The 72,089-nt window shown below is 39.4% G+C and overlaps 1 protein-coding gene across 1 annotated transcript; it reads left to right on the top strand.

Annotated features, from left to right (window-relative positions):
* The first annotated feature begins 18,001 nt into the window (after positions 1-18,001).
* Positions 18,002-58,299, top strand: LOC138087057 (zinc finger protein 33B-like). The gene is given in 6 exon segments (XM_068981854.1): positions 18,002-18,129; positions 19,197-19,333; positions 37,552-37,687; positions 38,344-38,439; positions 56,116-58,187; positions 58,189-58,299. Coding segments are annotated over 5 exon segments (2,430 nt in total). The 5' UTR covers positions 18,002-18,129; positions 19,197-19,318.
* The last annotated feature ends 13,790 nt before the right edge of the window (positions 58,300-72,089 follow it).

Here is a 72,089-nt window from a genome sequence, read left to right as displayed (position 1 = left end):
CTTGTCCCACCGATGTCTGAGAACATCCCTAGAAGTCCATGCGGGCATCATCCCCAGTGTGCAGGTGGGGACACGGACAGGCCTTGAGAGACACAAGGACTCATCCAGGATGGAGAACAGGTAGGAATCGGGAGGTGAGTCTGGACCCAGGTCTGTCTCCTCAGAGTTGCACATAGACCCGGCCCAGGAGCTGTGGGGAGGGCTGTGTGGTGTAACTTGTGAGACCTGGGGCTACATGGATGAGGGATAAGGTGTCAACAGTCCAGAGGGCTATGTGCAGAGGTGTCAACTGTCAATTCAAGTAAGGGGACCCCAGGAAGTGAAGTCACTTCCTTGACAACAGACCCCAACAGAACTTGGAACCCTGTAACCAGGCACCCACATTCTAGCAACAGCTCCATAGCCCCTGGGGCTCACTTGGCTGAAGACACTTGGTAGAGAGAGATGTTCTCCTGCTGTGTCTCGACTGACCAGGGCTTCTGCTTCAGGAAACCCTGGAGGGAGAGGTTTTTCAGATGTTTCAGGCGGTTCAGTGCTCAGCCCGGATGCCTCTGGTCCTTTACCAGGAGGTCACCTAAGGTAACCCCAGGCAACCTAGAGCTGGCCACACCAGGCCTGGCCGCCACTGGGAGCCCTCCCTGGGCAGAGCCAGCTGCCCTCATCTCCATGTGGGGGAAGTGGGACTTGAGGGGAGGTTCTCCCTCTGGGCAGGAACGGGTTGGTGGGCCCGTGGTGACCTGCTGGTCCTGTCACGGTCACACCTGAGGACAGGCTGGCAGTGGGGAAATAGACTTCCTGAGGTGCTTTGATTCAAGAGGGAGAGACTCTGTTTTCTGAAGGACTGCCTGAAGAAGTGGGGTTGGTTGATGGGCAGGGCTGGCAGAATCCTGTATCCCACATAGCTTCTGGTTCCTACTGAAGGCAGAGATCTGGCAGCTTCTCCTGGACAAGAGGAAAGGAGTCCAAGAGAGCTGTGGACGAGGCTGGGGTGCTGTGAGAAGCATCTGGGAGGCCAGAGCTCAGAGTCAGCCCCCATGAGAGTCCACACGTGTCCCCTTTCCATCATAGCCCTGCCTCCATCCCTAGTCCTGGGACCCAGAACACATGGTATGGTGTGCTCACTGTCTGGTGGAACCTCAGTGGGGGTGCTCGGCTGGTGCTCAGGGGATCCAGTGACGCTCAGGGGACAGCTGAGCCCTCGCTGGGGAAGGATGAGTGTCAGTGGCAGAAGGACAGCCAGGCAGGTCCCTAGAGGACGAGGCAGGTGCAGGAGGCAAATCTGAGGAGTTAGGAGGCCCGCAGGAAGACTGGGCCAGAGACAAAGCCTGTGTGTTCCCTCCAGGGTCAGATATTCATGAAGCCCCTACATGTTCCCTACAGTACAATGACCAGAGTAGATGCCCTGCCTGCCCTCACAGAGGTGACACCAAGGGGATGGACAGTGAGCTCTCAGGCTGCCCTCAGGAAGCGGACAGATGGTCACACCATGGATCAAGAGCTGTCACTTGAGCAGGCTCGTTGGCAGCCCCTCCCCTGTGTCCAGGCCTCCTCTGCCTGGTCTGCCAGGTGAGATGGACCGTGGAGGAGAAGTGACCTCTGGATGGGCAGGGGCAGAAGGCACAGAGGCCCAGGTCCCTGCAGGGCGGCCCTGGAGTGCAGTGTGGCGGGAAGGCCAGGTCTCTGACTCTGCTGCCCATGTGACTCTCCCCAGGGCCATGGCCTCCATCCTGGGCACCTGGCTGCACCTTTACCCTGAGGATTTCCAGCAGTCCCCAGAATTTCCCTGCCTGAAAGTGCTCCTCGCTTACATAGAGCTCAGCATGCCTGGCTCGGACCTGGAGCAGCAAGCCCGCCATCTCCTGGCGCAGCTGGAGACCCTGGAGCCCACGGAGGCAGAGGTGCATGGTGAGGAGGACTCGGGGTGGGTGAGGAGGATGGAGGCGAAAATGAAGGGAGGAGCCTGGGCCACACAGAGCAGAGCCTCCTGAGGCTGGAACTAGGCCAGGAGCATTGAGGAGGCATCACAATTCCCCTGGACTGCAGCCGGGGAGGACCGTCTTGTGGTGGAATGGCGTCTTGGACTGAGACTTCGGTTATTGGCAGTGAGACGTTTCCTCTCTTTGGGAGACACATGGAAAAGCAGTCTTATTGATGATATTTTCTCTTCTGGTGGCTACAGTACCAGCTCCAGAACAAGCTCTGGAAACATCTCCAGACTTGGAGCTAACTACACCTCTCCTGCCACAGCTCCAGAGCCAGAGCATACTCATGCCTTAGCTCTCATTAAGCTCATAATGGAGAAAAAGCATCTGCAGAGTTTTCAATTCTGGGTCCAGAGAAGGTTCTTCAGCACCTCTCCCTCCATCTGCAGAGCCAGAATCATCACAGAAACCTGTCCTGCTACTTCCTGTACAACTTCAGCCAGCATCCTCAGCACCGTCAGTTCCAGAGCTAAGCCAGCCTCAGCCAGGGTGCTGTTCCATTATGCTTTGTCACCAGCTGTCACCAGAGTGTCATCTTCCTCCAGCCCTAGAGACCACAGCAGACCCAGTTCTAGTTATTATCCAGCTAGAGTGAGATAGTACAAAGGTAGCAAGTATCCAAAAGGGTCAAACAGAGAAGACAAATCATCACTGAGAGAGCAACAGCAGACAGCAGCCATCAACCCTTGGCTGACAAATGAAGGTGACTGAATAGACATCCTTCCAAGTGGAAGTACAGACCTCTGAAAAGATTGCTGATGTAACTCTCTGGTCCCAGAAAAGGGGGCTCATGAGAATGGGATCTGTATTGGCCACTGAGCAAGTGGTGGCTGACTGACACTGGTGTCTTTCATGAGGTATGATGATGCTGGTTTGCAAGCGTTAGAAAAATTGAGCTGATTTTAGCTGCTGCTCGGAGGAAGCACTGTGCCTGCCTAAGTGAAGTAGTATTGCTGCAGAGACACTGACAGCATGTGAAGCAAATGGGAAGACCCCAGGAAATAAACAGGAAGGGGCATGTGCCTTTTGCCTCCTCCATCCTTGTAGTCTTCCTTAAGCATGTACTATTGACAAAGCAGGGAGGATGGACAGAAATGTGGTTACGATGGGAAAAAGTAACTCTACAATGGAAAAAGTAGACTGACTCAACGTGGTCATGTGATTAAAGTTAACATGAGTAATATTGAAGCAAATTGAGTCCCAGGTGACGCAGTGGTAGAGAATCTACCTGCCAGTGCAGGAGACACGAGGGACACAGGTTCAATCCCTGGATCAGGAAGATCCCCTGAAGCAGGAAAAGGCAGCCCACTCCAGTATTCTTGCCTGGAAAGTGTTCCATGGACAGAGGAGCCTGGCAGGCTACAGTCCTTGGGGTCACAAAGAGTCAGACTTGACTGAGTGACTGAGCATACATATCTGATAGGATGCAATGAGAAGAACATGGCCAAAATGCATAACTAAGTCTAAGCAGGAGAAACATCAGACAAACCCAAATTGAGGAATATTGTTCAAAGATTATCCTGGCTTATAATCTTCTAATTTTTAAAATTTTTATTTACTTCTTGGCGGTGCAGGATCTTCACTGCTGTGCAGGCTTTTCTCTAGTTTCAGAGAGCAGGGGTTACTCTCTACTTGCGGTGTGCGAGCTTCCTGTTGTGACTGCCTCTCCTGTTGCAGAGCACAGGCTCTACGGTGTGCAGGCGTCAGTACTTACGGCACATGGGCTCAATAGTCGTGGCGCCTGGGCCCTGGAGCACAGGTTCAGTAGTTGTGGCGCACCAGCTTAGTTGCTGCACAGCCTGTAGTATCCTCTAGGACCAGAGACTAAACCACTTCTCCTGCATAAGCAAGCGGATTCTTCACCACTGAGCCACCAGGGAAGTCCTTCAGATGTTGCAAGTTAAGAAAAGAAACTGAGAAAGTGTTCCACTTTGAAAGAGACTAAAGAGATAGGAAATCACAGTGTGTGGTCCTGGATTGAGTCATTCTGCTCTACAGAAAATTATTTAGAAAATAGGTGAAACTCAATTGGGGTCAAAAGGTGGTAAGCAACAGTGCTAGTTTCCTGGTTTTGATGGTTGAAATATAACTGTGTAGAGTATTCTTGTTACTAAAGTATTTGGGAATGATAGAGCATCATGTTGGCAACCTACTTTCAATGGTTCAGAGGGGGAAAAAAAAGTTTATTTGTACTATTCTTGCAAATTTTCTAAGTTAGACTTATTTCCAAAGAGTAAAACAGTTTGTACTTAATAAATAAATCATACAGTCTTACTGCTTTAATTTAGCTGATAATGTTAAGCTATAAATTAAAACACAGACTTAGTTGAAAATTAAACTGGTTCTGAGAACCTTACCCAGAGAAAGCCCATGTATTCAGAGCCCAGAGGACTGCTGGTAACTATGTACTCAGGCCTCTTGTTTCTTCCCCACACGTGGGTCTCTGAGTCACATTCATTGGAACAGTAAAGGAAGCTGGGATTGGCAACCATAAATGGTGCCCATGTTTTCTTGTGAGCTGATGATCCTGGTCTCTGGAATTTTGTTCCTGGGCTGGAATTGCCATAGTATTGAGAGGAAGAAGAGCTGTGGCAGTCTTACAGGGAAGAGGAAGTGACTGAGTTCAGTGTGTCCATGGGAGGAGGAGAATTCAGGAGCCTCCTACATTGCCATCTTGAACGGAACTTAGTATGGACATTTTAACAATATTAGTTTTTCTAATCTGTATTTTCTCCAATTTCTTTTAACATCTTTTTTCCATTATACAGGTCTTTCACTTCCTTGCTTAATTCTTATGTTTACTATTGATTATATTGTAAATGGGGTAGTTTTCTTTATTTTTTTTTTCAGATGTTGCCTTAAAGTGTATAGAAATACAGCTGATTTCTGTATATTGATTTTTATGTCTTGCATCATTGCTGAATTTGTTTCAGTCTCACTGTTGTTTGGTTGATTCTTTGGAATTTCTTACATATAAGATCATATTATCTGCAAGTAATGACAGTTTTGACCAACCTAGATAGCATATTCAAAAGCAGAGACATTACTTTGCCAACTAAGGTCCATCTAGTCAAGGCTATGGTTTTTCCAGCAGTCATGTATGGATGTGAGAGTTGGACTGTGAAGAAGGCTGAGCGCCAAAGAATTGATACTTTTGAACTGTGGTGTTGGAGAAGACTCTTGAGAGCCCCTTGGACTGCAAGGAGATCCAACCAGTCCATTCTGAAGGAGCTCAGCCCTGGGATTTCTTTGGAGGGAATGATGCTGAAGCTGAAGCTCCAGTACTTTGGCCACCTCATGAGAAGAGTTGACTCACTGGAAAAGACTCTGATGCTGGGAGGGATTGGGGGCAGGAGGAGAAGGGGATGACAGAGGATGAGATGGCTGGATGGCATCACCGACTCGATGCACGTGAGTCTGATTGAACTCTGGGAGTTAGTGATGGACGGGGAGGCCTGACGTGCTGCAATTCATGGGGTCGCAAAGAGTTGGACACGACTAAGCGACTGAACTGAACTGAACTGAATGACAGTTTCTTTGTTTCCATTTTGGGTGCCTTTTATTTATTTCATTCTTTTGGTCTTTCCCAATTGCTCTAGTTAGGATTTCCATTTCTATGTTGAATAAGAGTGCTGAGCAGGCACCCTTGGCCTGTTCCTGATCATAGAAGAAAATCTTTCAGTTTTTAACCAATGAGTATGATGATGGCTTCCCTGGTGGGTCAAATGGGAAAAAAAATCCATCTGCAATATGGGAGACCTGGGTTTGATCCCTGGGTTGGGAAGATCCCCTGGAGGAGGGCATGGCAACCCACTCCAGTATTCTTGCCTGAAGAATCCCCATGGACAGAGGAGCCTGGCGGGCTACAGTCCATGGGTCGCAAAGAGTTGGACACAACTGAGTGGCTAAGCATAGCACATGGGCTTGTTGTATTTGTCCCCTATGTTGTGAGACACATTCCTTCAGTATCCAATTTGTTTAGGTTTTGTTGCTGTTTTTAGATAAAAGACAGGATTTTTATTCATGTACATACAGGAATGTTCACAGAAAAAGTGGGATTCAAAGAAGTAGAATTTGGGGCATATATACCATATTAATATGGGGAAAGAAGAAAAGACCACTTATGAGAAAAAAATGAATTTAGGAAAGAGAAATATGGGCCTTTAGAAGATTAGATGTAAGATATGATAGTTTTCTGATGTCTTTTTAGACAGTTTCTTATGCTGGTGCCAACTTTTTTTTGTGTGTGTGGCTGTTCTGAATCTTTGCACACAGGCTTTAGTAGTTGTGGCACACCTGCTTAGTTGCTCTGAGGTGTGTGGAATCTTCCCAGCCTAGGGATTGAACCCATTTCCCCTGCATTGGCAGGTGGATTCTTAACCACTGGACCACCGGGGAAGTCCAGTGTGCCAACATCTTGTCTTCTGTCAGAGGAGCCAATCTTCCCTGGTAATTTCTCCCAGAAGGAAGCATTTATGATGGATGAATTTAGACAGATCAGGGGATCTTAGAAAAAAAATAAAAACAAAAACTTTTCACAGTGATATATTCTTTATCCCTTCACTTCTAAAAAACACTGCTCTCTGGAAGAGAAGTTCTAGGCAGACCTGGGTAGACCCCTTGACATTGCAGAGTTTGTGGGTTAGAAAGGGCCTCAGGGATGTATTTCTCCAGGTTTTAGTCAAATCTGATAGTTCAACACACCCTTCTTGGCTAGTTGTGGTGGTGTATCCTCTGATAAAATTTCCAAAGCACAGAGCTGACATTTCTGATCTTTTCACACCCTCTGATTCTCTTCTCCAACACCACACAAACCTGCAGGAGTATGGGAGTTCCTGATATCGTATTCAGATTTTTTTTTTAATCATGAAAAGGTATTATATTTTATGAAATGTTTTCTTCTGCATCTGTTGAGATAATCTCATGATATTTATCTTTCATCCCATTAATATGGTATCTCACTTCGATTGATTTATGTTTGTTGAACCATTCTTGCATCTCAGGGGTGAGTACCACTTGGTCCTGGTGTATAATCTTTTTGTGTTGTGATTTGGTTTGCTAATGTTCTCTTGGGAGTTTTTTGCATCTATATTCATCGAGGATTTTATTCTACTCTTTTCCTTTTTGTGGTGTCCGTATCTAGCTTTGGTATCAGGGTATCATGGTATTTAATAACACCAGACTCATAGGATGAGTTTGGAAGTGTTCTGTCCCCTTCAATTTGGGGAGAGTTTGAGAAGGACTGGCTTTAACTCTTCTTTAAATGCTTGGTAGAATTCACCTATGAAACCATTTGGTCCTGGGGTTATCTGTGTTGAGAGGGTTTTGATTCTGATTCACTTTACTTACTTGTTATTGATCTTTTCAGATTTTCTATTTCTTCATGATTCACCTCTTGGTAGGTTTTAGGTGTCTAGGACTTTATACATTTATTCTAGGTTTTCCAATAAATTCACATATAACTGTTCATAGTAGTCTCATGATTCTGTGTATTCCTGTAGTGTCAGGTATTTCATTTTTTACTTCATTTATATGAGTCCTCTCTCTTTTCCTTAGTGAGTCTAACTAAAGATTAGTCAATTTTCTAATTTTTCTTTTTGTAAAAATCTAGACTTTTGAAATCTAAGATTTGTTGATTTTCTTCTCTTATTTTTTGTAGTCTCATTTGTGTCAGCTCTAATTTTTGTTATTTCCTTTCTTCTGCTAACTTTGGGCTTAGTTTCTTCCTCTTTCTTTTAGTTCTTCTGATGTAAAGTTAGGTAGTTTGCTTGAGTGCTTTTTAAATTCTTAATATATGCATTTATTGCTGTAAAATTCCCTCTCAAAACTAGTTTTATGGTATCTCAGAGGTTTTGTTTGTTGTGTTTCCATTTCATTTGTTTCAATATATTTTTTAATTTCCTTCCTGTTGAATGGAATGTTCTATAAATATGTTAAGTCCATTTGGCCTAACGTATGGTTCAAGTCCAACTTTTGTTTTCTGTCTAGATGATCTATCCTTGTTGAAAATAGGCTATTTTCAGCAATAGCCTATATTAGAAGTCCCCTACTATTACTGCATTGTTATATATTTTTCCCTTTAGATCTATTCAGTTCAGTTCAGTTCAGTTCAGTCGCTCAGTCGTATCTGACTCTTTGCGACCCCGTGAATCGCAGCACGCCAGGCCTCCCTGTCCATCACCAACTCCCGGAGTTCACCCAGACTCATGTGCATCGAGTCGGTGATGCCATCCAGCCATCTCATCCTCTGTCATCCCCTTCTCCTCCTGCCCCCAATCCCTCCCAGCATCAGGGTCTTTTCCAATGAGTCAACTCTTCGCATGAGATGGCCAAAGTATTGGAGTTTCAGCCTCAGTATCAGTCCTTCCAATGAACACCCAGGCCTGATCTCCTTTAGAATGGACCGGTTGGATCTCCTTGCAGTCCAAGGGACTCTCAAGAGTCTTCTCCAACATCACAGTTCAAAGGCATCAATTCTTCGGCACTCAGCTTTCTTAGATCTATTAGTATTTGCTTAATATGTTTAGGTGTTCTGATATTGGGTGAATATATATTTACAATTGTGTCTTCATCATGAAATGACCCCTTTATCATTATATAGTGACATTGTTTGTCTTGTTACCATTTTTGGCGTACAGTCTATTGTCTTTGATAAAGTATAGCTATCCCTGCTTTCTTCTGATGTCAGCCTGCATATGATTTGCCTTTCCATTCCTTCACTTAGAGACTGTAGGTCCTTAAAGCTGATATGAGTCTTTTGTAGACTGCATATAACTTGAGCCTTGTTTTTCTTATCAATGTAGCCACTCAACCTTTTGATTGGTGAAATCAGTTCATGTACTAGTCATCTTAATTGCTTTCTGCTTATTTTGTATCTCCACGTATTCTTTCCCCCTCTGTTCTTGCCTTCCTTTGTAAATTTGTGATTTTTTGTAGTGGTATCCTGTATCTCATTTCTTCTTTTCTTTTGTGAATTTATTCTAGGTTTTTTACATTGTGGTTAATGTGAGGTTTACATGAGACATCTCATAGCTAATAAAGTCCACTTAAAGCTGGTAGCAACTTAACTTTGATAGCCTACAAAAGTTTCATACTTTTACTCTGTCTTTTATATTTTTGATATCACTTTTTACCTCTGTATATTATATATTCATTAGCACATAATAATTATAATTATCTCAATACTCTTTTCCTTTAGCCATTATAGTTTAGGTAAATAGTTTAACATACCATTTTCTTATAGAATTAGAGTTTTCGAAGTCTGATTGTATATTTATTTTCACCAATGTGTTGTAAAATTTATGTTTTCATGTTTCTCATTAGTATCTTTTCATTTCAGCTTGAAGAACTTTTTTCAGCATTTCTTCAAGGTGTGTTGAATGGTAATGAAACCCCTCAGCTTTTGTTTGTCTGGAAAAGTATTTTTCCTTCATATGTGAATGATAATTTCACAGGCATATTTTTTCTTTCAGTCTTGGGAATATGACATTTCATTCTCTCCTGGTCTATAGAATTTCCACTGAGAAGTTTTGTTGTTGTTCACTTGCTCAGCCGTGTCCAACTCTTTGCGACCCCATGGACCACAGCACACCAGACTTCCCTGTCCTTCACGATCTCCCAGACAAACAAAAAATTTTCCCTCATTATATTTTGTAGTTTCTGTAAAGATTTTCATATTTTCATGGTATAATTTGTTGTACTGAAACTGTTAGGTGGTATTTCAGAGAGCTCTAAAGAGCCGGGTCCTTTATGATTCAGCACAGAAAAGAATTCAGCAAGAGGAAAAGTGAGAGGTAAGTGATTTATTAGAATAAGTCACTTGTGAGGCTTAGAAGCAGGTGGGCGAGGGGGTGTTGCACCCCAAGAACTTACTAAGATACAGTTTTATAATCAAAGAAAAAATGGAGATGGGGAAATGACCACTTTCTTCCTCATTCTTGATTAGATGTCATGTTTCCATCATCAGCTCTTCCTCCAGATTAAGCAGGGCAGTGTTTTTGTCCTTACATTGTCAAGCCAGGATCATCATCAGTTCAGTTCAGTCACTCAGTCATGTCCAACTCTTTCTGACCCAGTGGACCGCAGCACGTGAGGCTTCCCTGTCCATCACCAACACACAGAGCTTGCTCAAACTCATGTCAATTGAGTTGGTGATGCCATCCAACCATCTCATCCTCTGTCATCCCCTTCTCCTCCTCCTCCTTTCAATCTTTCCCAGCATCAGGGTCTTTTCCAGTGAGTCAGTTCTTCACATCAGATGGCCAAAGTATTGGAGCTTCAGCTTCAGTATCAGTCCTTCTAGTGAATATTCAGAACTGATTTCCTTTAGGATGGACTAGTTTGCTCTTCTTGCAGTCCAAGGGACTCTCAAGTGTCTTCTCCAACACCACAGTTCAAAAGCATCAGTTTTTTGGTGCTCAACTTTCCTTATGTTTCAACTCTCATATCCATACATGACTGCTAGAAAAACCATAGCTTTGACTAGACAGATCTTTGTTGGCAAAGTAATGTCTCTGCTTTTAAATATGCTGTCTAGGTTTGTCATAGCTTTTCTTCCAAGGAGCAAGCATCTTTTAATTTCATGGCTGCAGTCACTCTCCACAGTGATTTTGGAGCCCAAGAAAATAAAGTCTGTAACTGTTTCCATTGTTTTCCCATTTATTTGCCATGAAATGATGGGACTGGATGCCATGATCTTAGATTTTGAATGTTGAATATCAAGCCAGCTTTTACAGTCTCCTCTCTCATCTTCATCTTCACCTCTTCACTTTCTGCCATAAGGGTGGTGTCATCTGCATATCTGAGGTTATTGATATTTCTCCCAGCAATCTTGATTCCAGCTTGTGCTTTATCCAGTCTGGCACTTTGCATGATGTACTATGATGTACTCTGCATATAAGTTCAATAAATAAGGTGAGAATAGACAACCTTGACCAGTTTGGAACCAGTCCATCGTTCCATGTCCAGTTCTAACTGTTGCTTCTTGACCTGCGTACAGATTTCTCAGGAGGCCAGTAAGGTGGTCTGGTCTGGTATTCCCATCTCTTTAAGAATTTTCCAGTTTGTTGTCACACAATTAAAGGCTTTTGCATAGTCAATGAAGCAGAAGTAGATGTTTATCTGGAATTCTCTTGCTTTTTCTATGATCCAGTGGACATTGGCAATTTGATCTCTGGTTCCTTTGCCTTTTCTAAATCCAGCTTGAACCTCTGGAAGTTCTCAGTTCATGTACTTTTGAAGCCTGGCTTGGAGAATTTTGAGCATTACTTTGCTAGCATGTGAGATGAGTGCAATTGAGCAGTAGTTTGAACATTCTTTGGGATGGAATGAAACTGATCTTTTCCAGTCCTGTGGCCGTTGCTGAGTTTTCCAAATTTGTTGGAATATTGAGTGCAGGACTTTAACAGCATCATCTTGTAGAATTTGAAATAGCTCAACTGGAATTGCATCACCTCCACTAGTTTTGTTCGTAGTGATGCTTCTTAAGGCCCACTTGACTTCACATTCTGGGATGTCTGGCTCTAGGTGAGTGATCACACCATGGTGGTTATCTGGGTCACTAAGATCTTTTTGTATAGTTCTGTGTATCCTTGCCACGTCTTCTTAATATCTTCTGCTTCTACTAGGTTCATACCGTTTCTGTCCTTCGTTGTGCCCATCTTTGCATGACATGTTCCCTTTGTATCTCTCATTATCTTGATGAGATCTCTAGTCTTTCACATGCTGTTGATTTCCTCTACTTTTTTGCATTGTTCACTTAGGAAGGCTTTCTTATATTTCCCTGCTACTCTTTGGAACTCTGCATTCAGATGGGTATATATTTCCTTTTCTCCTTTGCCTTTAGCTTCTCTTTTCTCCTCAGCTATTTGTAAGGCCTCCTCCAACAACCATTTTGCCTTTTTGCATTTCTTCTTTTGGGGATGGTTTTGATAACCACCTCCTGTACAGTGTTATGAACTTCTGTCCATAGTTCTTCAAGGTCATGGCACTATGGAAAAATTATTTCAGGTCTCAGTACAATAAGGAACTTTACTTTGAAATGTCAGTTCAGTTCAGTACAGTTGACTCGTGTCTGACTCTTTGTGCTCCCATGAATCGCAGCATGCCAGGCTTCCTGGAGTTCACTTCCCACTCCCGGAGTTCACTCAAACTGACGTCCATTGAGTCAGTGATGCCATCCAGCCATCTCATCCTCTGTTATCCCCTTCTCCTCCTGTCCCCAATCCTTCCCAGCATCAGAGTCTTTTCCAATGAGTCAACACTTTGCCTGAGGTGGCCAAAGTACTGGAGATTCAGCTTTTGCATCATTCCTTCCAAAGAACACCCAGGGCTGATCTCCTTTAGAATGGACTGATTGGATCTCCTTGCAGTCCAAGGGACTCTCAGGAGTCTTCTCCAGCACCACAGTTCAAAAGCATCAATTCTTCGGCGCTCAGCCTTCTTCACAGTCCAACTCTCTCATCCATACATGACCACTGGAAAAACCATAGCCTTGACTAGACGGACCTTGGTTGGCAAAGTAATGTCTCTGCTTTTGAATATGCTATCTAGGTTGGTCATAACTTTTCTCCCAAGGAGTAAGCATCTTTTAGTTTCATGGCTGCAGTCACCATCTGCAGTGATTTTTGAGCCCCAAAAAATAAAGTCTGACACTGTTTCCCCATCTATTTCCCATGAAGTGATGGGACCAGATGCCATGATCTTCATTTTCTGAATGTTGAGCTTTAAGCCAACTTTTTCACTTTCCTCTTTCACTTTCATCAAGAGGCTTTTTAGTTCCTCTTCACTTTCTGCCGTTTAAGGATGGTGTCATATGCATATCTGAAGTTACTGATATTTCTCTGACAATCTTGATTTCAGATGTGTTTCCTCCAGCCCAGCGTTTCTCATGATGTTCTCTGCATAGAAGTTAAATAAGCAGGGTGACAATATACAGCCTTGACGTACTCCTTTTCCTATTTGGAACCAGTCTGTTGTTCCATGTCCAGTTCTAACTGTTGCTTCCAGACCTGCATTTAGGTTTCTCAAGAGGCAGGTTAGGTGGTCTAGCATTCCCATCTCTTTCAGAATTTTCCACAGTTTATTGTGATCCACACAGTCAAAGGCTTTGGCATAGTCAATAAATCAGAAATAGATGTTTTTCTGGAACTCTCTTGCTTTTTCCATAATCCAGCGGATGTTGGCAATTTGATCTCTGGTTCCTCTGCCTTTTCTAAAACCAGCTTGAACATCTGGAAGTTCACAGTTCACGTATTGCTGAAGCCTGGCTTGGAGGCATGTGAGATGAGTGTAATTGTGCGGTAGTTTGAGCATTCTTTCGTATTGCCCTTCTTTGGGATTGGAATGAAAACTGACCTTTTCCAGTCCTGTGGCCACTGCTGAGTTTTCCAAATTTGCTGGCATATTAAGTGTAGCACTTTCACAGCATTGTCTTTCAGGATTTGAAATAGCTCAACCGGAATTCCATCACCTCCTCTAGCTTTGTTCGTAGTGATGCTTTCTAAGGCCCACTTGACTTCACATTCCAGGATGTCTGGCTCTAAGTGAGTGATCATACCATCGTGATCATCTTGGTCATGAAGATCTCTTTTGTATAGTTCTTCTGTGTATTCTTGCCACCTCTTCTTAATATCATCTGCTCTGTTAGGTCCATACCATTTCTGTCCTTTATCGAGCCCATCTTTGCATAAAATGTTCCCTTGGTACCTCTAATTTTCTTGAAGAGATCTCTAGTCTTTCCCATTCTGTTGTTTTCCCTCTATTTCTTTGCATTAATCACCGAGGAAGGCTTTCTTATCTCTTCTTGCTATTCTTTGGAACTCTGCATTTAGATGCTTATATCTTTCCTTTTCTCCTTTGCTTTTCACTTCTCTTCTTTTCACAGCTATTTGTAAGGCCTCCCCAGGCAGCCATTTTGCTTTTTTGCATTTCTTTTCCATGGGGATGATCCCTGTCTCCTGTACAATGTCAGGAACTTCAGTCCATAGTTCATCAGGCACTCTATCAATCAGATCCAATCCCTTAAATCTATTTCTCACTTCCACTGTATAATCATAAGGGATTTGACTTAGGTCATACCTGAATGGTCTAATGGTTTTCCCTACTTTCTTCAGTTTACCTTCCCATAAATTATTGTTTTGTGTGTGTGCAGAAAAAATGTCCTGGGGGTCACTAACTTAGCGCACTGGGCAGGATGTGGGTCTCACACCACCACTGTGTTACTGTTTGAGGGCACGTCTCATGCTGCGCTGCATGGTTTATTAGCAGACTCAGAAGCCTGCTTGGTTTTGTGGTTAAGCAAAGCTGCTTTCTAAGTGATCATTAACTTACAGAGGTCTACTGTATTTTTTTTTTCTACTTACAATCTCCTATTGGTATTAACTATTTAATCACCTACTTTGTTTCTTTATTCCGTCCCTATCAGTACCTTTAAAATTAACTTTCAGAAATTTTTTATATTGAACTTGTATCAAATTTCTAAAACTTTTATTTTGGATACTTTCATTTGAATATTCTGTGTACATGATTATTTTGCTATTTTACTCTAAGAACTTCGGAAAAAATGCCAAATAAAGTTGCAGATAGCATGCATCCTTATTTTTGTCTGACCTTTCAGTTGAACACTTTCCATATTTCACCATTAAGTGTAATATTTGTTATATGTATTTGTAAAAATACTTTTTAGAAAAAACAAACATATAAGCATGAAGAATACGTAGTGGCTGCCAGAAGTTTAGAGTGGTGAGAGGTTTTTATTTCAAAAGGGTAGTAGGAAGTAATTTGAGGGGCAGCAGTTCTGTATTTTGAGTGCAGTGGTGGTTACACAAATCTATGCACTTGTCAAAACTCATAAAAGTGGACAAAATGAAGTGAACTTTTGTGTGTGTGTGTGTATACATATAGAGAGAGAGTAAAAATTTAAATCTCAGTGAATGATATCTTGCATGTTTTTACTTAAACATTTGCATTTCTTTCGATTCTCCTAATCAACTTTTTCAAACGTGTTTATTTGAATTTTTTCTTTTTATTACACTACTGCTCAGTTCTATAGCCCATTTTAAGTTTTTTCCTTTTATTGCTTTAAAGATCTTATTAATTCCTCTTTTCTTTCAAATAGTAAAAGTATAATTTCCTGGTTATTTGCTTTTAACCTATTTTAAAAACTAGAGCTGAGTTGTTTGCTATATTTTTATTATAAAATGTTTCATATTAAATGTGTGGGTTTCTTGATGTCACAACTTCTCATCTCTATTTATTTTCCTTTACTAACTTTGTGGTTTACTTTATAAGCATTTCCGACGTTGAATCCATATGAACCTGTATCACATGTGATCTTTGTTGGTAATGACTTGCTGTTTAGAATATTCCTTTCCTTCTCTCATTGTTTTGAAATGCTACATTTATTATACTACATTTAAAAAATACTCTTAATCATGGTTATTGTATTACCATGAAGCAGATGCCAAACTATTTTAAATAACTGAGCAATATTATGCATATTGAGATTTCTCTTGGACAGTTTTCTCCTTTTTGAAATGATTTCTGGCTGTTTGTTGTTCAGTTGCTCGGTCATGTCCGACTCTTTGTGACCCATGGACTAGAGCATGACAGATTCCTCTGTTCTTCACTGTATTCCAGAATTTGCTCAGATTCATGTCCATTGAGTCGGTGATACTGTGTAACCACTTCATCCTCTGCCACTCCCTTCTCCTTTTGCTTCAGTCTTCCCAATATCAGGGTTTTTTTCCAGTGAGTTGGCTCTTTGCATCATGTGGCCAATGTATTGGAGCTTCAGCATCAATCCTTCCAATGAATATTTAGGGTTGATCTCCTTTAGGATTAACTGGTTTGATCTTCTTGCTGTCCAAGGGACTCAAGAATCTTCTCCAGCACCAGAGTTCAAAAGCATCAGTTCTTTGGTGCTCAGCCTGCTTTATGGTCCACCTCTCACATCTGTGTATGATTACTGGAAAAACCATAGCTTTGACTATATGGACCATGGTCGGCAAAGTGATGTCTCTGCGTTTTAATATGGTGTCTAGCTTTGTCATCACTCTCCTTCCAAGGAGCAAATATCTTAATTTCATGGCTGCAGTCACCATCTGCAGTGATTTTGGAGCCCAAGAAAATAAAATCTGGCGCTGCTTTCCCTTTTCCCCTCCTATTTGCCATGAAGTGTTGGGACCAACCACCATAATCTAGTTTTTTTAAATATTGAGTTTTAAGCCAGCTTTTTCACTCTGTTCTTTCACTTTTATCATGAGGCTCTTTAGTTCCGCTTCACTTTCTGGCATTAGAGTGGTATCATCTACATATCTGAGGTTGTTGATATTTCTCCTGGCAATCTTGATTCCAGCTTGTGATTCATCCTGCTTGGCATTTCACATGATGTACTCTGCATAGAAGTTAAATAAGCAGGGTGACAATATATAGCCTTGACGTACTCCTTTCCCAATTTTGAACCAGTCTATCGTTCCATGTCAAGTTCTAACTGTTGCTTCTTGACTGGCATACAGGTTTCTCAGGAGACAGGTAAGGTGGTCTGGTATTCCCCATCATTTGAAGAATTTTCCACAGTTTGTTGTGATCCACATAGTCAAAGACTTTAGCATAGTCAGTGAAACAGAAGTAGATGTTTTTCTGGAATTCCCTTGCTTTCTCTTTGATTCAACAAATGTTGGCAATTTGATCTCTGGTTCTTTTGCCTTTTCTAAACCCAAGTTATACGTCTGGAAGTTCTTGGTTCACATACTGCCGAAGTCTTGCTTGAAGGATTTTAAGCATAACCTTACTAGCATGTGAGATGAGCACAGTTATACAGTAATTTCAACATTCTTTGGAACTGCTCTTCTTTGGAATTGGAATGAAAACTGACCTTTTCCTGTCCAGTGGTCACTGCTGAGTTTTCCAAATTTGCTGACATATTGAATGCAGCACTTTAAGAACATCTGGCTGTTTAATTTAGATTTAATTTTATTCCAGATGAAGTTGAGAATGCTTTTGTAATGCACACAGTACTTTAAAAATCAAAGAGAAAAGGAGTACATGCAAAAATTAATTGAGATTCTTATTGGAATTTTGTCAAAAATATTGAATCTATGAAAGGATTTATCTCCCTTTTTCTGAAGTAATTTCAATGTCACAAATGAAAGAATATATATATGCATGCTATGTCTCTTCAGTCGCCTCTGACTCTTTGTGACCCTGTGGATTGTAGCCCGCCAAGTTCTTCTATTCATGGGATTCTCCAGGCGAGAACACTGGAGTGGGTTGCCAGGCCCTTCTCCAAGATGTTTATATATAGAGGAAGACTATTTTCTTTTGGATTGTGTCTACTTAATTTATCTACTATTTTCATTTATTGCTTTCATGATTTTAATGAACTTGCTTTCTTGTGTGCCACCCCCCTCCGATGATATAACTCTTTTATTGTATTAATGGGATCTCTTTCCTAGTATTTATTTATTTATTTCATTTGACTGTGCTGGGTCGCCGCATCTTCGATCTTCCTTTTGGCAACTGGATCTTTAGTTGTGGCATGGGAACTCAGTAGTGGCATGTGGGATCCAGCTCCCTGACCAGGGATTGAACCAGGCTCCCTGTTGGAAGTGTGTAATCTTAACCACTGAACCACCAACTAAGTCCCCATTTCCCAGTATTAAAAAAAAAAAAAAAAAGTGAAATTGACGAACAGTTTTCCTTTACTTGACTTTATGTAAATCTGCATTGTGGCTGCACAGAGAACTCGTCTGTAATCCATAACTTTGGAGAAAGTCCCTGACCGGCTCTAGCTGCTTAAATTACCTCAGGTCCAAATCTTCCACTGCCAGGTGGGCTGGACTCTCAGCCAATCCCAACCTGCTGGTCGGGGAGACTAAAGGGAAACAAAAGTTCTAGTGGTCAGCGTAGACTGTCTGGCCCTGCGTGCGGGCCATCTGCGCATGCTTAGTTCCACCTTTTCACTCTATGCATTTCCGCCTTTGCTTCTGTTTTTCTCCAGCCGTGTGTGGGAAGCGGTTCCGGGGCTGATAAGTCTATGCACTCTTCTGGGCTCAGTGCCCCTCGGAGACAGAGAGGCGAGTGAGCTCGGGATGGCTGGTTGAGGACCGTAGAGGTTCCGTGCAGTTTAGGGAGTAGGAGGGAAAAGGTCAGTATCCGTGGTGGGGAGGAACTCCGTAGACGCCTGGGAGGGCGAGAAGGGGGCGTCTCCCTCCATTGGGAAGAGTGGGCCGAAGTCCCTGACAGACTAGTCCCAGCCCTGAGCTGGCGCTGCTCTGCTAGAGGCCCTGTTTCTAAGGGCTCAGGAGGAGGGACTTAATATACAGGCAAGATGCAGACAGCGATCTGACGGGGCGGGGGCGGGGCTGCTGAGAGAATGCTTGCTGGGAGGGGCGAGTGGTGCGGGGCGTGTGGTCTTGGAAGAAGAGCCGCCAGTCCGTGCTGATCAGTTAGCTTAGCTTTGTACACAGACTCCGTTCCTTTGGTTCTCCATTTATCCTTTTTGGATTCCAAACTGCCCTCCAGTCATGCCCATTACTTCATGTTTGTGTATGTTGTTTCTCTTCTGCTTGTCTTAGCATTCTGGAAAGATATTCAAGTATTATCTGGGTTTTTTTTGTCTCTTCGGATAGAATTTCTTTCTCTTTGTTTCTGAAGATTAGTGCCTTGTTCAGATCAGTTAGTGGCGAAGACTAAAAGATCTGACTCACAAGGCAGTATTATTTATACCTTTCCATACAACTAAAAGCAAGTGTTTTATAGAAGAGTCTTCTGTGAAATGGCAACAATGATAAAACATGGGTCTTTGCTTAAAGCACTGCTTTTTATAGCTTTCTATGGAGTCACTAAGCAAAGGTTTAGTAACATTAGTAGGGAAGTTAAACAGCCTAGTCCTGAGTTTCTTTTTCTTTCTTTAGTCCTAAGTATTTTTTTTTAACAACAGTTTTGGTGTAATTAATATTCCTTCATTGCGTGTATTTTTATTTGTTTTAATCAGTTTTATAATGTAAAAAATTTTATGAACACCAAGGGAGACTTAAACTGTTATAAAATGTCTGTAGGCAGTAAATACTTAACTCTGAAAAAATGTACACCCAAGAGCTACATGGTAATATTAGAGTTGTATTAGGTAGGTGGTCATCAACAATATATATCCCTGTCTTTGAAGGTCAAAGGGACATTGACATTTTTTTCCTTACCTGGTGGTGTGTTTAGCTTTAATAGGAAAGGAGAATTCAGGAGCTGCCACGCAGGCCAGATCTTTCATGACTCCAGTCCTCTTCTTCTAACCCAGTGTATCTTCAGAGTTGTCTACATTTTTCCAAGAACAGCCAAAAATGAATAAATCCCAGGTGAGTTTGTTCGTTCATTCCTTTGTTTAACAGTGGACTTTGTGAGATTTGTAAGAATCCATACATTAAGATGGGAAATCAGTAATAGATAAAAATTGAACTTCATAGAAAATACAAAGATAGCAAATCAAGAGCAGAACCAAGTTGGCTTATATATACTGATCATTTATATAACAGAGTTTCTAAGTTAACCTGCAAATAGGTTTATGATGTTTCTGATAACCATGGCAGAAAGGGAGACACTGTATTTTGGATACAAAAAGATCCCTTTCAAGAGGCAACAAAGTCTTACTGGAAGATACCCTTTTTGCTTTTAACCTAGAGACACATAGTAAGTAGTTTCCGGGGACAGCCCTGAAGTGAGTGCCTCAAACCATTCCTTACTGAGAGTAAAAAGGTTGAAGAGATGGTTCAAATAATGAATTTTATGATAGTCTTACTTATTTTTAGAGTATGTTTCGAGGAATAAATGGCCTGCATACCTGTTACAAAGCTGTTTTAACTTTGCTGAGCTGTGTGTAGAACTCCTGAAGCAGATGGTTCAAAGTTAAATTCTCTGGCAAATGTTTCTGAGTTTTCAGTCAGATTTCATCCCGTAGCATTCTGTCTTGGTTCTTCTCCACTTTAGAATCTATTCAGGTAAAAGTCACCAGTGACTTAATTGTAGTTGTCTTCCTTGAACAACTGCTGCATTACTGACTGCTCTCTCCTGGAAAGTCTCCTTTGTTCACTTCTGAAACCACTCTTCTGATGGCTTTTTCTTGGGGTACTCCTCATTGTGCCCCAGAGTTTAGTTCTGAGGTTAGTTCCAGCTTCTACTAGACTTCTCATTTTACCCCCACATTGGAAAAATATGTAGATAGTTATTTTAATGTGTCTGTGATACAGTTTTCTCCTGGTTCACTAATAATTTAAAATCTATTGATATGTAGTTTCATTCCTTTTAATGCCGTATTTTTCCATTCTCAGTATTATTGGTAGACATTTAGGTAATTTCTATTTTTAGTGATATAAAGAGTGCTACTGTGAATATTCTTGTCACTCTACACAAATTACAGGTGTGTCTCAGACTCTAGAGCAGTGCTTCTCAAAGTGAGGTTCTTTGGCTGGAAGCAGCAGCATCACCCGGAAACTTGTGTGAAATTGCAGATGCTCATGGCCTATCTCAAACCTGCTGGCAGAGAAATGGAGGGGTAGGCTCAGCAGTCTGTTTTAACAGGGTATTCATGTGATGCAGATACTTTCTGAGTTTAAGAATCACTGCTCTAGAGTTCTGTGATTAATTGGTTTGAGTTATAGGATATGAAAATCAAGACTATTTTCCCTCCCATCTCTCCAGATATTAAAAATTACTTCCTCCATAATAGGTGAAAAACTTAACTTTAATTTTCTGACTGATTGTGGCTGTGCAGCTTTCATAAGTGTATGGCTTTTCAGGTTTTGCACTGAGTTTTTATGCATTCCCAATGTATTTTAAATGGTAATCTTTTATTATAACTGTTATTAATTATCTTTTCTCAGTATGCTTTTTGTCTTTTCATTTAATAGTGTATTTTCTGAAACTTTTATATTGTGATACAATCCTTTTGTGCTTTCTGTTTTTTATTCTTGTTTTCCTTACACCAGGGGTCTAATGAAATTTTTTATTTTGTCTAAAAATAGTATCTTAAGCCATCTTGAATTAAAAAAAAAAAAAAAATATATATATATATATATATATATATATATAATGTGATTCAGTTCAGTTCAGTCGCTCAGTCATGTCCGACTCTTTGCGACCCCATGAATCACAGCACGCCAGGCCTCCCTGTCCATCACCAACTCCCGGAGTTCACTCAGACTCACATCCATCGAGTCGGTGATGCCATCCAGCCACCTCATCCTTGGTCGTCCCCTTCTCCTCCTGCCCCCAATCCCTCCCAGCATCAAAGTCTTTTCCAGTGAGTCAACTCTTCTCATGACATGGCCAACGTACTGGAGTTTCAGCTTTAGCATCATTCCTTCCAAAGAAATCCCAGGGTTGATCTCCTTCAGAATGGACTGGTTGGATCTCCTTGCAGTCCAAGGGACTCTCAAGAGTCTTCTCCAACACCACAGTTCAAAAGCATCAATTCTTCGGCGCTCAGCCTTCTTCACAGTCCAACTCTCACATCCATACATGACTGCTGGAAAAACCATAGCCTTGACTAGACGGACCTTAGTCGGCAAAATAATGATTAAAGGACCTAATTTTATGTTATCCATCTGTAAAAAATAGAACAATAAAAGGATAATATTTCCTGACCAAGCACTAGCAAAACAGATCCGAGTGGGAGTACCTGCCACATGTCTTCATTATGAAAGCTGCTGGCTTAGACTGGGTAGATTTTGTCATGTTCACAAAGTATCCATTGAGAGGCCTGTGGGTTTTCTTTACATTCCCACCAACAGTGCAAGAGGATTCCCTTTTCTCCACCCCCTTTTCCAGCATTTATTGTTCATAGGTTTTTTGATGATGGCCATTCTGACTGTCTGGTGTGAGGTGATACTTCATTGTAGTTTTGATTTGCATTTCTCTATTAATTAGTGACGTTGAGCATCTTTTCATGTGCCTCTTCGCCATCTGTCTTCTTTAGAGAAATGTCTGTTTAGATCTTCTGCCCATTTTTTGATTGGGTTTGTTTTTTTGATATTGGAGAATGCTTAAGGTCTACTACTCTCAGTAAGTTTCAGGTATATAATACTGTACAGTTAGTAGTCAACATACTATATATTAAGATCCTCCTAAATTATTCTTTTTTATCTTTTTTATTGAAGTATAATTGCATTACAGTTCATTTACCATGAAGTGAACCAGTTTTATATATACATAATATCCCCTCCCTCTTACACCTCCTTCCCACCCCCACCCCCACCCCACCCATCCAGGTCATCACAGAGCACTGAGCTGAGCTTCCTGTGCTTTATAGCAGATTCCCACTAGCTATCTGTTATACACGTGGTAGTGTATGTATATGTCAACCCTTATCTCCCAGTTCATCCCACCCTCCCCTTCCTCCCATGTCCATCTGTCTGTCTCCTACATCTGCTTCTCTATTTTTGCACTGGAAATAGGTTCATCTGTACCATTTTTCTAGATTCCATACATATGCGTTAATATGTGATGTCTATTTTTCTCTTTCTGACTTACTTCACTCTGTATGACAGACTCTAGGTCCGTCCACATTTCTACAAATGACCCGATTTCATTCCTTTTTATGGCTGAGCAAAATTATTCTTATAATGACTAAACATTTATACCTTTTGATTTACATCATTCTGTTTCCCCTTTCTCTTAGCCCTTGGCAACCCCCATTTCATTCTCTTTCTGTGAAATTGGCTTTTATTGTTGTTGGTGGTGGTGGTGTTTTTAGATTCCACATGTAAGTGATACCAATAGTATACCTTTCATTGTGTGACTTATTTCACTTAGCATAATGTTCTCAAGGTCCATTAACATTTTCCCCAATGTCAGGATTTCCTTCTTTTTATAGCCAAATAGTATTTGATTGTATATATCCATTACATTTTCATTATTCATTTTTCTTGAACATTCATTCATCCTTGAATGTTACTATCCCTTGGCTATTGCAGGTAATGCTACAATGAACATGAGGGTGCAGATATCTCTTTAGGATAGTGGTTTTGTTTCTTTGGGGTTTATACCCAAGAGTGGAATTGCTGGATCATAAAATAGTTCTATTTTAAATTTTTTCAGGAGCCTCCATAGTATTTCCATAATTGCTACACCAGTTTACATTCCCACCAACAGTGCACAAGGCCTCCCTTTTCTCTGAATCCTTGACATTTGTTATCTGTCTTTTTGATAATAGCCATTTTAACAGGTGTGAGATAATAGCTCATTGTGATTTTGTTTACATTTGATTAGTGATTTTGAGCACCTTTGGCCATTTGTATGTCTTTGGAAAAATGTTTATTGACACCCTTGACCATTTTTAAATTGGATTATTTGCTTTCTTGCTTTTGAGTTATATGAGTTCTTTATGTATTTTGTATATTATCAGAAACATGTCTTGGGAATATTTTCCTGTAGGTTGTCTTTTCAAATTTGTTGATTGTTGCCTTGGCTGTGCAGAAGCTCTAATGTTTGTTTTGGCCACACCATGTGACATTGTGGGATCCTAGTTCCCAGACCAGGGGACTGAACCTGTGTCTCCTACAGTGGTAGCTTAGAGTCTTAACCACTGGACCACCAGGGAAGTCCCCAGAAGCTCTTACATTTGATGTAGCCCTGTTTGTTTATTTTAGCTTTTTTTGCCTGTGCTTTTGGTATCTTATCCAAGAATCATTGCCAGGAATAATGTCAAGGAGCTCCTTCCCTGTGTTTTCTTTTAGGGTCTTATGTTTAAGTCTTTGATCTATTTCAAGTTAATTGTTCTGAGTGATGTAAGATCAGGGTCCAGTTTTATTCTTTTGCAGGTAGATACCCAGTTTCTTCAACGCCAGTTACTAAAGAGATTATCCTTTTCACATTGTGTGTTATTGGCACCCCCTCAAAAATCAATTAACTGTGTTAATTGAGTTTATGTTTAGGCTCTCTTTTCTACTTTTCTGCAACTGTTTTTATCACACATGAGTCTCCCTTTCACTGTAATTAGTATTCACTTAATAGAACTGAATTGGTTCTTAACTCATCCATTCAGCAACCATTTATGAATATTTATTATGTGTCCTAGAATGAGATATATATAGTTTTTATAAATAGAAATTGTTAGAATTATGTAGGACGTTTAGTTTTTATATTTTTACAAGTCTTACAATAGACACTTGTATCCCTATCAAGGGAGGCTTCCCAGTAGCTCAAATGGTAATGAATCTGCCTGCAATGCAGGAGACCTGGGTTCGATCCCTGAGTTGGAAAGACCTCCTGGAGAAGGGCATGGCAACCACTCCAGTATTCTTGCCTGTAGAATTCCATGGACAGAGGGGCGAGCTACAGTCCATGAAGTCACAAAGAGTCAGACACTTTCACTATGATAGAGATATAAACAAAATCCTGTTTTGTTTTGCTTAGGATTGTTTTTTCTAGTCAAAAATTAAGAAGTGGACCTTTTAAGTTTAAGATTACTGTTTTTATGTTGGGTGATCTAATCTGTTTTCATTTATTGTTGTTTGGTTTTAGGCCCTCTGTCCCACAATGTATTTACTTGCTGTGCTTTCTTGTTGATTGTTCACAAATATTTTATTGATTTATTTTATTTTGCTTTGTTTTTCTGACACTGAGTCAGCTTACAATGCAATATTCTATTTTAACATAGGATCCCTAAGTGATACTGTGTTTCTCCACCTTACCTTACTTCTCCACCTTACCAACTTACTTTACTTCTCAATCAGTGTACTCTCCCTCTTCAGATATTTAAGCAGTCTCAGCCTTGGTACTCATGATACATAGCTAAATCAACAGATACAAAGATTTTTATCAACATATTCTCTATTAGCAACTTAAGAAAATTTCACATTTTCAAACCTTTCCTTTCAGAAGCTATAAATTATCTTGTTGCAAATCCCTGTAGCTACTGGCTGTCAACTTACTGGCAGATATTTATTGCTGATTTTATAAATTCATTCACTATTTTATATATTCCACTTTCCCCTTTTTTGAATTCTGATTTTTTTATTTTGTTTTGTGCTATATCATGATAAAATAAAGTGTAAGATGCATTCAATATACGTGTATACAGCCTTTTTTTAAGACATATATATAAATCCTAGTAACTACCAACTAGGTCAACATATTTAATATTTCCGCCACCCCTTAAGGTTCCTTCATGACTTTTCCAGTCTTTAAGAACAACTTTCCTTCCCCTTTGTGGTGCTTGTCTATCATTTTTTATTAATTTTGCCTGTTATTGAAACTTCGATATATAGAATTTATGTGTACATTTTTACATGAGGCTTTTTTCATTCAATATATGTTTGATTCATCCATGTTGCATGTACCAGTAGTTTTATTTCTTGTATTACTGCATAGTATTCCACTACATAAAAAGACTACAATTTACTTATCCATTCTCTTTTTTTTTTTTCCTCTTCTTGCCATTTTTATTCAACATATTATTGAAAGTCTTAGTCACAGCATCGTCTGTCATCCCTTTCTCCTCCTGCCTTCAGTCTTTCCCAGCATCAGAGTCTTTTCCAGTGAGTCAGTTCTTTGCATCAGGTGGCCAGAGTATTGGAGTTTCAGCTTCAGCACCAGTCCTTCCAGTGAATTAGTCAGGACTTTCGGATGGACTGGTTGTATTTCCTTGCAGTCCAAGGGACTCTCAAGAGTCTTCTCCAACACCTTGGTTCAAAAGCATCAATTCTTTGGTTCTTAGCCTTCTTTATGGTCCAGCTGTCACATCCATACATGACTGCTGGAAAAACCATAGCTTTGACTAGACAGACCTTTGTCGGCAAACGAATGTCTCTGCTTTCATTTTTTTCGGTCTTTTTTTCTTTTTTTCTTTTTCAGTTGAAGGATAATTGCTTTACAGAATTTTGTGGTTTTCTGTCATACACCAACAAACATGAGTTTGTGTTTTCAAGTCCTTAGAGTATCTTTACTATCATTATTCTGAATTCTCTTTCGGGGAGATTACTAGTTACTCTCTGTGTATTTGGTCTTGTGAATTTCTACCTTGCTCTTTCATTTGTGCTGTATTTCTCTATCTTTTCATCTTTTTTTTTCCTTCTAACTGGCTCCACTTGAGGTCTCCTTTTCCCAGGCTTTGGGATTGTATTACTTCTTTCTTTTGATTTTTGCCCTCAGAGGGAAATGTGGGTTGGGTGGTTGGTATTGACTTCTTGTTAGGGATGACTTGTGCTTGTGTTCTAGTAGGAGGGGATCAAGCAGATAATTACAGAAATACTGGTACATATACACACACACTTCCACACATACAGTTATAACCGAAGTATTCTAAAGAAGAGTACAGGAGATTGACTTTGTGAGCAAGAGAACCCAGAGGTGATATCAAGCAGTTGAAAGCAGAATCAGCTAATGCTCAATCTGGAAATCTGAGCATGAGCAGAGGGCTACCTGGGGAATATAGCATAGAGAGCTCAACAATGTAACTTACTTGGTGAAAGACAAGAGAGTGAAGCAAAAAAGGGGAAGAATAAGAAAAATAGAGAGGGGAAAAAAAAGAGAAGGGAGGGAAAAGAGAAGAAAGGGGTGGAGACTATTGAAAAAGAAAAATAGAAAGATGAATAGACGTATGTGGAAAAGATTTATATATATTCAGGAATAGTTACAGCTGGTAATGAACTATAGGAAAAGCAGTGGAATATATAAAAAAAGACTCATCAAGGAAAAAGAAAAAAAAGTAAAAGGAGAAAATGGAAAAAAAAAATCTTAAAATGAATTTTTTTCTTTCTTTCTTTTTTTTCCTTTTTGACAAACACAAAGAGGAAAACTCCAAACCACCCAACCAACATTTATCTTTTGGAGGTAGAAATATGTAGGGGGAATAAACCATGTGATTTATAAGAGAAAAATCTTTAAGTGGAATTTTTTCTTTAACAAGGAAAACAGAGAAAAACTCCACAGCACCCCGAAAGGCTAATGTGAAGGTGGAAATACAAGGGGGAATAAACACTGTGGTTTATTAAAAGACAGAATCTTAAAATGAATTTTTTTTATTTTTATAACAAGAAAAAGAAAGGAAAACTCCACAGCACTGCTAAAGGCTAGTGTGATGGTGGAGATACGTTGGGAGAATAAACAGTGTGATTTATAAGAGGAAAAGAAAAAAGAAAAAATATTAAAAAAAGGTTCTCAAGGTCGTCGTTCTTGGTTGTGGAGTCTGCCCTTGTGGATGGAGGATAGGGTTGGATTAGTGTCCTGTGATGTTTCCTGGTTAGGAGAGCTTGTGCTATTGTTAACAGTTGATGGAGCTGGATCTTGCCTCTCTGAAGGGCAGTGCAGTGTCCAGTAGTAGGTTTTGGAGTGTCTGTGGGTTCAGTATGCCTTTGGGCAGTCATTCTAGCTTTCATGGTGTTAGGTGCATGTGTTTCTGCAGCTGCTTCAAAGTGACCTTCTCAGCATATATGCAGTGTCACCAGCCCCCTACTTGTCCCTGGAATCCTGAAATGGTGCTTCTGTTCCCCTGTCCTGCGCTGTGTTGCTCGTTGAAGCTTGCTAGGTAGGTGCTTGTGTGGACGTTTCCTTGTGCCTTCTCCATCACAGTGACTTGTGCGGGCTTCCCTCTGGCCCCTGAGCTTACCCTCTGTGTCACGGGGCTTGTGTGCACTTGTTTTGGCTCCCCAGGCCTGCCCTTTGCTTCCTTGTGTGCACTTGCCTTAGCTCCCATGCATGCACTCTGTTGCGGGGTTTATGTGCACTTGTTTCATCTCAACCCCTTGCCTTCTTTGTCATGAGTGTTATGTGTTCTTTTGGCTTGCCAGGAGGGTTGTGTGCACCGCCTGTTTGTATTCCTCCTGTCTGTTGGTGCTCTGGTCCCACTCTGTGCTGGCTGTGTGTGTCTGCCATGTCACACTAGGCCACCTGGGCCCGCCCTCTGTGCTTCAGGGGTTGTATGCACTGGCTGGGTTTGTTGGTGGCATCATACTCAGCTACCTGGGCCAGCCCTCTGTGCTGCGAGGGCTGTGTGCTGGCTGGGCTTGTATGCCGCACCACCCTCGGTTCCCCAAGCTTGCCGTCTGTTTGGGGCCACAGTTAGTGAGCTGTTAACAGCCTGAGAAGAGCAGTTTTCTCTGTTTACTGACTTTAAGTCCCTGCTTTGCCTAGTTTTCTGAGAAAGTTCCCCCTTGGGTTCGCCTATGAGGGAAGTTTCCCTGTGCATGGGGACTCCTGCTGTTTCAGGGCTCCCTCCCTCCCTTGGGGCATAAGCTCTTGCCCAGAAGTTCTCTATCTTTTCCCTTAGAAAAAAATTTATTATTATTATTTATTTGGCTGCTTGAGGGATATTTTAATTGCAGCATGTGGGATCTAGTTCCTGGACCAGGGATTGAACCCAGGCCCCCTGCATTGGGAGCGCAGCATCTTAGCCACTGGGCCACCGTGGGGGTCCCCATCTTTTCCCTTTTTGTGTCTCCATCCTCTCTCCTGTCTCATTTCAGGGAGCTTAGCCTGTCTGCCTGGAGGCTGGGGTCTTCTGCTGTCGCCTAGAGGATGCTTTGTAGGAGTTGTTCCATATCTTGATGAGTTTCTGATGTATTTGTGGGGAGGCTGGTGATGTCCCCATCTTACTCCTCTGCCATCTTCCCCATTCTCCTTTTGTTTTTTCTTTTTTTAAATTTAATTTAATTTTTTTAATTTTATTTTTACTTTATTTTACTTTACAATACTGTGTTGGTTTTGCCATACATTGACATGAATCCGCCACGGGTGTACATGAGTTCCCAAACACGAACCCCCCTCCCACCTCCCACCCCATATCATCTCTCTGGATCATCCCCATGCATCAGCCCCAAGCACCCTTTCTCCTTTTGATAGGCATTTTCTTTTTGTATCTAGTAGCTTTTAAGTTACATAGTTTCATATTTTTTTAGTTTTTACTCTAGATACTACAGTTTGCATTTGTGATATTGTTATTATAATAAATGTGTATGTTGATTTTCCTGCAGGGTTTAACTTACCTCCCTAAAACTAATAATATCTTAAGTGATAAAAGCTATAGGGAAATCTGTTGTTATAATATTGAGTATTTTTTCCTAGTTCCTGAAATAGCTCCAGAACAATTAAGATGGTGTTTTTTGTTTCAACCATACCTGAGTTTATGTTAATGAAGTGACTTTTGAAATGTCTCTGAAGAATGAGGTACTGAGTACCAGGAGAACCAACCGTATGATTAGAGGGTTGTAATTCTCAGCCCCACCTCCCAACCTCTGAGGAGGAGTGAGTGGCTGGAGGCTGAATTAGCCACTGTTGACCAGTGATTTGATCAGTCTTGCATATGTAATGTAATCTCCATAAAAATCTGTGAACTTAAGGGATTCTGAAAACTTCCAGGTTGTTGAACATGGAGGTATTATTGGGAAGGTAGTGAGCTCTGAGAGAACATGGACGTTTTGTACCCTTTTACCCATCCTTTCTTTGTGTATCTCTTGCATCTGGATGTTTCTGAGTTGTATCCTTTTATATTAACCCATTAATCTAGTAAGTAAATTATTTTTCTGTGTTTTGTGAGCCACTCTGTTAGATTATTGAACTGAACAAAGAGGATGTGGGAGCCTTGATTTTTATCCAGTGGTTAGATACACTGGGTTTACAGTTGGTGTCTGAAGTAGGAATGGTGTCACATGGAACTGAGCCTGGAACCTGATGCTGTAATGTCAGAATTTAGTTAATTGCTTGGGATGGGAAAAGTTCCCATAAATTTGGTGACCTGAGTAGAGTAAAACAGAGGAATTGAGCTTTTCCTTTACAGAATTCTTGCTTTCATTTACCTTAAGTTAGTGCTTTACCTCTTCACAGACAGTGCTAGAATCTTTTATCAGTTTAACCTTAATTATCCTATTCCTAGAGTTTTGATGTATTTTACTTTCAGCGTTTTTCATGGATTCCAAAAGACAGTATATTTGTTGCCTTAAATTGCATTTTCAGTTTTCTTTATATCATTTTCCTTAACTGTAGTATTTCTTGACTTGTATGTATTATTGATAACTTTTTCAAACTTTATGTGGAAAATATATTCATTTTAGAAGAATATTATTTCTGGATTTAGAATTTTCTGGTGACATTTTTCCTAGCTCTTTTAAAATGACATTCCATTTTCATTTTCTCATTTGCAAGTTGCCCATTCAAATTTTTGCCCAGTGTCTTCTCACTTTCATAGTTTCTGTTGAGAGATTTGCTGTCAGGTTTGTTACCAAGATGGCCTGCATTTTTGTCCTCGTTAATTAAAAAAAAAGTCTTTCTATATTAGAGATAGGACTTCTTTGTCAGATATATGTGTTCCAAATGTCTCTTTCCACTTTGTGTTGTACTTTTATTTTCTTTCTGTCTTTTGGTAAGGATAGGATCTTAATATTGTAGAATTATTAGTGTAATTTGCATCCTATTTAAGAAGTCTTTGCTTATTCTTAGTGTCATGAAGGTATTTCTTATGGTATTTGCTAAAATTTTTACTGTTTTACTTTTCAAATTTGGATCTGTATACTGTCTAAAATGGATTTCTGTTTACAGTTAAAATAGCAGTAAATGCTCACTATAATTAAACACACTATTTATTGAAATGGTTGTCCTTCTGTTATCCTTGTCAAAAATCAAGTGACATACATACATTTTGGACTCTTTCACTCTGTTGATGCATTTGAAAATTCTTGTGCCTGTATCACAATATTTTAATTATGATACATTGATAATATATTATACTTGATATATGGTACTTCTTATGGCTTAATTTTTCTTTAAGATTGTTTTGTGTATTTTTACCCTTTGCATTTTCACATATTTTAGAATTAGCTTGTCTGGAATTTTTTTTTGCAATTGGTATGAATTTTTATACCAGCATGGAGAGAATTGATATTTTTACAATACTGAGCCTGTCTATCCAGGAATTTCTTACATCCTTCTATTTATTTGGGTCTTCTTATTTTCCTTCATTATATTTTTTGTAAAGACTTTTATATTTTTCACACCTGCTGTTTGTTATACCTTTAAAAATTTTAATATTCTGATATTTGTTATATTGAATTTGTATCTAATTTCTAAACCTTTTGAGCTTCCCTGGTGGCTCAGATGGTAAAGAATCTGCCTGCAGTTCAGGAGACACAGGAGACCTCCGTTCAGTCCCTGAGTTGGGAAGATCCCCTGGAGAAGGGAAAGGGTACCCACTCCAGTATTCTGGCCTGGAGAATTCCATGGACTGTACAGTCCATGGGGTTGCAAAGAGTTGGACACAACTGAGAGGCTTGCACTTCACTATTTGCATCCAAGTTTCAAGTTTATATAAGTGGGTTCTTTTGTCCTTTTGCTTTCCATTTCCTTTTTAAAAACAGAGAATTGGTCTGAAATAAAAACTTGGTCATGTATTTTCGGTATACTGTTGAATCTCTCCTTCAGCAGCTCTGTCTCTGCAACAGTGATGCCTGAAGTAGAGGCATGCACTCTGGTGTTGTGTTAGTTGCTCAGTCGTGTCTAACTCTTTGCAATCCCATGAACTGTAGCCTTCTAGGCTTCTCTGACAACAGGATTCTCCAGGCAAGAAGGGTGGAGTAGGTTAACATGCCCTTCTTTTTTTCCCCCACTCTGGATGACATTGAAAACAGTTTAGTTGAATATCTTCTCCTGTATCATCTGCTGCACATCCTAATTATTGTCTCTGAATGGAAGAATTAGGACCTAAGATATGTATTGTAGTGAAATAGCATACTAGATTTTACCTACATTCTTAAGTCTAAATAAGAATAAAGTTTGTAATAAATTTCTTGTTAGTTTATTTCTGTGGTTTATAGACAAACTTCTGTAGTGTTCAAAAGTATTCTTTAAGATGGAAAGTGATCACATACTTTGAAGTCTACTAGTCTAAAGTTACTCTATAGTGCATTCCTTGAGTACCTCTGTGGCTCTTTTTCTTTTTTTTTTTTTTTTTTTACATAGCAAAAGAATTTTTTTTTAATATATTTTTTTTAAATTTTAAAATCTTTAATTCTTACATGTGTTCCCAAACATGAAACCCCCTCCCACCTCCCTCCCCATAACATCTCTGTGGGTCATCCCCATGCACCAGCCCCAAGCATGCTGTATCCTGAGTCAGACATAGACTGGCGATTCAATTCTTACATGATAGTATACATGATAGAATGCCATTCTCCCAAATCATCCCACCCTCTCCCTCTCTCTCTCTGAGTCCAAAAGTCCGTTATACACCGCTGTGTCTTTTTTCCTGTCTTGCATACAGGGTCGTCTTTGCCATCTTTCTAAATTCCATATATATGTGTTAGTATACTGTATTGGTGTTTTTCTTTCTGGCTTACTTCACTCTGTATAATCGGCTCCAGTTTCATCCATCTCATCAGAACTGATTCAAATGAATTCTTTTTAACGGCTGAGTAATACTCCATTGTGTACATGTACCACAGCTTTCTTATCCATTCATCTGCTGATGGACATCTAGGTTGTTTCCATGTCCTGGCTATTATAAACAGTGCTGCGATGAACATTGGGGTACATGTGTCTCTTTCAATTCTGGTTTCCTCGGTGTGTATACCCAGCAGTGGGATTGCTGGGTCATAAGGTAGTTCTATTTGCAATTTTTTAAGGAATCTCCACACTGTTCTCCATAGTGGCTGTACTAGTTTGCATTCCCACCAACAGTGTAGGAGGGTTCCCTTTTCTCCACACCCTCTCCAGCATTTATTGCTTGCAGATTTTTGGATCGCAGCCATTCTGACTGGTGTGAAGTGGTACCTCATTGTGGTTTTGATTTGCATTTCTCTGATAATGAGTGATGTTGAGCATCTTTTCATGTGTTTGTTAGCCATCCGTATGTCTTCTTTGGAGAAATGTCTATTTAGTTCTTTGGCCCATTTTTTGATTGGGTCATTTATTTTTCTGGAATTGAGCTGCATAAGTTGCTTGTATATTTTTGAGATTAGTTGTTTGTCAGTTGCTTCATTTGCTATTATTTTCTCCCATTCAGAAGGCTGTCTTTTCACCTTGCGTATATTTTCCTTTGTTGTGCAGAAGCTTTTAATTTTAATTAGATCCCATTTGTTTATTTTTGCTTTTATTTCCAGAATTCTGGGAGGTGGATCATAGAGGATCCTGCTGTGATTTATGTCTGAGAGTGTTTTGCCTATATTCTCCTCTAGGAGTTTTATAGTTTCTGGTCTTACATTTAGATCTTTAATCCATTTTGAGTTTATTTTTGTGTGCGGTGTTAGAAAGTGATCTAGTTTCATTCTTTTACAAGTGGTTGACCAGTTTTCCCAGCACCACTTGTTAAAGAGATTGTCTTTACTCCATTGTATATTCTTGCCTCCTTTGTCAAAGATAAGGTGTCCATATGTGTGTGGATTTATCTCTGGGCTTTCTATTTTGTTCCATTGATCTATATGTCTGTCTTTGTGCCAGTACCATACAGTTTTGATGACTGTGGCTTTGTAGTAGAGCCTGAAGTCAGGCAAGTTGATTCCTCCAGTTCCATTCTTCTTTCTCAAGATTGCTTTGGCTATTCGAGGTTTTTTGTATTTCCATACAAATCTTGAAATTATTTGTTCTAGTTCTGTGAAAAATATGGCTGGTAGCTTGATAGGGATTGCGTTGAATTTGTAAATTGCTTTGGGTAGTATATTCATTTTCACTATATTGATTCTTCCAACCCATGAACATGGTATATTTCTCCATCTATTAGTGTCCTCTTTGATTTCTTTCATCAGTGTTTTATAGTTTTCTATATATAGGTCTTTAGTTTCTTTGGGTAGATATATTCCTAAGTATTTTATTCTTTTTGTTGCAATGGTGAATGGAATTGTTTCCTTAATTTCTTTTTCTACTTTCTCATTATTAGTGTATAGGAATGCAAGGGATTTCTGTGTGTTGACTTTATATCCTGCAACTTTACTATATTCATTGATGAGCTCTAGTAATTTTCTGGTGGAGTCTTTAGGGTTTTCCATGTAGAGGATCATGTCATCTGCAAACAGTGAGAGTTTTACTTCTTCTTTTCCAATTTGGATTCCTTTTATTTCTTTTTCTGCTCTGATTGCTGTGGCCAAAACTTCCAGAACTATGTTGAATAGTAGCGGTGAAAGTGGACACCCTTGTCTTGTTCCTGATTTTAGGGGAAATGCTTTCAATTTTTCACCATTAAGGATAATGTTTGCTGTGGGTTTGTCATATATAGCTTTTATTATGTTGAGGTATGTTCCTTCTATTCCTGCTTTCTGGAGAGTTTTTATCATAAATGGATGTTGAATTTTGTCAAAGGCCTTCTCTGCATCTATTGAGATAATCATATGGTTTTTATTTTTCAATTTGTTAATGTGGTGAATTACATTGATTGATTTGCGGATATTGAAGAATCCTTGCATCCCTGGGATAAAGCCCACTTGGTCATGGTGTATGATCTTCTTAATATGTTGTTGGATTCTGATTGCTAAAATTTTGTTGAGGATTTTTGCATCTATGTTCATCAGTGATATTGGCCTGTAGTTTTCTTTTTTTGTGACATCTTTGTCAGGTTTTGGTATTAGGGTGATGGTGGCCTCATAGAATGAGTTTGGAAGTTTACCTTCCTCTGCAATTTTCTGGAGGAGTTTGAGTAGGATAGGTGTTAGCTCTTCTCTAAATTTTTGGTAGAATTCAGCTGTGAAGCCGTCTGGACCTGGGCTTTTGTTTGCTGGAAGATTTCTGATTACAGTTTCAATTTCCGTGCTGGTGATGGGTCTGTTAAGATTTTCTATTTCTTCCTGGTTCAGTTTTGGAAAATTGTACTTTTCTAAGAATTTGTCCATTTCTTCCACACTGTCCATTTTATTGGCATACAACTGCTGATATTAGTCTCTTATGATCTTTTGTATTTCTGTGTTGTCTGTTGTGATCTCTCCATTTTCATTTCTAATTTTATTGATTTGATTTTTCTTATCTCAACTCCTGTTTACCTAGTTACTCATTTCCTGAGGATGTTAGAGGGCGCTAGCCTTTGCTTGTGCAGTGGCCTAATATTCATGAAGAACACAGTGTCACTCTTTGTTCAATAGCTGTTCTTCCTCATTGAAGCTCAAAACAGAAGTAGTTTTGCTTCTTATTTACATTAATCTATTGAGTGTGTACTTTAACCACAGTGCTTGTAACACTGTGGCTCAGATCATGATCTCCTTATTGCCACATTCAGACTTAAATTGAAGAAAGTGGGGAAAACCACTAGACGATTCAGGTATGACCTAAATCAAATCCCTTATGACTATACAGTGGAAGTGAGAAATAGATTGAAGGGACAAGATCTGATAGCATGCCTGATGAACTATGGGTGGAGGTTCGTGACACTGTACAGGAGATAGGAATCAAGACCATCCCCCAAGAAAAAGAAATGCAAAAAAGCAAAATGGCTGTCTGAGGAGGCCTTAAAAATAGCTGTGAAAAGAAGGGAAGTGAAAAGCAAAGGAGAAAAGGAAAGATATACTCATTTGAATGCAGAGTTCCAAAGAATAGCAAGAAGAGATAAGAAAGCCTTCTTCAGCGATCAATGCAAAGAAATAGAGGAAAAGAACAGAAAAGAACAGGGAAAGACTAGAGATCTCTTCAAGAAAATTAGAGATACCAAGGGAACATTTCATGCAAAGATGGGCTCAGTAAAGGACAGAAATGGTATGGACCTAACAGAAGCAGAAGGTATTAAGAAGAGGTGGCAAGAATACACAGAACTATACAAAAAAGATCTTCATGACCCAGATAATCATGATGGTGTGATCACTTACACTCACCTAGAGCCAGACATCCTGGAACGTGAAGTCAAGTGGGCTCAGGAAGCATCACTACGAACAAAGCTAGTGGAGGTGATGGAATTCCAGTTGAGCTGTTTCAAATCCTGAAAGATGATGCTGTGAAAGTGCTGCAGTCAATATGTCAGCAAATTTGGAAAACTCAGCAATAGCCTGACTAAAAAAGGTCAGTTTTCATTCCAAACCCAAAGAAAGGCAATGCCAAAGAATGCTCAAACTACTGCACAATTGCACTCATCTCACACGCTAGCAAAGTAATGCTCAAAATTCTCCAAGCCAGGCTTCAGCAATATGTGAAACGTAAACTTACGGATGTCCTCAAGCTGGTTTTAGAAAAGGCAGAGGAACCAGAGATCAAATTGCCAACATCCGCTGGATCATCAAAAAAGCAAGAGAGTTCCAGTAAAACATCTATTTCTGCTTTATTGACTATGCCAAAGCCTTTGACTCTGTGGATAACAGTAAACTGTGGAAAATTCTGAAACAAATGGGAATACCAGACCACCTGACCTGCCTCTTGAGAAACCTGTATGCAGGTCAGGAAGCAATAGTTAGAACTGGACATGGAACAACAGACTGGTTCCAAATAGGAAAAGGAGTATGTCAAGGCTGTATATTGTCACCCTGCTTCTTTAACTTCTATGCAGAGTACATCATGAGAAACGCTGGGCTGGAAGAAGCACAAGCTGGAATCAAGATTGCCAGGAGAAATATCAATAACCTCAGATATGCAGATGACACTACCATTATGGCAGAAAGTGAAGAAGAACTAAAGAGCCTCTTGATGAAAGAGGAGAGTGAAAAAGTTGGCTTAAAGCTCAACATTCAGAAAACTAAGATCATGGCATCCGGTCCCATCACTTCATGGGAAATAGATGGGGAAACAGTGGAAACAGTGGCTGACTTTATTTTTCTGGGCTTCAAAATCACTACAGATGGTGATTGCAGCCATGAAATTAAAAGACACTTACTCCTTGGAAGGAAAGTTATGACCAACCTAGATATCATATTCAAAAGCAGAGACATTACTTTGTCAACAAAGGTCCGTCTAGTCAAGGCTATGGTTTTTCCAGTGGTTATGTATGGATGTTAGAGTTGGACTGAGCGCCGAAGAATTGATGCTTTTGAACTGAGGTGTTGGAGAAGACTCTTGAGAGTCCCTTGGACTGCAAGGAGATCCAACCAGTCGATCCTAAAGGAGATCAGTCCTGGGTGTTCATTTTTAGAACTGATGTTGAAGATGAAACTCCAATATTTGGCCACCTGATGTGAAGAGCTGACTCATTTGAAAAGACCCTGATGCTGGGAAAGATTGAGTGGAGTAGGAGGAGGGGACGACAGAGGATGAGATGGCTGGATGGCATCACCGACTCGATGAACATGGGTTTGGGTAGATTCTGGCAGTTGGTGATGGACAGGGAGGCCTGGCAGGCTGTGGTCCATGGGTCGCAAAGAGTCAGACACAACTGAGCGACTGATCTGAACTGAACTGCATGTTTTCTTACCAGATTATATGCTTCTTGACTACAGGATGGTATTTGCTAATCTTAATATTTCCAAGAACTAGAATAGTTCCAGATCCATTGTGGAGACTTGAGAATTAATAATTAATGCAAATTGGTTTGCAGAATATTTCTGCTATGATTTCTCTTGTTGTCTCAGAGTATAAAGCAAAAGGAACATTCTGCAAATTAGTTTGGTAATCTGTAAACAATAATCATGATAGGGATTTGGTTCCATACATCTTCTCCATGTCATCTTAATTCTAAATATTTCTGATTGAACAGAAATTCCAGGGATCAGTATCCTTTAAGGATGTGACTGTGGGCTTCACCCAGGAGGAGTGGCAGCACCTGAACTTAACTCAAAGGTCCTTGTACAGAGATGTGATGCTGGAGAACTACAGGAACCTTGTCTCAGTGGGTAAGGTTGGTTTATTATGCAATTCTAAATGGCATTTAAAAATTCTTTTAAACCCCAATCCTCAAGTATGGTTAGATTGAATTATTAGATCCTCATGGTAGGATTAATGCATTTACAAAAATAGGAGAAGAAAAGGGATCTTTTGGTGTTCTCCACCTTGTAAGGACACAGCAAAAGGGTAATTATCTGCAAACCAGGAAGAGAGGCCACACCAGATTCTGACCATGCTGGTACCTTGATCTCTGAGTTCCCAGCCTCCAGACTGTGAGAAGTAAATTTCTTTTTTAAAAGCCACCTGGTCTATGATACTCTGTTACAACAGCCCAAACAGACTAAAGCATAAAGTAATAATACATGCATGTGAGTATTAAATCAGATCCTCTTTGTAGCGCTCATCTTGGCCACAAAGTTGTAACCAAAAAAATCTTTTAATTAAGAATATGGACATCATTTGAAGTTTAATGATATTTAAGATTGGAATTCAAGACGCAATGTTTATAGGTCACTTTGGGGCACCAGGAAGATATTTGTGTTTGCTTCTCCAGTGAAATGTTCAATGGCACCTTCATTGAGCAGCTCTAAAAGCTTCCTCCTCTTTCAGAGGCCCTGAAAACTAGGCTACCTGGTCCACATCATAAATTATTTCACTTTAACAGGGTATTGTATTACCAAACCAGAGGTGATCTTCAGGCTGGAGCAAGGAGAGGAGCCATGGATATTGGAGGAAGAATTCCCAAGCCAAAGCTTCTCAGGTGAGTTAATGTGTATTGAACAAGTGAACATCAGGGAATTTACTATCTTCCTCTGATTAGTCCAGAGGTTGACAACTTTCAATTTTTTTTTTCTTTTTAAGACTATCACTTTAGAGGTCCTAATACTTAGAAGTAACTTAGAAGTCTCCAAATACCACTCTTAGTAAAAATTTTCTCCTTTTGATTCACTTTTTAAATATTTATCATTCTTATATTTGCCAGTAATCCAATTTTTGCCCACCTCATTTTATTGTTGTTTTCCTTGGTTACTCTGTGATTCTCAAAGCAGTTTCAGTTGCTCACCTTAAAACCTCCATTGCTCTGTATTCATGCTGTTATTAGCTATTCTTTCATACACTCATTTTTTGACTCATAATTTTTGAGTACCTGCTGTACTCTTAAGAGCTGAGAGTATAGTAATGGAAAATTAATGCATCTTAATGAGTTATAGAAATAGTATTTTTAATGCCCACAGGTACCTGAAAAGATAGCATCACTAATCATCAGGGAAATGCAAATCAAAAGCACAGTGAGATATCAGGTCACACCAGTTGGAATGGCTGGCATCAAGAAAATAAGAGATAATAATGTGTTGGCAAGGATGTGGAGAAAAGGGAACCCTTGTACACCATTGGTTAAGATGTAAATTTTTCAACCACTGTGGAAAACAGTATGCAGGTTCCACTAAGAAGTTAGAACTAGAACACATTATCCCCCTGCACATTGAACATGTCATCCCACCTCCTGGACTCTGTTGTTTTAGATGAGAAGTCAAGTGTCGCTTTTAAAGTTTTCTCTTTGTTTCTTAAATATTTTTGCTCTGATGCATCTCTGTGTTTATCCCACTTGGAGTTCATCTTGTTGAATTTGCAGATTAATGTTTTTCTTTACATTTGCCAAATTTTTGCCATCATTTCATTGAATAGTTTATTTGCTCCTTGGTCTTTTTCCTTTCTTTCTGGTACTTCCATTATGAATGTTAATGTACTTAACGGTATACTTCACTTATTTGAGGCTTTATTCTTATACTTTTTCTCTCTCTGTTCCTTAGATTGCCTTTTGTTGGTTGAGCTTTCACTAATTCTTCTTCCTGTAAGCATCAATCTACTATTGAATCCTTCCAGTGAATTTCTGTTGCAGTTATTATAATTTTCAAATCTAGAATTTTTATTTGTCTCTTTATTCTTACTCTCTATGTGATGATCTGCCTTCATACTAATATTTACTTCCTTAAGCTTGGTAGTTTTTGAACATATTTATAATAGCTGCTGTAAGGTCTGCTAAGTCTCATATCTGGATCCTCTCACAAACAGTTTCTATTGTTGGCTGTTTGCCCAGTATAGGTGGAATTTTCCTGTTTCTTTGTATGTCTTATAATTTCAAAACAAATACTTTAGATAATATTTTGTACCTACCGTAATGAAATTGAATCAGTATTTTTTTTTAAATCATAAAAAGCAAAAGTCCAGGACCAGATGACTTCAAAGGTAAATACTACAAAATGTTTAGAGAAGAGTTAACACTTACCCTTCTCAAACTGTTGCAAAACATTATAGAGAAATGTTTATTTCATTTGGTGCAGAATGCTTTTGACAAAATTCTACATCCATTTACAATAAAACTCTTAGCAGAATGTGTACAGAGGGTCATATATGATAAAGCAACAGCTAACATCATTATTCAGTGGTAAGAAGCTAAAAGCATTTCCTCTAATGTTAGGAACAAGACAGGGATGCTCACTCTCTCACCACTTTTATTCAACATAGTATTAGAAGTCCTAGTCATAGCAGTCAAACAAAGAAAAAGAAATACAAAGAATATAAACTGGAAAGGAAGAAGCAAAACTATCACTGTTTGCAGATGACATAATACTATACATAGAAACTTCTAAAGGTGCTGCCAAAAAGCTATTAGAGCTCGTCAATGAATCTGGTAAAGTTGCAGAATACAAAATTAATATCCAGAAATCTGTTGCATTTCTGTACACTAACAACAGGCTATCAAAAAGAGAAATTATGGAAGCAATCTCAGTGGCCGCTGGTCACCGCTGCCACCATCACCTCCCACCCTGTTCTCTTTCTGGTCAGGTCAGGCCCAACTAGCACCATGTGTGCCTGGCAGATACTGAGGGGGAGAGAAAGAGGAGGGGAGGAGGAGGAAGAGGATTCAGGGAGTAGGAGCTGGGGAGCCCTCCTGTGCCACAGGTGTTTATAGCTGTAAATATTCATCTCAGCACTGCCTTCACTGTATCCTAAAATTTCCAGATACTTGGTGAAGATAGGAAAGCTTATCAAAGAGACCATAGGACTATTGTACTGTATTTGCTGTTTATCCTGAAGCTCAGGTGAGGCAGAATTCAGCTGATCTCTATTTTTTGATTGTCTACTTCCTATTCGCCAAGCAAGACTTTTATTTGGAGAATTCTGTTGTACAGAGCCTGACATCATCTGGGAGCCATAACAGGAGCATGCATCTTCAAGTGTCCATTATTTGTGGATCAGTCAAGTTTTCCTGAAAGAGATCAAGCCCTGAGCCTTTGGAGTGGGAGCTGACTCCCAAGACCCTAGACTACCAGAGAACTAACCCTAGGGAGTATCAAATAATAAGAACTCACAGGAAGGAAACCACTTGAATACAAGACCCAGCATCACCCAACCACCAGTAGCACCCTGTGCAAGACACCTCATCTAAACAACAAACAAAACAAAAATACAAACCCAATCATCAGCAGACAGGATCACCCCCTCACTCAGCCTTGCCCATCAGAGGAAAAACAAACAAAAACTCAGCACAAATCTCACCCTAGCCTACACAAACCACTGGACCAACCTTAGGAGGGCAGAAACCAAAAGGAAGAAAGAATTCAACGTTGAAGCCTGGGAAAAGAAGACCTCAAACACAACAAGTTAAAAAAAATAATGAAAAGGCAGAGAAATACTACACAAATGAAGTCCAAATAAATGAAGATAAAACAGGCAAACAACCTGAAAAAGAATTCAGAATAATGATAGTAAAGATGATAGAAAACCTTGAAAACAAAATGGAGAAATTACAAGAATCAACTAACAAAGACCTAGAAGAGTTAAAGAATAAACATGCAGAGACAAACAACACAATTACTGAAATTAAAAGTACCCTAGAAGGAATCAATAGCAGAATATCTGAAGCAGAAGAATGAATCAGTGAGCTGGAAGATAAAATGGTGGAAATAACTTCTGAAGAGCAAAATAAAGAATGAAAAGAGCTGAGGACAGTCTCAGAGACCTCTGGGACCTATCAAATGCACCAATATTCGAATTACAGGGGTCAAGGGTATGAGAAATCTTTTGAAGATTATAGTTGAAAATTTCCCCAACATGGAAAAGGAAATAGTCAATCAAGTCCAAGAGGCACAAAGAGTCTCATACAGGATAAACCCAAGGAGAAACACGCCAAGACATATACTAATCAAACTAACAAAGACTAAACACAAAGAAAGAATATTAAAAGCAGCAAGGGAGAAGCAACAAGTAACATACAAGGGCAACCCCATACACTTAACAGCTGATCTTTTAGCAGAAACTCTTCAGGCCAGAAGGGAATGGCAGGATCTATTTAAAGTACTGAAAGGGAAAAATCTACAACCAAGATTACTAGGCTCAGCAAAGACTTCATTCACAATTGATGCAGAAATAAAAAGCTTTTCAGAAAAGCAAAAGAGAATTCAGTACCACCAAACCAGCTTTACAACAAATGTTAAACAGACTTACATAGTTAAGAAATACAACAGAAGATAAAAAGATCTACAAAATCAACCCCAAACAACTAGAAAATGGCAATAGGAACATATATATCAATAATTACTTTAAATGTAAATGGATTAAGTGCTCCCACCAAAAGATATAGACTGGCTGAATGTATACAAAAACAAGACCCATATAAATGCTGTCTAGAGGAAACCCACTTCAGACCTCAAGACACACATACACTGAAGGTGAGAGGCTGGAAAAATATATTCCATGCAAATGGGAAGCAAAAGAAAGGTGGAGTAGCAATCCTCTTATCAGACAAAATAGACCTTAAAGAAGATTACAGATAAGGAAGAATACTACATAATGATCAAGGGATCAATCCAAGAGGAAGACATAACAATTGTAAATATCTATGCACCCAACATAGGAACACCTCAATACGTAAAAAAAAAAAAAACAACACTAACAGACATAAACGGAGAAATTGACAGTAACAGTAATAGTAGGAGACTTAACACCCCACTCAAACCAAAACATAAAATTAATAAACACAAGTCTTAAATGATGAGATGGACCTCATTGATCTCTTCAGGACATTCCATCCAAATGCAGAAGAATACACTTTCTCAAGTGCACATGGAACATTCTCCAGGATAGACCACATCTTGGGTCACGAATCAAACTTCAGCAAATTTCAGAAAATTGAAATTATATCAAGCGTCTTCTTTGACCACAACACTATGAGACTAGATATCAATTGTAAGAAAAAAACTGTAAGAAACACAAACACATGGAGATTAAACAACACATTTCTAAAACAAGTTTACTGAAGAAATCAAAGGGAAATCAGAAGATTTCTAGAAACAAATGACAATGAAAACACAACAACTCAAAACCTATGGGATGCAGGAAAAGCAGTTCTAAGAGGGAAGTTTATAGCAATACAATCCTACCTCAAGAAACAAGAAAAACATCAAATCAACAACCTAACATTACACCTAAAGCAACTGGAAAAAGAAGAAGAAAACCCCGAAATTAGTAAAAGGAATGAAATCATAAAGATTCAAGCAGAAATAAATGAAAAAAGCAGCAGTAACAATGAATAAAACTAAAAGCTGGTTCTTTGAGAAGATAAACAAAATTGACAAACCCTTAGCCAAACTCATTAGGAAAAAGAATCAAATCAACAAAATTAGAAATGAAAAACGAGAGGTTACAACAGACAATGCAGAAATACAAAGGATTATAAAAGATTATTATGAACAATTATAGGGCAAATAAAATGGATAGTCTGGAAGAAATGGACAGATTCTTAAGAAAATTCAGTCAAGGAAGAAATAGAAATTATGAACAACCCAATCACAAGCACTGAAATTGAAGCTGTCATCAAACATCTCCCAAAAAACAAAAGCCCAGGAGCAGATGGCTTCACAGGAGAATTCTGTCAAACATTTAGAGACGAGCTAATGCCTGTCCTTCTAAATCTCAAACAATTGCAAAGGAACACTTCCAAACTCACTCTACGAGGCCACCATCACCCTGATTCCAAAACCAGACAAACATAACACAAAAAAGAAAACTACAGGCCAATATCACTGATGAACATAGATGTAAAAATCCCCAACAAAATTTTAGCAAACAAAATTCAGCAACACATCAAAAAGCTCATACACCATGATCAAGTTGGCTTTATATCAGGGATGCAAGGATTCTGCAGTGTATGAAAATCAATCAGTGTGATACACCATATGAACAAATTGAAAAATAAAAACCATATGATCATCTCAATAGATGCACAAAAAACCTTTGACAAAATTCAGCACCTATTTATGATTAAAACTCTTCAAAAAATGGGTATTGAAGGAAGCTGCTTCAACATAGTAAAGGCCATATATATGATAGTGAAACTGAAAGTCGCTCAGTCATGTCCGACTGTTTGCGACCCCATGGACTCTACAGTCCATGGAATTCTCCAGGCCAGAATGTTGGAGTGAGTAGCCTTTCCCTTCTCCAGGGGCTCTAGATCCCAACCCAGGGATCAAACCCAGGTCTCCCGCATTGCAGGCAGATTCTTTACCAGCTGAGCCACATGTGAAGCCCATATATATGATAAACCTACACCAAACATTATTCTCAATGGTGAAAAACTGAAAGTATTCCCCCTAAGATCAGAAACAAGACAAGGGTGTCCACTTTCACCACTGTTATTCAACATAGTTCTGGAACTCCTAGCTAAAGCAATCAGAGAAGAAAAAGAAAAGGAATCCAGATCAGAAAAGAAGAAGTAAAGCTCTCACTTTTTGCAGATGGCATGATACTCAATATCGTGCATTATTCAGTCCAGTCGATCAGTCATGTCCGACTCAGCGATGCCATGAATTGCACGCCAGGCCACCCTGTCCATCACCACTTCCTGGAGTTCACTCAAACTCACGTCCATCGAGTCGGTAATGCCATCCAGCCATCTCATCCTGTGTCGTCCCCTTCTCCTCCTGCCCCCAATCCCTCCCAGCATCAGAGTCTTTTCCAATGAGTCAGCTCTTCGCATGAGGTGGCCAAAGTACTGGAGTTTCAGCTTTGGCATCATTCCTTCCAAAGAACACCCAGGACTGATCTCCTTTAGAATGGACTGGTTGGATCTCCTTGTAGTCCAAGGGACTCTCAAGAGTCTTCTCCAACACCACTGTTCAAAAGCATCATTTCTTCAGCCCTCAGCTTTCTTCACAGTCCAACTCTCACATCCATACATGACCACTGGAAAAACCATAGCCTTGACTAGACAGACCTTTGTTGGCAAAGTAATGTCTCTGCTTTTGAATATGCTATCTAGGTGGGTCATAACTTTCCTTCCAAGGAGTAAGCGTCTTTTAATTTCATGGCTGCAGTCACTATCTGCAGTGATTTTGGAGCCCCCAAAATAAAGTCTGACACTGTTTCCACTGTTTCCCCATCTATTTCCCATGAAGTGATGGGACCAGAAGCCATGATCTTCGTTTTCTGAATGTTGAGCTTTAAGCCAACTTTTTCAGTCTCCTCTTTCACTTTCATCAGGAAGCTTTTTAGTTCCTCTTCACTTTCTGCCATAAGGGTGGTGTCATCTGCATATCTGAGGTTATTGATATTTCTCCTGGCAATCTTGATTCCACCTTGTGCTTCTTCCAGCCCAGCGTTTCTCGTGATGTACTCTGCATATAAGTTAAAGAAGCAGGGTGACAATATACAGCCTTGACGTACTCCTTTTCCTATTTGGAACCAGTCTGTCGTTCCATGTCCAGTTCTGTTGCTTCCTGACCTGTATATAGCATTATTAGAGAAATGCAAATCAAAACTACAGTCACATCACACCAGTCAGAATGGCCCTCATCAAAAAGTCTACAAAGAATAAATGTTGGAGAGGGTGTGGAGAAAAGGGAACCCTTTTGCACTGTTGGTGGGAATGTAAATTGATACAGCCACTATGGAAGACAGTATGGAGATTGCTTAAAAACCTAGGAATAAAACCACCATATGACCCAGCAATCCCAATCCTAGGCATATACCCTGAGGAAACCAAAATTGAAAGAGACTCATGTATCCCATTGTTCACTGCAGCATTATTTACAATAGCTAGAACATGGAAGCAACCTAGATGTCTATTGACAGATGAATGGATAAAGAAGAAAGAAGTAGTGGTATATATACACAATGGAATGTTATTCAGCCATAAAAAGGAACATATTTGAGTCAGTTCTAATGAAGTAGATGAACCTAGAACCTATTATACAGAGTGAAGTGAGTCAGAAAGAGAAACATAAATACCCTATTCTAACATATATATATGGAATCTAGAAAAATAGTACTGAAGAATTTATTTACAGGGCAACAGTGGAGAAACAGACATAGAGAATAGACTTATGAATATGGGGAGAGGGAAGGAGTAGGTGAGATGTATGGAAAGAGTAACATGGAAACTTATGTTTAAAAAAATTAAAAGCTTGTATGATGATTTTAGCAGATACAGGAAAAACATTTGACAAAATTCAGCTTTCGTTCCAGATTAAGACTCTCAAGTGAAAATAAGACAAAAGGCCTCTTATTGAAAATCAGCTAATGTTGTGCTTAATATTTTAAAACTGAATAATTTCCTAAACAATATCAGGAGCTAGACAGGTAGTCCATTCATACTCAGTAACATAGTGTAATCTGGCCAGTACAATCAGGGAAGAAAAAGAAAAGGAGGCAGTAGTGGAAAAAGAAGTAGAACTGTCTATTCACAAAAAGGTAATTAAGTAGAATTTTTTTTTAAATGGCTAGAACTTTTAAGTGCATGTAGGTTGCAAGATAAAAGTCAGCATACAAAAATCAGTTTTATTTGCAACAGCATGAACAATATTTTTTTGCTGACCTATCTAGCAAAGATGTGAAAGAGCTCACTGAACATTATAGACCATTGCAGAGGGCAATTTAATACCTAAATAAATGGAGAGAGATAGCTTCATGTCTTGACATATATACTTTTATATATGGTCATTATCCAAGTGCTCAATATCGTTAAGATTTTTCTCAGTAAAAAAGTCTGTAAATTCAGAACAACTCCAATCCAAGTCCGAACAGGCTTTCTTAGAGTAATTGACTAGCTGATTCCTAACTTCATATAGAAGTTCAGAGGAGCTAGAATAACAGCTTTGAAAAATAAAAGTTAACTTGTAGGGTAACAACTGCCTGATTTCAAGAGTTACTATAAAGTTATGGTAAGGAAGACAGTGCGGTGTTAGCCTCAAGGACACATAGAGGAGTTGAGCAAAATACAGAACCCAGAAATAAATCTGTTCATATATATTATTGTGTCAGAACGCATCAAACTGTATAGTTTGAGTGTATTCAGTTGACTCTTCATGTCTACCTCACTAAAACTCTTTGAGATTGATGTGAAAGTTTCTAAATGGTTGCCTTCTGTGTATTTATCTTATCACCTACTTGTTACATACATCATATTGACTGGCATTGATATACAACTCTCAACTTTTGAGTAACACTGCTTTAGAGACACTTCCAAGTAGTCACCAGATGTATAGAGGAATGTCTATATTGTTCATACTGACAGAAAAACTACATAGTCAACCAGACTATCCATCAAATAGGGGAATCATATATCTATGTGCAACAGTGTGGATGAATTTAGGAAACAGTGAAAAAACAAGTCAAAGAGACATTGGTAAATTTAAGAATGTATGGAGTTTTTTTAAAGAAAGATTTTTGATTAAACCTCTTTCATTAAACACTCTGCCTTTGGAGAATTTTACAGTGAAAGGAAGGGATTTATATAGGTGAAAAGCACGTAATATTTTCAGAGATGCTGCTCTTCCTGAATGGCCTGTATAACATATAATATATTATCAGGGTATAATTTCCTTGAATGTGACCATATTTTATTCTTAGAAAATAGAATGCTGACGTATTTGGAGTAATGGGTCATGATATTTGAATTTAAAATAGTTAATGTTTAAGAAGGCTTTATATAGAGAAAGATAAAGCATGGCTGCAAAACTTCAACAATTTGTGAATCTAGATCAGAATTTTAGAGGTGTTCATTCTACTGCTTAGACAAACTTGCTATTTTCTGTAGCTTATGTGGACATTTTTTCTGTTTATATTTTCTGTCTCTACCAGGGTATACTTTGATAAGCTATATTTTCCCAAGAAATTATTTATTCTTCTCTTCCAAATGTATTTGTAGCAAGTTGTGCAAAAATAGCCTTTTAAGATAATACACCTTGTTTCAATGATTGCTTCTCCCTTATCATTTCTTATTTTGTGTAGTTGTGATTTCTCCCACTTGTTGATTAGTCAGTGATTTGCCTTTTTTGTGAATTTTTTCAGAGAACCAGCCTTTTTACTTAATTTGTTCAATTTTTGGCTTTCTGTTTCTTTAACTTCTGAGCTAAGAAAACTGCAAAAATAAAAGAAGCCCTATTTCACATATTCAAAGAGACCACTAGAAACGTGGGAAAATGTACCTAGAATAGTCTTAAGACATACCTTAATATAATTTTGTTGTTCAGTCGCTCAGTCATGTTCCACAATTTTCAACCCCATGGACTGCAGCACACCAGCCTTCCCTGTCCTTCACCAGCTCCTGGAGGTTGGTCAAACTCATGTCCATTGAGTCAGTGATGCTGTCTAACCATCTCATCCTTTGTTGTCCCCTTCTCCTCCTGTCTTCCATCTTTCCCAGCATTAAGGTCTTTTCTAATGAGTCGGCTCTTCACATTCCGTGGCCAAAGTATCAGAGCTTCAGCTTTAGCATCAGTCGCTCCGATGAATATTCGGAGTTGATTTCCTTTAGAATTGACAGGTTTGATCTCCTTGCAGTCCAAGGGAGTCTCAAAAGTCTTCTCCAAAACCATAGTTCAGAAGCATCAATTTTTTGGTGCCCATCCTTCTTTATGATCCCAACTGTCACATCCGTACATGATGACTGAAAAAACCATAGATTTGACTATACAGACCTTTGCTGGCAAAGTAACGTCTCTGCTTTTTAATATACTCTAGGTTTGTTGTAGTTTTTCTTCTAAGGTTCAAGCATCTTTTAATTTCATGGCTGCAGGCACAATCTGCAGTGATTTTGGGATCCCAAGAAAAGAAAGTCTGTCACTGTTTCCATTGTTTCCCCATCTACTTGCCATGAAGTAATGGGACCAGATGCCATGATCTTAATTTCTTGAATGTTGAGGTTTAAGCCAGCTTTTTCACTCTCTTTCACCTTCATCAAGAAGCTCTTTAGTTTTTCTTCGCTTTCTGCCATTAAGGTGGTATATCTGAGCATATCTGAGCTTATTGATACTTCTCCCAGCAGTCTTGTTTCCAGCTTACACTTCATCCAGCCTGGCATTTTGCATGATGTACTCTGCATATAAGTTAAATAAGCAGGGTGACAACATACAGTGTTGATGTACTCCTTTCCCAATTTGGAACCAGTCTGTCGTTCCATGTCTGATTCTAACTGTTGCTTCTTGACCTGTATACAGATTTCTCAGGAAGCAGGTGAGATGGTGTGGTATTCCCTAAGAATTTTCCATGGTTGGTTGTGATCCACACAGTCAAAGGCTTTAGCATAGTCAATGAAGCAGAAGTAGATGTTTTTCTGGAATTCTCTTGCTTTTTTTATCATCCAACAAATGTTGGCAATTTGATCTCTGGTTCCTCTGCCTCTTCTAAATCTAGCATCAGGAAGTCTTCAACATCTGCAAGTCTTCATTATTTACATGGCTATTTGTGAGTTTATTCTTATTTCCTGCTTTTCTCTCTCCTGTTTCCTGCAGTTATTAAATTATATTATTTCTGCTTCATTAGAATATATAACATTTATATATTATTCTGTTCTTGTTTTCATCTTTATTTTGGTCTTAGATCTTCAGTTAAATGTATTTACTGTTCTGTTTTTCTCCCAGTGTTTCCTGAAAGATCTTGGTTCCTCTAAGTTTCTGCACTTCTAGAAGTTTTGTGATTACACTGTTACCTAACTTTGTGACTATCTAAACCTTTTTACATAGCCTTGCTACTTAAAGGAATATAAATAAATGATAAAGCCCACTTTCTTTTCTAAAATATGATGCTCCACTGAGCTTTGCTTTGTTTATTGGTGATGAAGTCTATGGCCAAACCTCCATGTTAGTGTTTGTTGAGACATAAGTCTTTTTGTCCAGAGGATTTTTCTTCCTTTTAGTTTTATTAACGTATGTCTTAGAGAGGACTTTTCCAGCTCAGTCGTTCCAAGTTTCATGGTGGTCCTTTTGAATATGTGGATTAGGTCTTTTATCTTTGTATGGTTTTCTTAGATTGTGTTGTGTGTATGCTTAGTCACTCAGTTGTGTCCAACTCTTTGTGACCCCATGGACTGCAGCTTTCCAGGTTCCTCTGTCCATGGGGATTCTCCAGGCAAGAATACAGGAGTGGGCTGCCATGCCCTCCTCTAGGTTATCTTCCCAACTGAGGGACCGAACCCAGGTCCTCCCACATTGCAGACAGATTCTTTACTGACTGAGCCACTAGGGAAACCTTTTCTTAGATTATAGTTTTTAATTTTAGATTCATCCCATTATTTTCTATTCTTTCTCTTTAAAGACTACAATCATACATACAATCTTGTTTTAATTTTATTATATTTTTGCTCCTACTACTTTTCTGGATGGTGAAATTACAAGTTTTTTTTTTCCATTTGCTTTTCTGTATTTTTAAATCTATTTTTACATTAAAATGCAGTTGATTTAAGTGTTGTTTTGTGACTATACAGCAAAGTGATTCAGTTATGTATATAAACATTTTTTAATACTCTTTTCCATTATGGTTTTTCACAGAATATTGAATATAGTTCCCTGTGCTGTATAGTAGGACCTTGTTGTTACCCACTCTATATATAATAATTTGCACCTGCTAACCACAAACTTCCACTTCATCCGTGCCCACTCTCCCTCACTCTTGGCAACCAGAAGTCTGTTCTCTATGTCTGTGAGTCTTGTTTCTCTTTTGTAGTTAAGTTCATTTGCATTATATATTAGATTCCACATATAGGTGACATTGTGTGGTATTTGTCTTGCTGTATCTGACTGACTTCACTTAGTGTGATAATCTCCAGGTCTATCCATGTTGCTGCAAATTGCACTATTTCATTCTTTTTTATGGTTGAGTAGTATCCCATCAATGGCAACCCACTCCAGTGTTCTTGCCTGGAGAATCCCAGGGATGGGGGAGCCTGGTGGGCTGCCGTCTGTGGGGTTACACAGAGTTGGACATGACTGGAGTGACTTAGCATTAGCATCATCAGTATCCCATCATACATCTGTACCACATCTTCTCTATCCATTCATCAACTGATGCACATTAGGTTGTTTCCATGTCTTAGCACTGCTATGAGCATAGCAGTGCATTTATCTTTTTGAATTATGTTTTTGTCTGGATATATTACCAGCAGTGGGATTGCTCAATCATATGGCAGCTCTATTTTTAGCTTTTTGAGAAACTTTCTTCACTGTTTTCTGTAGTGTCTGCACCAACTTATATTCCCACCAGCATTTAGACTATCTTTTTAAATCCAGAGTCTACACATTCTTTCTTTTTCTTTTTGTTTTTTTTTAGTCTTTGGTTATTATTTTTGCTGCTTTAATGCCTTTTTTGTTGCTATTTATGAAATTTTCACTCAAGTCTGTTTTCTCTTTGGTCTATTAGTATGCTTGGGCTGCTCTAACAAAATACCATAGACTGGGCAGCTTACAGAGCAGAAATGCATTTTCTCACAGTACTGGAGGCTAGTTATTCAAGATGAAGGTGCCAGCAGCATTCGTTTCTGGTGAGGTCTCTTTCCTCAGCTTGTAGACAGCACCTTTTCACTATCCTCACATGGCCTTTTCTCTGCAGCACATGAAGAGCAAGTGAACTCTGGTGTCCTTGCCTCATTCTAATAAGGATAAAATTTCCACTGGATTTGTGCTCTACCGTTATGAACTCATTTAACCTTAACTACCTATAAAGCTCTATCTCCAAGTACAGCCATGTTGGGGATTAAGACTTCAACATATGAATTTGGGAGGGGGGAAGTAATTCAGTCTTTATCAGATTCTTTGCAATTTAACTCCTGAAGTCATTTGGTCTTTTTTACCATTTTTACCAACTCTTGCCTCCTTAGTTGCTCATTATTCCAGGTCCGTTCATTTGGGTTTCCTAGTAGTCTGACCTTTATCAGAACTGAGATATCATTCAATATTTTCCCACTGACAATGGAACTTTTGCTTTCTAGGAGTAATTTTATTTGTGGTTCAGTTGAGTTGCTCGGTCATGTCTGACTCTTTGCAACCCCATGGACTGCAAAACGCCAGGCTTGCCTGTCCATCACCAAGCCTGCTTGCTCAAACTCATATGATCGAATCAGTGATGCCATCCAACCGTCTCATCCTCTCTTGTCCCCTTCTCATCCAGCCTTCAATCTTTCCCAGCATCTGGGTCTTTTCCAGTGAGTCAGTGCTTCACATCAGGTGGCCAAAGCATTGGAGTTTCAGCTTCAGCATCAGTCCTTCCAGTGAATATTCAGGACTGATTTCCTTTAGGACTAATTGGTTTGCTTTCCTTGCAGTCCAAGGGATTCTCAAGAGTCTTCTCCAACACCACAGTTCAAAATCATCAGATCTTCGGCGCTCAGGTTTCTTTATGATCCAACTCTCACATCCATACATGACTGCTGGCAAAACCATAGCTTTTGACTAGATGGACCTTTGTTGGCAGAGTAATATCTCTGTTTTGGAATATGCTGTCTAGGTTTGTCATAGCTTTTCTTCCAAGAAGTGAGTGTCTTTTGATTTCATGGCTGCATTCACCATCTGCAGTGATTTTGGAGCCCAAGAAAAGAAAGGCTGTCACTGTTTCCATTGTTTTCCCATCTGTTTGCCATGAGGTGATGGGACTGGATGCCATGATCTTAGTTTTCTGAATGTTGAGTTTTAAGCTAACATTTTCCCTCTCCTCTTTCACTTTCATCAAGAGGCTCTTTAGTTCTTCTTTGCTTTCTGCCATAAGTGTAGTAACATCTGCATATCTGAGATTATTGATATTTCTCTTGGAAATCTTGATTCCAGCTTGTGCTTCTTCCAGTCCAGCGTTTCTCATGATGTACTCTGCCTATAAGTTAAATAAGTAGGGTGGGTGACAATATACAGCCTTGACATATTCCTTTCCCGACTTGGAATGAGTCTGTTGTTCCATGTCCAGTTCTAACTGTTGCTTCTTGACCTGCATACATATTTCTCAGGAGGCAGGTAAGGTGGTCTGGTATTCCCATCTCTTTTAAGAATTTTGAACAGTTTGTTGTGATCCACACAGGCAAATGCGTTGGTGTGGTCAGTAAAGTAGAAGTAGATGTTTTTCTGGAACTCTCTTGCTTTTTCGATGATGCAACAGATGTTGGCAATTTGATCTCTGGCTCCTCTGCCTTTTTCTAAATCCAGCTTCAACATCTGTAAGTTCACAGTTCCCATACTGTTGAAGCCTGACTTGGAGAATTTTGAGCATTATTTTGCTAGCATGTGACATGAGTGCAATTGTGCGGTAGTTTGAGAATTCTTTGGCACTGCCTTTCTTTGGGTTTGGAATGAAAACTGATCTCTTCCAGTCCTGTGGCCATTCCTGAGTTTTCCAAATTTGCTGGCATGTTGAGTGCAGCACTTTCACAACACCATGTTTTAGGATTTGAAATAGCTCATCTGGAATTCCATCACCTGCGCTATCTTTGTTCGTAGTGATGCTTCCTAAGGCCCACTTGACTTTGCACTCTAGGATATCAGGCTCTCAGTGAGTGATCACACCATCATCTTTTTTTGTATATAGTTCTTCTTTGTGTCCTTGCCACCTCTTATTAATATATTCTTCTTCTGTTAGGCCCATACCATTTCTGTCCTTATTGTGCTCATCTTTGCATGAAATGTTCCCTTGGTATCTCTGATTTTCTTGAAGAGATCTCTAGTCTTTCCCATTCTATTGTTTTCCTCTGTTTCTTTGCATTGATCACTGAGGAAGGCTTTCTTGTCTCTCTCTGCTCTTCTTTGGAATTCTGCATTCAAATGTATATACCTTTCTTTTTCTCCTTTGCCTTTCAGTTCTCTTATCAGCTATTTGTAAGGCCTCTTCAGACAGCCATTTTGCTTTTTTGCATTTCTTTTTCTTGGGGATGGTCTTAATCCCTGCCTCCTGTACAATGTCATGAACCTCCGTCCATAGTTCTTCAGGCACTCTATCAGATCTAACCCTTTGAATCTATTTGTCACTTCTACTGTATAATCATAAGGGATTTGATTTAGGTCATACCTGAATGGTCACAGTAAACTGTGGAAAATTCTGAAACAAATGGGAATACCAGACCACCTGCCCTGCCTCTTGAGAAACCTATATGCAGGTCAGGGAGCAACAGTTAGAACTGGACATGGAACAACAGACTGGTTCCAAATAGGAAAAGGAGTACGTCAAGGTTGTATATTGTTACCCTGCTTCTTTAACTTATATGCAGAGTACATCATGAGAAACGCTGGGCTGGAAGAAGCACAAGCTGGAATCAAGATTGCCGGGAGAAATATCAATAACCTCAGATATGCAGATGACTCCACCCTTATGGCAGAAAGTGAAGAAGAACTAAAAAGCCTCTTGATGAAAGTGAAAGAGGAGAATGAAAAAGTTGGCTTAAAACTCAACATTCAGAAAATGAAGATCATGGCATCTGGTCCTGTCACGTCATGGGATATAGATGGGGAAACAGTGGAAACAGTGTCAGACTTTATTTTTTTGGACTCCAAAATCACTGCAGATGGTGATTACAGCCATGAAATTTAAAAACGCTTACTCTTTGGAAGGAAATTTATGACCAACCTAGACAGCATATTGAAAAGCAGAGACATTACTTTGCCAAGAAACGTCCATCTAGTCAAGGCTATGGTTTTTCCAGTGGTCATGTATGGATGTGAGAGTTGGACTGTGAAGAAAGCTGAGCGCTGAAGAATTAATGCTTTTGAACAGTGGTGTTGGAGAAGACTCTTGAGAGTCCCTTGGACTACAAGGAGATCCAACCAGTCCATTCTAAAGGAGATCAGTCCTGGGTGTTGGAAGGAATGATGCTAAAGCTGAAACTCCAGTACTTTGGCCACCTCATGAGAAGAGTTAACTCATTGGAAAAGACTCTGATGCTGGGAGGGATTGGGGGCAGGAGGAGAAGGGGACAGCAGAGGATGAGATGGCTGGATGGCATCACCAACTCGATGGACGTAAGTTTGAGTAAACTCTGGGAATTGGTAATGGACTGGGAGCCCTGGCATGCTGCAGTTCATGGGGTTGCAAAGAGTCGGACACGACTGAGTGACTGAACTGAATGGTCTAGTGGTTTTCCCTACTGTCTTCAATTTAAGTCTTAATTTGGCAATAAGGCATTCATGATGTGATCCACAGGCACCTTCCAGTCTTGCTTTTGCTGACTCTATAGAGCTTCTCCACCTTTGACTGCAAAGAATATAATTAGTCTTATTTGGTATTGACCATCTGGTGATGTCCATGTGTAGTCCTCTCTTGTGTTGTTGGAAGAGGGTGTTTGCTGTGACCAGTGCATTCCCTTGGTAAAATTCTGTTAGTTTTTGCCCTGCTTCATTTTGTGCTCCAAGGCCAAATTTTCCTGTTACTCCAGGAATCTCTTGACTTCCTACTTTTGCATTCCAGTCCCCTATAATGAACAGGACATCTTTTTTGGGGTGTTATTTCTAGAACATCTTGTAGGTCTTCATAGAACTGTTCAACTTCAGCTTCTTCAGCATTACTGATTGGAGTATAGACTTGGATTACTGTGATATTTGTGTTTAATCATCTCTAAGTTCCCTGTCTCATCTTTCACTTGTATTTATAACACAAGGTAATATGTGATATGCAGAGAATCAGTCTTTAAGTGACTTTCTGCATACCTCTGAAAATTGAAACTCTAATCTCAGATTCTTTTGTATTTGAATATTCGTTTACTTACTTAATGGTGATTTGAAGTTAATAGTATTCTGTAGTTGTGCCCAAGTAATGTGTTGTTGGTAATTTTATTTTCTCTCCTTATATTTAACCATAAGTGTTTTGGAGAATTCATGGAGAGGTTCGGATTTAAAGAGTTGCTCTTACTCCTCGGACATACTAAGGAATGTCTCAAAACCAAATGTATGTTTTCTAAGAACAGTTTACTCTTCCTTTTCCACTATTCTGGGCTGTTTCTTTGTTGTTTTTGTTTTTTCACCTGAAACTCTAGAAATAGAAAAATCAACATACTTATAGTTACCTTCATCCTTGGAGACTAAATAACAAATCAAAATCAGCTACCAGCAAAGTAGGGCATTTGTAGGTAGGTCTCATTCCATAAGAAATGTGTTGATTTTCATACGTTGAGATAAATTTTTCTTGTTTCTAGAAGTCTGGAAAACTGATCACATGAAAGAAAGGAGCCAAGAAAACCAGCCTAAACATGTATGGGAAGTTGTATTGATCAATAACAAAAGGCTGACTAAAGAACAAGGTAATGTACTAGGAAAGTCACTTGAGTTGGACACAGATTCTTTTCCTTACAGAAAAATACTCTGTCAGTGTGACTCATGTGGAATGAGCTTCAACTATATTTCAGAATTGGTTATCGATAAGAAAAACTCTTTGGGGAAAAAAACTGATGAATTTAATGCCTGTGGAAAATTGCTACTCAGTATTAAACATGAGAAAACTCATACTAGAGAAAAAAATGAATATTTTAAAAGTGGAAAAATTGTCAATCATAATGAGGATTCTGTTCAGCTTGAGAAGATTCAAACTTTAGAGCAAAATTTTGAATATAACATACATCGAGAATCCTTCAATGAAAAGGTAGTATTCAGTACATACAAGACAGAGATCACTGAAGAGAATGACTGTGCCTATGATGAATATGGGAGAAGATTCTGTGATAGCTCATCCTTATTGTTCCATCAAACAACTCCCTCAAAGGAAAATCACTATGAATTTGGTGATTGTGGGAAATCCTTATGTGTGAAGTCCTCTCTTTTAAAACATCATGGGGCACATTTGAAACACTGTGAATATGGTGAAAGTGGGAATAATTTCAGGAGGAAGTTCTACCTCTCACAGCTTCAGAAAACTCGTAAAGGAGAAAAGCACTTTGAATGTAATGAATGTGGGAAAGTTTTTTGGGAGAAGTCACACCTCACTCGACATCAGAGGATTCACACAGGAGAGAAAAACTTTCAATGTAATGAGTGTGGAAAAACTTTCTGGGAGAAATCAAACCTCACTAAACATCAGAGGTCACACACAGGGGAGAAACCGTATGAATGCAGTGAATGTAGGAAAGCATTCAGCCACAAGTCAGCCCTCACATTACACCAGAGAACACATACAGGGGAGAAACCCTATCAGTGTAACGCATGTGGGAAAACTTTTTATCAGAAGTCAGACCTCACTAAACATCAGAGAACACATACGGGACTAAAACCCTATGAATGTTATGAATGTGGGAAATCTTTCTGTATGAATTCACACCTTACAGTACATCAGAGAACTCATACAGGTGAGAAACCCTTTGAATGTCCTGAGTGTGGGAAGTCTTTCTGTCAGAAGTCACATCTCACACAGCATCAGAGAACTCACATAGGAGATAAACCCTATGAATGTAATGCATGTGGGAAAACTTTCTACCACAAGTCAGTACTTACCAGGCATCAGATAATTCATACAGGTTTGAAACCTTATGAATGTTACGAATGTGGGAAAACCTTCTGCTTGAAGTCTGACCTCACAGTACATCAGAGAACTCACACAGGAGAGAAACCGTTTGCATGCCCTGAGTGTGGGAAATTTTTCAGCCATAAGTCAACCCTATCTCAACACTTTAGAATCCATACAGGGGAGAAACCGTATGAATGTCATGAATGTGGAAAAATCTTCTATAATAAATCTTACCTAACAAAACATAATAGAACACATACAGGGGAGAAGCCCTATGAGTGCAATGAATGTGGGAAAACCTTCTGCCAGAAATCACAGCTCACTCAGCACCAGAGAATTCACATAGGGGAGAAACCCTATGAATGCAGTGAGTGTGGAAAGGCTTTCTGCCATAAGTCAGCTCTGATTGTGCATCAGAGAACACATATAGAAGAAAAGCCCTATAAATGTAATGAATGTGGAAAATCTTTTTGTGTGAAGTCAGGACTTACTCTGCATCAGAGGAAGCACACAGGAGAAAAGCCCTATGAATGTAATGAATGTGGGAAATCCTTTAGCCACAAATCATCACTCACGGTACATCACAGGGCTCACACAGGAGAGAAGTCTTGTCAATGTAATGAATGTGGGAAAATTTTTTACCGTAAATCAGACCTCGCTAAACATCATAGATCACACACAGGGGAGAAGCCCTATGAATGTAACACATGTCAGAAAACCTTTTCTCAGAAGTCAAACCTTATTGTACATCAGCGAACACACATAGGAGAAAAACCTTATGATTGAAGTGAATATGAGAAATGTTGAGCCACAATTCAGCACCTACTCCATTTCAGAGAATTCACACTATGGAGAAAGCTCTGTTGATATCCTGAATGTTTAATAACCTTCATCCACACAACTGGCCATATTTTACTCCAAAGTAATGACATAGGACCAATTTCTAGACTGCAGCAAGTATAGGGCAGTCTTGTTAAGAGATAATATTCCACTGAATGTCATGTACTGGCATAAAACCTCACAGATTTTGATTTTGTAAAGTTCTAACAAAAATACTAGGTTATATCAGAATTTATATAGGGGAGAAATCTGTCCATTTGAGACTTATGAATTGACAATTTTCTTTAGAGGTAATGTAACTTCAAAAGCTAGAATTTGTGTTTTGGTTTGGATGCTATGGTTATTTTTAGGAAACATTGTAATTTATAGATACATATTGTGCAATGTAAAGCTTTACAAACTAAAAAGAATAGTAAAATAGGCTCAAAAGAAGTTGCAATAATGTGCATAGAATTCTGATGTGCCCTTTACAAAGCTGCTTCTAATAATAATTACATAACTATAACATACTCTAATTACATAAAGATATTAATAGCCCTAACAGGAAATTGATGGTACCCTACTACTAAGTCAGATATAGACTTTATTCAGATTTCACTAGTGTTTACATGTAATCTTTATGTTTGTCTGTGCATTTCTATGAAAATTTTTGGTTTATATATTTGAGTAAACTTCAACACATGTTATAAACTCAAAAAGGAATCTAGAGTTTGTATTACATGAAGATTACAAAGGAATCAGGATCTCACCACAGGAAGTTAATAAATATTAATAATCATAGCCTTTGTGCTGTCGTAATCCTGGCAACCATTTAAATATGAATCTTTTTAAAAGCAGAGATAAATTGAATAATTAGGGCAGAAGCATCAAACACCAGTGAAGCATCCCTTAAGTTCACAGGACTTAGGTATGTACATTACATAAACTATATGTTTCTTACACAAAATGGAACTTAACATAATTGTGAATAGAAAATAGATACTCCTGGTTTAGCAGTTGTTACAACATTAGGCACATTTCCCTTGTGTATAAGGCCTGGAGCAACAGTTTAAAAGGAGGCCCACAAAGCTCATGTCTAACCTTTTAAAACTTATAAATCAAAATAACTAAACATTCAATAAAATGTATTCTCTGCATGGGGATATCTAGGCCCTGGTCCTATTGCCCCTTCTCTTTCACCCATAGCTTATTGAAGACCATGATGTGCCTTGAGTATACATATGTAAATACTCTAGCCTTCAGCCTAAATTTATCCAGACCCTGAGTAAGCAACTGCTTTCCAAAACAGGATCCAGGAAGGAAGTTTCAGATTAGACAACACTCAGGGCTATAAATTAGACTGTAAATTCAAGGGTCTGATGTACCCTGAGATCTGGGCCCTTAATGACTGTTGACTCTCTGAGGAGGAAGACTGAGGCTGGAGCATGGCCAGAATGGAACTAGAGCAGTGCTTTTATTAATAGGGTAGAGGTGATATACTAAATTATATGATCAGATTATGTAAACAATTACATTAAGCTAGTAACGTAAGATTATACGATCTAGTGATCTTAGATTATATACAGAGTCCAAGCTTCTGTGGTAGGAAACTAGAAAAAGAAGAGCAAATTAAGTCCAAATTATACAAAAACAAAATAATGAGAGCTTAGGCAGATATCAGAATAATTGAAAACAGGACACCAATGGAGAAAAATCAATAAAACCAAAAGCTGGTTATTAGAGCAGGTCAGTAAAATTGATAAACCTCTAATCAGGTTAGCTAGAAAAAGAGAAGATACAAATTGCTAACATCAGGAATGAAACAGCCATAACTGTGATCCCTTTGGCATCAAAAGGGTTATAAAGGAATGTTATGGACAACTCTGTACCCACGGATTTTATAACCTAAATGAAATGGGCCAATTCCTTGAAAGAAACAATCTGCCAAAACTCACAGAAGGATAAATCTAAATAGGCATATGTCTCAAGAAATTGAATCAATTTTTAATCTTCCAAAGCAGAAAGTATTAGGCCCAGATGTTTTTACTGACGAATTCTACCAAATTAAGGAAGAAATAGCATCAGTTCTCTACAGTATCTTACAGAATGTAAAAGCAGAGCTTTTACTTATTCTTTGAAGCCAGCATTACCCTAGTTGTAAAGCCATTGAAAGACATTACAAGAAAGCCAAGGTACAGACCAGGATCTCATTAATAAATATATAGAAATCCTCAACAATATGCTTGCAAATTGAATCCAACAGTGTATAAAAAGAATTACATGACATGATCAAGTGGGATTTATCCAGGTATGCAAGGCTAGTCCAATATTTAATAATTAATGTAGCCCATCATATCAATAGGCTAAAGAAGAAATAAATGATCATATCTATAGATGCAGAAAATATTTCAAAAAATCTTAACATCCATTCATGGTAATTAAAAAAACCCAGTAAGTGAGGAATGCAGGAACTTTTTACCAAGGTTCCTCAACTTGGTAAAAAATATCTATAAAAATCCTATAGCTGACATCATACTTAATGGTGAGAAACTAGATGCTTTTCCAGTAAGATAAAGAGCAAGCCAAGGAGGTCCCTGTAACCATACCTCTTTTGCAACCTTCAAGAAGTCCTAGCTAATGCAGCGAGGTAAGTAAGGGAAATAAAAGGTACACAGATTTGGAAGGAAGAGATAAAACTATTGATGTTCACAGATAACATGATTGTCTACATAGAAAATTCCCGAGAATCAGCAACAAAAAATTCTCCTGACACTAGAAAACAGTTACAGAAAGGTTACCGAGTATGATGCTCAGGCAGGTGATGAAAGGAGCTATCAAGTAACAGAGATACAGAAGAACCTTAGATGCATATGGCTAAACGAAACAAGTCAATCTGAAAAGGTTTTATACTGTATAATTCCAACCGTAATGGAGTCTGATAAAGGCAAAACTGTGGACACACTAAAAAAATAAGTGGCTTCCAAGTGTTCAGGGTGAAGGACAGAGGGATGAATAGGTGGATTACAGACAATTTTTAGGATAGTGAGACCATCCTGTAGGATATTACAATAGTGGATACATGTCATTCATTTGTCAAAACATACAAAGTGTAAAACACACCTACAGAGTGTAAAACACACCTACAGTATAAAACACACCTACAGAGTGTAAAACACACCTACAAAGTGTAAAACACAACAGGTCAACCCTAATGTAAACCATGGACTTCAGTTGTAAAAATGTATCAGTATTGGTTCATCAATTGTAACAAATGTACCACATTAATGCTCGGTATTAATAAGGGAAAAGTGTGGAGGGAGGTAGAGGTAAAGGGGTATATAGGAACTCTGTGCTTTCTGCTCATTTTTTCTGTAGCCCTAAAACTGCTCGAAAAAATGGAGTGTATTAAATAAACAACCCTGCCATATATTACTTTCTTATATATTTAAAGAATTTGAAATTCACATGATTCAGTACCAGTTTTTCCATGGTGGGGGCAGAGTAGGGTAGGGAATGCATTATTAGAAATCATATATTGTCAACCACTAAGGCATATTTTCAAGTACAGCTTTCTGCTTTTCTAAGCCTTATTATCTTCTTTTGAAATTACCCTAAGTTACTTACCTCTCATTATAACATCTTGTTTCTTTTTTTTTATTTTTTTATTTTTTTTATTTTATTTTAACTTTATTTTACTTTACATCTTGTTTCTGCACTGAACATATGTTTCTGCCCTGCAGCTATAATAATCACTAATGAACATTTGGGTTGTTTTTATAGTCTTCAGAATACTTTATAGCAACTGTGGCTTGAAATTAAGGCCCAGTGTAATAGAGTCTCTTCACATCTGAAACTAAGAAGACCTTTGATAGCCTAACTGCAGGTTTCCCTCCCTATTCTTCTCCCCCAGGTCACTGTAGTCAGACAGTCCTCCTTGTTTATCTGGTGGACCAGTTCTTGGTTTCCCCTCTGTGGCAAGTTTCACTTTCCTACCAGCCCACAAAATTATTCTGAAAAACCATTCCCATCTTCTCACAGAAACTTTGCTGCACCCTCTGCACACTACAGAGCCATTTCCCACAACCCCTGGTTTTTCCTTTGTTCCCAAGCATGATAACCTGTGTGACCCTTGGATGGTGGTGTCGTGTCTTCTCACCTGGCCTGTGAATAGACATTACTAGTAAGCTTATGTAGATCTCATCTGTCCAGTGTAAGGTGTAACATGTTCAGCTATTGCATTACCCCAGGGCATGAACCCTGCCACCAACAGAGTGACTAGGAGGCAGTTAGTACAGCTGGGCAGGAACAAGATTGTCCATCTAAGATAGGTCACCTGGTCACTTAGCTAATTGCTCTTGTCTAACAGGTTCCGTGACGTGGCAGAGGCTGCTTGGGATGGAACCACCAACTGCTGGCAGGCTTGCACTTCGGCCTGCTCTGCTCTGTGTTCTTTTTTGGATGTTGCTATCTCTTCCCACTCTGAGGCTCTTGTCCCTAAGAGAATGATTCATTGGCTGTGCCCCCTGCATGACTTGCCATGGGTTTCATTGCGTTTGGCAGGTGGTATCTGAGCTACCTGTGAGGCCGGCTGCTGGACCATGGTACTTGCCCTTGTAACTACCCAGAATGTCCACATCAGGGGTGATGTACATGGCTAGAAGTCCAGAATAACTGAGGAAATTTGTATGAGAGAAATAAGAGAGAAAGAAACCTGCATGGCAGAAAAAAGACAGCCATAGCAGGGAGGATGTTAAATCAGCCAACCTCTCTGGGTTATGGGCCCAGCATGCTTTCGCTGCACCACCTGTTGTGTCTTTTTTTTTTTTCTTTTTAAGGTTCTGCACTCATGGTTAGAGTACAAAACTCCTATCCTGTGGTGCAGCAAAGAGGTTAATTCAAATGCAGCTTAAGCCTGGGATCGATGCACCAGGTGAAGCAACCATTGCCATGGAGCAGGCCCCCCTAACCCTTTCCTGAAGAAAGAAATTTATAAATTGGATCAGAGTAAAGAGAACCCTCCTGAAGTGCAGCAAGTAACCACAGAAAGAAAAGAAATGGAAAGAATGAAGGGAAGGAGGGAGGCAGAGACTTAGATACGAGGAGAGTAAATAACAAGATAACTGAAATATAGGTCCATAGTTTGTTTTTGAAATTGAGATGTGGTTTTTGTACAATATTATATAAATTATATCCACAGTTTGACTCAATTAGAAATCCAGAATATACTAAAATCATTTGTACAACAAAAGATACAAGGGTGCTGTGATTGGCTTTTGTACCTTCCAAATTAATATTAACTTTAATGCTGAAGTGTACCATTGGCAAATTTTCATAGCCTTAATACAGGGCTCAAGTTATAGTTATACCTGGGCACCTCCTTAAATTTAATCATGTTACCGCCTAAAATCTTAGAGGTGTTATTGAATATAAAATACAGTGCTATACTGAAATTCCCTCCAAAATTCATGTTGAAATCTTAACTGCCAGTATGATGGTATTTAGTGGCGGGGCTTTTGGGAGTGATTCAGTTAGGAGAACAGAGTCCTCATGAATGGGGTTAGTGCTCTTAAAATAGACTCCAGAAAATTCCCTTGTTTCTTCCACCATGTGGGGACTTAGAAAAAGACAGCCTTCTGTGAACAGGAAGCAGTTCTCACCAAACAAGGAATCTTCTGGTGCTATGATCTTGGACTTCCCAGCCTCTTGAACTGTGTGAGAAATAAACTTTTGTTGTTTATAAGCCACCTGGTCCATTGTATTTTATTATAGCAACCCAGAGAGACTGAGTCATTTAGGAACAAATAGAATGTTTCATCTTCACCAACAGAACTATTGTCTTAAGTTTCACATGGTCATAACACCCACTAACTTAATTTTAGCATAATCCCATAGAAAGCATGGATGCTCTGATCCAAAGAATAATTAAATTTTTGGCACTTACAAATTGGATTGACAAAAGGAGACCGTAGTGTACCATATACCTCAGTTGAAACCATTGTAAATACATACTGAAAACAAGTGATCATCGCCACTACTTCTCTGTTTGATGATCCAGTATAGCTTGTTCTTAGCCTGGAAATAATGATGTTGCTTCACAGTGGATTATTAAAACCTTAATGCTATGGCCTATCTGCTAAGAACCGAGTACCCAATGTTACTGAAACTACTGTTTCCATTCAAATAGCAAGTAGTAAATATTTTGTTATTCCAGTTTGGCTAATGTGTTCTGTTCAGTGCTCTTTTTAACACCCTTTCAGCCACAGTTTACCTTCACCTCCAAGGGATGCAAGGTACCTTTACCAGGCTACCCATGGGATACCTGAACAACTGTGCCATTGCACAGTCTTTGCAGGCAATGTCTTAACTGCATCCCATTTCCTCCAGGAGCAGGGTATGACATGACATTGATGACATCCTCCTCTGAGGAAATTCATTTCACAGATTCATTGAGGGCATATAAATACTCCCAAAAAAAAGCATAAGTTATTTCACCACACAGAGATCTGCCTCATCAGTTGAGTTCCTGAAAATCACTTGTAAAACAAGGGCTGTTTCATCTCTGTTGCTGTCAAGAAGCAACTACAGACTGCTTTTTGCTTTCTGTTCTTAATACACACAATGTTAATGTAAATCCATCTTTTAGTCCTTTTTGGGCTCTGCAGGCAACATATCCTCCACTTAAAATTTTTAATTTCACTGATGGTGTTACTTTCAAATGCCCAACTTGTATAGGGCCTCCTCCACAAACAGCCTTAAGAAGTGATCTGAATTGAAATCAGTAGGCATTCCCATTAGTGCTCTCAAAGACACTCTCACTGTGGAGGCTTTAGCAGCCTCTTGTCCCTCCTGGAGTCCAAGAGTACAAGGAATACCATGCTGTATATCTGTTGATGTTGGTTTTGACAGATGCATTTTAGGCAGGAAAGGCAAATGCATGTACAGGGTAAATATCTTTGACGGAAAGTACAAGATACAGTCCATTTTGTGATGAGAATGGTCTAATGCAGTCAACCTGTAACATGGCTAAACTGATCCATCCAGGGAATGGTGCCAAGTTAATTGTTGGTCTCTGCTGTTGGCAGATTAATCTCTTAACAGTGACTTTAGCCAGATCAGTCTTGTTGAGTGAAAGTCCACTTTGCTGAGCCCATGCATAATTTCCTTCACTGCTGCTGTAGCCACTGTGTTCATGAGCCTATTTGGCAATGACAAGTGGCTGGGTAATGGAGCTGACTGATAGGAGATTGGCATCACAGAATGTGTCCTTCACTTAATGTTTCAGTCCTCTGATGCAGTCACCCTTTCGTGAGCATTCACATGGTACACAAAGACCTTCAATCCTCATCTGGAAAGGTCTAGATGGGCGCCTCTCCCCCTGAACTCCCTTTCACAGGTTTTCCAATGTACCCCTCCTTAGTCCTTGATCATTTAGCCAAACCATAGGGCTTCCCTGGTGGCTCAGAGGTTAAATGTCTGCCTGCAATGGGGAGGCCTGGGTTCGATCCTTGGGTCGGGAAGATCCCTGGAGAAGGAAATGGCAACCCACTCCAGTATTCTTGCCTGCAGAATCCTATGGATGGAGTCGCAAAGAGTCGGACACGACTGAGTGACTTCACTTTGACTTTAGGCACTGTGCATAAATAAGTGTTAACTCATAACTTTTGCCATTCCTCCTTCCAGGCAAAATAACTCAGGTGATTTCACCACCAACTTTTAAGACCATCTCAGAGTGGGGCTGTGGTACTGTGTACCATGCAGAATGATTTGATCCAAGCCTGAGGTTTTTTTCTTTCACTGGTCGGCTCGTCATAGGGAATTCCTCATGAAGCCATAGCAGTGGATTAAGGGGGTAAGGGGTTGCCTGATAGATATATTGAAAGTATTTATAGGCATTGAAGATTCATCTCCACTGAAATCTGTTATTTCCCCATCCCAGGGATTCTTTACTAATCAGTGCCCTAATTTTAATTTTAATGAGACCATGTAAGGTTGGAAATTCAACGTACATAGTAATTAAGCTACCCAACCGATTTGTAACTGGATTTCTTTTCATAAATCTCAGCCCTGCAGCTTTAGGGGATGAGGTGCTTTCAGAATTACCATTGAAGCCTTAGGGTCTTTGTGGATCTTGAGCTGGGAATTTAAATTCCTGAGCATCTCATGTTGTTTCTCAACATCCAACTCATTTAGAATAAACAACCAGTTTCATACTCCTTTTGTTCACTAAAATACCTAGGAGAGAAAATCTTTCATTCCCAACAACTTGCTTTCTGTAGGCACATGATAATAGATACCTAGAGGTAGTCATCTGAGTAACTGTATTGCCACTGCACATCATGGACTATCAGTGCCTCTTTACACCTGAAACAGGATCTTCAATGGTTTTAAATCTGACTCTAATCAGATTGGTGGTGGTTTAGTCATTTAAGTCATATTTGACTGTTGTGACCCCATGGACTGTAGCCTACCAGGCTCTGTCCATGAGATTCTCCAGGCAAGAATACCAGGGTTGCCATTTCCTTTCAACCCAGGAATCGAACTCTGGTGAAGCACCCAATTTGGTACACATTTGTGATTCAGGAGGATTTAATTAGAGACATAGAACCATAAGATGAATGTGTATGTCTAAAGGGATTTCTTACAGGGCTTTGGCTTTCTACAACTGTGGGAACTGGTTAAGTGGTGTCTATGAGGTGGTCTCTATGCCTGATGAAGACATTTGGCTAAAGTGCTCAGGGCAGACAATAAGGGAAAGGAGATGGATGAGACGTGAAAGAGAGCAAAAATATGAGAACTCACAACCATGAGTAGTGCTGACAAGGAGGGGCTAAACCTGGAGACAGTTCTTATTGTCTCTGGGCTTGGTGTGGTGTCCTTCAGAAGCTGAGTCCCTCAGTCAGTGAGGGGATCACACATATCTGGTGCGAGCATCAGAGATGCCAAAGGACCTATGTGGAATGGTTATAGTTCTAGTGGTGTCTCATGCCAGTGAGGTGCTCAGTAGATCAGCAGCAGCATGTTACAAAGATACAAAATGGCTATTACATCACTTACACACTCCAAGTCTTGCACAAGAATACCTTTTATGGCCCACCCCAATGGGAAACATACAGAAAAGGGAACTCGGAAATGTAGTTGAGCTTAGTCTGCTGTTGCCAAGTCACTTCAGTCGTGTCCGACTCTGTGCGACCCCATAGACGGCAGCCCACCAGGCTCCCCTGTCCCTGGGATTCTCCAGGCAAGAACATGAGTGGGTTGCCATTTCCCTCTCCAATGCATGAAAGTGAAAGTGAAGTCACTCAGTCATGTCCGACCCTCAGCGACCCCATGGACTTCAGCCTTCCAGGCTTCTCCGCCCATGGGATTTTCCAAGCAAGAGTACTGGAGTGGGATGCCATTGCCTTCTCCGTAACACATTACTAAGCAACCACACTGGCCTATAAAGGAACTGTGAAATCAGTTCAGTGAATCAGAGCTAATATTTTTAAAGAAATGAAATAAAACATAATGTCAGAATTCATTAGAGATACTGGTAAATAGTATTTTGTGAAAAATATTTATAATCAGTTGTATGTTATGATGGACTGAATTGTTTTTCCCCCGAGTCTATCCCAATGTGACTGTTTTGGAGATAGGGCCTTTAAAGTGGTAAAGTGAAATGAGGTCATAAGGATGGGCTCTAATCCAACATGACTGGTATCCTCATAAGAAGAGAGACACCAGAGACAAGTATGCATAAAGAAAAGGGCATGCAAGAACACAGAAGGCGGCCATCTGGAAGCCAAGGAGAGAGGCCTTGGGAAAACAAACCGACCAACACCTTGACCTTGGACTTCCAGTTTCCAAAAACGAGTCAAATAAAGTTGCATTAAGTCACCTCATCTGTGGTGGTACTATGTTTTGGCAGCTGAATGTTTGTGTCCCCTCCTCTCACCCCTAAATTCATATGTTGACGTCATCTCCAGTGTGATGGTGTTAGAAGGTGGGGTCATTGGGAGGTGATTATGTCTGGAGAGTGGGATGCTCATGAATGGGACCCCACAGAGCTCCCCAGCCTTTCCAGCACATGAGAACACAATGAGAAGGTGCCATCTGTTAACCAGGAAGACTGCTCTCCCCAGAATGCAGCCATGCTCCTGCACTGGTCCTGGACTTCCCGACCTTCAGATCTGTGCTAAAGCTCCATTGTTTATAAGCTGTCCGGCCTGTCAGTAGTTTGTTGTAGCAGCCCCCGTGGACTACGGCAGCAGCCGTGGCAGACTAGTACGTATGTGTACTAAAGACTGAATCAGTCTTCCGGCAGCTTTTAAAAAGAAATTGAGAGAATATTTTTAGAGCAGTTTTAGATTCATAGAAAAATCGAGGGGAAAGTGCAGGGATTTCCCATTTCCTCCCGCTCACACACGTACACCCTCCCATTATCAGCATCCCCCAGCAGTGGCATATATGTTACAATTGATGAACCTACATTGACATGTCATAAAAGTCTGTCGATTACATTACATGTCACTCTTGATATTATGTATCATATGGGTTTAGACATGTGTTGATGACATTTATCCATCATTATGGTACCATAGTGAGTGTGTTCACTGCTGTAAAAGCCCTCTGTGCTGTCTTTTCATCCTTCCATCTCCATCCCAACCCCTGATCTTTTTATTGTCTCCATAGTTTCCTTTTGTGTTAACTTTATCCCACTTTAATGTTGCAAATTTTTGTCAAGGTATCATTAAGCATACAAAATATTTTAATGTGGTCTCATTATTTTGTATTCCTCAACAGAATATAAACTACATTCAGAGCTTGGAGTTTTATCTACTTTACACACTACTGTGAATCCAGGGCCTAAAATTGGCATGTTGTTTTTCAACTCAATGAGTATTGAATGAATGTTTGTATTGGATCATGAGTTTAATGTATTTGTTAAGTAAATTAAAGTTGAAGATTCTTGCAAGCTTTGGCAATGTCTTACAAAGAAACGTAGTCTTATACAGTCTAGCCATTGCTTTCCTAGGTGATTACTCAACTTATTTAAAAGACATTAACACAAAAGCCTGCATAAAAATATAGCAGGTTTATTATTTCCAAAATTAGAATTAACCAAGGTACTTTTCAGTAGGTAAATGGGCAAGCAAAATGTGGTACATCTATACAATGGAATATTGTTCAGTGATAAATGAAGTGTTAAGTCACTGAAAGTTTTGATGTTAACTTAATAAATGATAGAGGTATAACTGCCTGTAAATGTAGAAAATTGTTACCCCGTCCCATTCAAAACACGCATAAACTCCAGAGATTTTAAAGAAATTGGCTCACAAGTAAGACTGCCAAAGGCTCCAAGTGAAAAGTGAAAGTGTTAGTCACTCTGTTGTGTCTGACTCTTTGCGACAGCATTCATATCCGTCACTGTCACTTCACGCATATAGAAGGGATATCTTGACATGCTGCACACCACTGAACACCTAGAAATTTCACTAAGGTAATGAATTTTTTCAGATTTATTTTCCACCGTTTGACATCCAAATATATTTCTGCCCTTTTCTCTTTCTCTCTTCCAGTGACTTCCATAATGCAAAGCACATATTGGTTTTTCATCCATGGATTGTTGTTAAAATTGGTGTTTCTGTAGGGAGAGGGGGCTGACATTTTATTTTTGCTATCTTGCTAACTTTCCATTTATCTAGATCTTTGAAAATCTTTCAATGACATTTTCATTGGGCAAATCTTGTACAAATCTTTCACTTTTCGTTGTAGAAGTATTACACATCTTTTGTTAAATTCACTCTTAAGAATTTTTTCTTTTGATGCTATTGTAAATGAGTCTGTTGTCTTAACTTTGGATTGCTCATTGCTAATGTATACAAGTCCTATTGATATTTATATTATTGATCCTGTATCCTTAACTTTCAGTTCAGTTCAGTTCATCGCTCAGTCGTGTCCAACTCTTTGCAACCCCATGAACTGCAGCACGCCAGGCTTCCCTGTCCATCACCAGCTCCCGGAGTTCACTCAGACTCATGTCCGTCGAGTCAGTGATGCCATCCAGCCATCTCATCCTCTGTCGTCCCCTTCTCCTCCTGCCCCCAATCCCTCCTAGCATCAGAGTCTTTTCCAATGAGTCAACTCTTCGCATGAGGTGGCCAAAATACTAGAGTTTCAGCTTTACCATCATTCCTTCCAAAGAAATCCCAGGGCTGATCTCCTTTAGAATGGACTGGTTGGATCTCCTTGTAGTCCAAGGGATTCTCAAGAGTCTTATCCAACACCACAATTCCTTAACTTTACTGAGCTCATTTATTGGTTCTAATATTTTTCAGTGAGTCCCTAAGCATTTTCTACATACAAGGTCAAGCCATCTGCATATAGTGATAGCATTACCTCTTTATTTCCCATCTTATGCCATTTCCTCCATTTTCTTTCTTAGTTGCCCTAAGACCTGCAGTACAATATTACCTAGAAGTGGTGAGAGTAAGAGCAAATAGAAATGAAAAGAGGATTAGTACAGTCTTAAAGAAAATGATAGAAGAGATATCCCCACTTTTTCTTAGAACATTTTCTTTTGTAAACATGTAACTGTAAATGCTTTATCCATCCCTTTGGGATGAATATGAACCTTTTAAAAAGCCTTTTGGCAGTTTTACACCCCTATAATATCTTTCTCAAGGAGCCTTGGAGTTATCTCTTTGAAGTGTACCCTTCCAAGGTGTTTGCACTCCCAATTTCTCAGTTTCTGTAGCAGGGTAGGAGCCTAACTTCTTCTATAGGTGCCTTGCTCCAAGTTGCAAAACTACCTCCTTTCAAACAGATATGAGAAGCTTCAGTTAAGACAGATGCTCATCCCAATTACCAGATGAATTTAAGGTAAACTATGATAAATGATGGTGTCAAGTCCTCTTACTTAAGGTTTAGTTACTGTTTATCTTGAGAACATGTATGTAATGAGTTGTGTCCAATTAGCTTTATAAAAGCGTGCTGTTTCTTTCTGGCTTTGTAATCTCTTAGCAGACTTCCTATAGTGCACAACACATTCTTCTTTTATGATTATTTAGTAATAAAGTTCTTTTGTCTTCTACCTTTGTGAATAGATTTTCTTGTTGGGAGAAATTTTTAATTTTAATGTTAATTATAAATTTTTAATTTATAATTATTTCAGCAATTTTGATAAGAATGGAATGAGTCTGGTAGTTCCTGGTTTGAGCAGATCAGCTGAAAGTCTTGGCCACACAACAATCAGGTAAAAGACCCTAAATAATGAATACTCTTCCTCCTAGCCCGCTGTTCTTTTGGAATACTATCTAAACAAACCACCCAAATTCAAGATTTTACTTTTGAATAATTATGGATAATAATAGGCTCCAAAATCTCATCATGATCACTGGATGATTGGAAAATAAGGGAAGCCAGTAACGTTGCCTGCTGGTCTCTTTTAAAAACAAGTTAATATCTGTCTGTCACATTTGGAATTGGCATACATATGAGATTCCAGTCCTGCAGTAGCCAGAGGACAATTCTTTTGTTTTGCAGAGGTTCTTAGAAGGGAGTCTATCCCAGTAAATGAGTTGCTGATATTTATGGGATGCATACAATTCTAACCATTCCAAGAGGAAATTTAAAAATCATTTGGATAACCAGAAGAAGCTGTTGAAAAAATTAAAGAGAAAATGCAAGACAAATACATTTTCTCTCTCATAAAACCCTGCTTCTCCCTCTGCTTGCCCTGCTCCTCCTGCTTTTCCTGGCTGTCTTTGCCCCTCCATGCCTCAGACTGACTCGGGGAGAGGGAGGTGATAATCTTTCAGACGGGTGGTTCCCATCTAGGCAGTTTCTTTAACTGGTAATAAATTACCTGCTCAA

The sequence above is a fragment of the Capricornis sumatraensis genome, chromosome 10, assembly GCF_032405125.1.
Source record: "Capricornis sumatraensis isolate serow.1 chromosome 10, serow.2, whole genome shotgun sequence".
Taxonomy (NCBI): Eukaryota; Metazoa; Chordata; class Mammalia; order Artiodactyla; family Bovidae; genus Capricornis; species Capricornis sumatraensis.
Note: the sequence above shows the minus strand (reverse complement) of the source record. Positions and strands in the feature narration are given on the sequence as shown.